Source organism: Lemur catta, chromosome 8 (assembly GCF_020740605.2).
Source record: "Lemur catta isolate mLemCat1 chromosome 8, mLemCat1.pri, whole genome shotgun sequence".
Lineage (NCBI taxonomy): Eukaryota > Metazoa > Chordata > Mammalia > Primates > Lemuridae > Lemur > Lemur catta.
In genome coordinates, this window is record NC_059135.1 from 101,738,411 (window position 1) to 101,810,499 (window position 72,089).

General features: G+C 45.7%; 1 long non-coding RNA gene across 1 annotated transcript in view; it reads left to right on the forward strand.

Moving 5' to 3' along the window:
- LOC123643723 overlaps positions 1 to 1,628 on the forward strand; it is a 3,668-nt gene extending 2,040 nt beyond the window's left edge. Inside the window, exons 2-3 of the long non-coding RNA XR_006736903.1 lie at positions 694 to 824; positions 1,488 to 1,628. This is a non-coding gene — a long non-coding RNA (uncharacterized LOC123643723). The remainder of the gene's footprint in view (positions 1 to 693; positions 825 to 1,487) is intronic.
- Positions 1,629 to 72,089: the final 70,461 nt, after the last annotated feature.

A 72,089-nucleotide genomic window follows, 5' to 3' on the forward strand; every position in this document is an offset into this window, starting at 1 on the left:
CATTTCCTGCAGAAGGGAGACCTTGCCCTGCTTGTGTCCTCTGACTTCTCACGCAGCCCCCGGAGCTCCCTGGGGTACTTGCCTTGCCTGTGTAACCATTTGCACTTGGGTGGAGGAAGATTTAAAGGATACTTGAGCAAGAGGTGACATGGTCAGTAAACCTGAAGACTGGAGTACTCTTAGTACTGGGGCAGTGCACCTTCTTCCCTTGGGGGAACTCAGGGTCTCTGGACTGTTGGCACCCACCTAATGAATGCGCTGGCACTGGGTGGGCGGCCGGGGTCCCGGGGCACACTGGTGTCAGGTGTCACCACAGGCACAGGGGCCCACGACGCCAGGAACCCCAAAGGGGAGGCTGAAGAAGAAGCTACCGGGGAACATCCAGTGTCAAAGCACCAGGCTTACCTGGGTCTTCCGATCACGCACCTGAGCATCACCTGAGGTGGGGAGCTTGGTGCCGGGAAGGCGCCTAACGCTCGAAGGAATCGGGAGGTCGGGGGAGGGGAGCAGAGTTTTCCCTCCTTATTTACGATCTACTCGGAATGCCCCTCTAGCACTCAGGTAGAATTATCTAACACTAGTTCCTGTTTTCCTTCCCAGCTAAATAAACATCCGGGAACTAACTGAAAACAAAACAAACACACAAAACCCTCCCAATACTCTCTGGGTGAGAGTGTTTTTGTTTTGTCTCAGCTTTCCCAGAAGACCGTGGTTCTGGAAAGGGATGCCGGCCCAGGTAACCAGGGCAGGTGCTCCAACTGCCCTGAGTCGGACTGAGCTCCAGGCATTCCCCAGGCACTTAATGAGCACCTGCTGGTTGCTGGGTGAGTTCCGTTTGAAACACCTGCCCACACTCCCAGGAAACGAAGCAAGGGACGGAAAGGCCTTTGCAAACCCAGAGCGCGTGCCCTTGGCTGGCAGCCAGGCACTCTCTGTGGGGCCTGGGGGCTCAGCGGAGGAGGAAGTCCAGGGGCTCAGAGGCCTGATGCAGACGCAGCCTCGCTCCTGAGTGTTTTACCTCAACGTCCCTTTACAGTTCTGTGCGATGTGGCCTTATCCAGGTCTGTGTTCATATGGCCACGGTACCGGGGAAAGAGCACATGTAGGGGAAGAGGCTTTCGAGGGTGGGACGGTGGTGAACATTCTGGGCCCGGGGAGATGAAAGCTCTCCTCCTTCCTGCACTGAGGTGGGGCGTCGAACCGGTGTCTGGTCCCCATGTGTAAAGGACAGCGCAGCAGAGGGGTGGCTATGGAGATGGTGCCTGCCTGCTGGGTGCTGCTCTTGCCCTGAAGGGCGGGCTCTAACAGCATGAAATACAGCACTCGGGTCTGGTTTCCTCTCCTTTGTGAGGGGAATGAGCTCCGGCCTCACGGGATTGCTCTGAAGATGGCGGGAAAGCGTACCTATGAAGTGATTAGGGTGGTGACTGGGACGCAGTCAGACCAAGGACACGGAAGTCCTTGTTTTCACATCCCCTGTTTCACAGATGATGAGTCTGGGGCTCAAAGCAAGAAGCCAGCGGCACCCAGCCAAGCTCCGATTCAGCCACACCTGCGCTGTTCTGCAGCCGAGTCTCTGTCCTGCACAGCGCGGACACCCGCATCCGCCACGTTTGAAATCAGAAGGCATTTCCACCGGCTCAATAAATATTTCAAGCTTATTTAGCATCATGACTCTTACTCTTTGTTTAGTGTAGATATGCTAGAATTAGCAACATTAAAGCAATTATCTGTGAAATTATCCCCAAATTATATTAGCATGCCCATAGAATAGTATTTTGCATGTAAATTAATAGTAAGTGAGTTCGGCAGAACTGCCCTTAAAATGAGTCCCAATAATGAGTCCCATAATGCGTAACTGTTTATTTAGCAATTCCAGGAACTATACAACGTGTGTGCAATTACTGAAAAGTATCAGAAGGAAGGGAAAAAAATCTACCTAAAAGCAGTCCAAAAATATGTAAATAATCCCTTGAAAGTCACGGGGTTCCAATTTTAGGAACCAGTGTTCCTCTTGATCCTGGCGGCCTGTACTCTCACGTGTTGCCTCGCTGGCTATCTAAACACAGCGAGCATTCGCTGAAGCGCCTCTCCTCAACCAAGCCTGGAAGTTCCTTAGAAAATCCACAGGGTCACTTTGGCATCTGAACCGGTGGGTCAGAGGAAACATGTGATCAGGACAAGTCGGCCAGATGTGACAGGCACAGACCAAGCAATCTTTGCTTCTGTCCCTGCTTCGCCAGTGCAACACCTTGGGCCGGGCTGGGGGCGTTGGAGAGCAAAATGACAATCAGTAAAAACATCCTCCATAGCATTAACATTGCCCTTTGCAATTCACAGTAACTCCTACTTTGATCCTTGCCACAATGTACGCAAGACCTTTGAGGCCCAGAGGTTAAAGGACTGAGTCCAAGTTCCCCTGTGTGAGGGGTGGAGCTGGAATTTGATCACGGATGTCCCAAATCCATCCTGTCTATGTACCCAGCACAAAGAGGCCTTGGAGTTTATTTAATCTAACTGACTATCTGATAGAAAAATCCTTTATAGGAAAATGAGTATAAAGACAAAAGATAACAAGCATTGGGCAGGATGTGGAGAAAAGGAAATCCTTGCATACTATACTGTGGATGGGAAGGTAGATTAGAACAGCATCAAACAGTACAGAGGTTCCTCAAAAATTAAACACCTACTCTATGATCCAACAATCCCACTTCTGGGTATATATCCAAAGAAAATAAAATCAGTACATCAGATGAATGGATAAAGAAAGTTGATAATAAAGTGTCATATATATATATACACACAATGGAATAATAGCCTTAAAAACGAAGGAGATCCTGCCACCTGGGCCAACACAGGTGGACCCGGAGGACGTTGTATGAAGTGAAACAAGCCAGGCACAGAGAGACAAACCCTGCACCATCTCACATGTACACAGAATCTAAAAAAGTTAAACTCACAGAAGCAGAAAATAGAACGGTGGTTAGCAGGGGCTGGGGGTCGAGGGGCAGAAATGTTGGTCAGAGTACAAAGTTTTTGTTAGACCAAAAGAATACACTCTGGAGATGCATCATAACACATGGTGACAGTAGTGGATAATATTGTATTATATACTTGAAAATTATTAGGGGAGTAGATTTTAAACGTTCTCATCACCAAAAAAAATGATAGGGATGTGTGGTAATAGATATGTCAATTAGCTTGATTTAATCATTCCACAACACATACATATATCAAAACATCAAATCATATGCCATAAATATACACAATTTTTATCTGTCAATTATACCTTAGTAAAGCTGGGGAGGAGCTATAAAAGGAAAAAGGTAAAATTAAATTATATTAAAAAGTGAACATAACAAGTATTCAGTAAATATTGCTTAGACAAAGGGTGAGAAACCGACCTTGAAGAACTTCAGTTCCAGCGGGGCGACCGCAGGGGGACAGAGACCGAGAGGTGGCTGGTCCGGCTGCGGAGGGGCCGCCTTCGTGGGGCGGCTTCACTGGGCTCCGAGGGAGGCCGGCAGCGCTTCAGGGAGAAGGTGGCGTCCGAGGAGTGTCCCGAGGAGGAAAAGGCAAACACCAGGCTGAGGGAAGAGCAAATGGAAAGCTCAGAAGCTGAGAAACACCGGCATGTTCCGGAAGGGTGACGAAGTGCCGGCGTGAGACTGGTGCAGAGGGCAGTGCACGGACCCTGCGAGGTCTGAGGGAGCACCCCAAGCTCAGACGTGGGGACTCCCCTCTGCAGCGAGCAGTGAGCGTCCAGGGAAATGGTGCCATGGAGCACGCAGTAGTCACGACCGAAAATGGGGGACATACGTCTGCAGAATCCTGTTATAAAGTGAGAAGGGCAGTCGAGGACGGCACAGCGACGCTGCGGTCAGCGAGGGACCACACGGGCAGCAGCCGTCCCACAGATGACAACGCTGGAGTTTTGCCCTTTCTCTTTAGGTGCTCGCTACTCCTCACTGCCTTGCAGTTGCCCGCAGCATTCAGCAGGGGGACCGCGCCGTGCACACTGCGGTGTAGGAGCACCAGGCTGTGCCACGTGGCACAGGTCTGCAGCAGGCCGCACCGCCTAGGTTTGTGTGAGGACTTTATGACATTCACACAGTGATAAAATCACCCGAGTACAGATTTCTCCGAATGCATCTCTGTCCTTAAGTGATGCGTGACTGTAGAAGGGAATCCCATGGAACAGATTCACACTCACATCCTGATACCTCAGTGGGAGGAAAACCAGTGAGTTGCACATGGCCATACCCATATTTTTTTGCTGCAGCCAGTAATGAGCAACTGTGGATACCTGTGGTCAGGAAAACTCGTTGTCATGTTTTCCTTCGTCACAACATTTTAAAGGACTCCTGCTAATAGCTGCATGGGTTGGTGGTGGTGCACTGCACGTGACCACATTGCTCCGGGCTACCCAGAAAACTGGTGTAGACCGTGGGGTTTGATCCTGGGGCACTGGGGGTACAGGGGTGATGTGAGCCAAGGGGGAAGAACCCCCAGTCCAGCTCAGGACACAGCTGCTCCCTTCACCCTGCCCCCATGAGGGCGCAAGCCTTCTCCATCCGCCTGGGCTCCAGGGCATTCCTGGAACATGGCACTTTCAACGCTCAAACCAGGGAAGTGCAGGTAGACCAGGAGCTGCTGGTCACTCCACTCCCTGAATATACACAAAAGTCACTGCAACTAGGAATCGAAGGTTTCTTAATTACTTGGAGGTTGTTTCCTGAAATCTCCATGCGCTATTCCCGGGTACACAGGTGTGGTGTTGGGGGGAACAGTGTCCAGTTTAGAATCGAGACCTAAGGAGGCCTCTTCCTGCCCAGTTCCCAGTGCCAGCTGTCCCTTGGGTAGCCTGTCAGAACCTGAGAGGTTGGTCTTCAGCCTCGCCGGTGCAGAGTGAGGACAGCGGCCGACCACTGCAGCAGACGCCACGCCTCGGGGAAGAGAAAGGCCCCTCAGTGCCCGTGGACACATGCGCAGCCCACGGCGCCCCTGCCCTCGTGTCCTACGTCCTGGAAATTAAAGCAGTCATCACAATGTTGCCTCCTCTTGGGGAGGAAGGATGAGGGGTGGGGTGGGGTTTTTTCATCCTACAAAAGCCACTGAAGCATTTTAAGCAAGGGCACAACGTGATGATGGAAAACAGCCCTTCAAAAATCCGTGCATTCATTCATTTCCTTCCCGAGCATGGTTAATGATCTAGCAGGTGCCAGGCACTGTTCTACATATTTGGTACATAGCCCTGAAAAGCAAACACAGAACAAGTCCGACAGTCATGGAGTTTACATTCTAGCAGGACAAGACGGAATATCCATGCACACATGTGTGGGTGAGCACGAGTGCCTAGAGGGGACTTAGGGAGGGTAACGTGTGGGGCCGGCATTTTAAACGCAGTGGCAAGGGGAGCTCTGTTGAGATGCCATCTGAGCAGGGGCACAGTAGAGGTGTGGCGCTGAGCCACCTGGCTGCCGGAGGAAGATTGTCAAGCAAACAGCGGGACCAGTGCAAGCACACAGGGGCAGGTGATGCTGTCTGGCCCAAAGCAGCGGGAGGCCAGTGAGGCCGAGTGGGCGCTGGAGCCGCGGTGGAAGGGGCTTTGGGACCACTGGAGGAGCTCAGCTTCCCTTCCCGTTCATGGGAAGGGAGCAGCTGTCTGTCTGCTGTTTAAAAAGCTTGGAAGAGACCTGACTGTAAGTGAAAAAGGTAGAAGAAGGAGACCAATTTCATCTAGATTAAAAATGCTGGTGGCTTGGTCAGGGTAGCAGAAATGAGTGGGAAGCGGCTGGAGTCTGGAAATGTTTTGAAGTTAGAGTGGGCACGGCCTGCCACTGAGACTGATGTGGGACGTGGAAGAAGAGCACCTCACACCTGCCGGAAGCCATCAGCCAGAAGGGAGCAATCACCTTTAACTGAGGTGGCGCCCACGGCAAAAGGAGCAGGAAGGCTTCCCTCCGGGTGGAAGGAGTCAGGAACGTCCGGGTTCAGGCTCGGGTCTGAGACGTCTAACAGGCACTCGGAGGGGGATGAAGAACAGGAGATCGGAGCTGGCATTGGAGGGAAAGGCCCGGTGGAGAAAGAAACCCAGAGTCCTGAGCACGTGCACAGCATGCACGGTTGTGGAAACCGATGGTGCCATCGAGACACGGGCCCCGGCCTGAGCTCCAGGCACCCGAGGTGAGAAAGATGGGAAGCGCAGGGGAGGGGCGGGAGGGCAGCGGCTGAGGAAAGCCTTCCGGGGAAGTGGCGCCGGCCACAGGCTGCTGAGGCAGGAGAGGGGAGGACGGGGACTGGCCACGTGGGGGTCAGGTGGAAGGCTGCAAGTGGACAGTGCTCTCGAGCAGCAGGTGAGAGTGACATGGGATAATGCGCTTGGCAGGAATGACGTGCTTCAAACCCAGCTGTCCTTCTGGGGCACCTTTTGGCATCCCCTCGCCCAACTCTGGTGCTGACAAACAAGGGCCACGATGACAACCCTGTCCAGTCGTGTCCCCGCTGGAGTTTTCTGGAGAGCACTTCCCAGTGCAGCTCCTGCCTGCGAGCCTCACCTCGGAGCCCGTTGCCCGTGCAGCCACCGCAGACAGCAGAGTGCGAGATAGAGGGAGGGATGGCCGGAGACGCCGGGGTGTGTGCAGGACAGCCACGCAGCACGGAATCACAACACACAAGCAGGCGAGAGGAGAGGTGAGAAGCTTAGGGCCACCGGAGAGTTAAAGGTGGTCCATTCGGTGGCTGGAACCCTCTGGATGCCACAGTGGCTGCAGTGCGGTGCTGGGAGGTGAGCAGGAGAGCTGCTGTGGAGGGTGAGCCCAAAATCAGGAAAGCGGAGTTGCTGGTAATGACAGAGTCCGAAGTCAGATGGTAGCAGAGGTGGCTGAGGTGGGATGGATAGGATCACTGGGAGCAGGAAGTTCTGGGAACTGAGAGACCAGGAAGTTTCCAGAATTATCTAAGCAGTGATTAAAATTATTCAGAAGAATTACATCGACACGAGTGGAGAGGAAGCAAGGCAGCGCGTCCTCAGGGAATGAGAGGTGGCCCGTAGGGGTGGCTGCGACAAGCCCGAGCTCTGCACTTCCACGGAGCAGGGCTTGATTTGGGGAACCTGCAGGCAGCAGCAGCCTTCGCTGCTTTCTGCTAAACTCCCTGGTGCTGCCAGCAGGCGTTGGCATTCGCAGCATCCAGGCCTTCTCGCCTCCGCTTGTTTGTCCTTCCCCAGCCCACTCTGCCCTGGATGCCGCAGGGGAGTGGGAGTGTCAGCCCCTCCGCCCCTCTTTGCTGTCACAGAGCTGCCACTGAGTGAGCTGGTCCTTGAAGCAACCTGCTGTGAATTCCCGGCCCTGCTGCTTGCTCTCTGTGAGATGAAGCTGCAATGTGAAGAGACTCTTTTTTTTTTTTTTTGACACAGAGTCTCACTTTGTTGCCCTGGCTAGAGTGAGTGCAGTGGCGTCAGCCTAGCTCACAGCAACCTCAAACTCCTGGGCTTAAGCGATCCTACTGCCTCAGCCTCCCGGGTAGCTGGGACCACAGGCATGCGCCACCATGCCCGGCTAATTTTTTCTATATATACTTTTAGTTGTCCAGATAATTTATTTCTATTTTTAGTAGAGACAGGGTCTTGCTGAGGCTGGTCTCGAACTCCTGACCTCGAGCGATCCACCCGCCTTGGCCTCCCAGAGGGCTAGGATTACAGGCGTGAACCACCGTGCCCGGGCTGAAGAGACTTTAATGGGCATTGAAACATACACAAATGAATCTTAGCACTTTCAAAAAAAAAACCAGTCACTTGAGGAAGTCCACACTCTGCTGTTGTGACTCTTTAGAACATTCTCAGTGCAACCTGATCTTCAGCTTGTCAAGATGTACTATACACAATTTCTATAAATGTTTAATTTAAAATAGTTTTAGATTTACAGAAAAAAATTTGCAGAGATAATACAGCGTTCCTATATGTGCACACCCAAGTTCCTCTATTGTTAACATCTTATGTTAGTATGGTTCCTTTGTCACAACTAAAGAACCAGTGTTGACACATTCCCATTAATTCACCTCCATACTTTCCCAGATTTCCCTAGTTTTTATCTAATGTTCCTTTTCCTATCCCAGGATGCCACCATACACGGAGTCACCATGTCTCTGTGGGCGCCTCATGGCTGAGCAGTTCCTCAGTCTTTCCTGGTCTTTGATGACCTGACACTTCAAAGGCGTGATGGTCAGGTATTTGTAGAATGTCCTCGAGTGGGAATTTTCAATGTTTTCTCATGGTTAGACCGGGGTTATGGTTTGGGAAGACCACAGAGGTGAAGTGCTATTCACATCACATGGCATCAAGGCACACATTGTCCACATGACCAGGCTGTTGATGTTCACCGTGATGCTCTGGCTGAGGTGGTGCTTGACAGCTTTGCCCAACTTACAAAAGTCACTCCCTGCAGTCCACAATTAAGGGAGGGCCCGGTGCTCCACACGGCAGAGTATCTACATAAATTACTTAAGATTCTTTTGCATAGTATTAGGTTATTAAGTATGAAATGTCTGATTTCCTTAAGTACAATACTAAATTTGACCATTGATATCTCTGACATTTCACTTTGACACTCTTGTTTTATTTTTATTGTGAAGGTACATCCTCATTCTTTCAAAAGTTTGGCTTGTGATTATCTTTCAAAAATTCTTTAGAGCAATTTTTGTGAAACCATGTGTAAATCAAAAACTCATGTTATTTTCAAATACAAGTTCCCTCATGGAACCAATGCAATTCAGATAGGTTGAAATATCAATGAAGTGTTAGGAAGGACGTGGCTAATGAAAGCACAGTACGTTGATCGCTTGAGAAGTTCTGTTCTGGTGATTTTAATCTTGAACATGAGCCATAGGAGCAACCTGAGACCAAGGTGGAGAATTATGAGCTGAAAGGTGTAGTGAAAGCGAATCCATCTCAACCTACATGTGAATTAGCAGCAAGGTTTGACATTACTATTCCAACAATATTGGACCATTTGAAACAAATGATCAAGGTAAAGAAGCAGGATACATGGGTTCCACATGAACTAAATGAGTGTCAGAAGAAAAATCATCTGGAAGCTTGCCTTTCTCTGCTGTCATGACATAAAGATGAACCATTTCTATGCCATATTGTTACATGTGATGAAAACTGTATTCTTTTTGACAATCACAAGCATTCGGCACAATAGCTGGATAAAGATGAAGTGCTGAAGCACAGTCCAAAACCAAACATTCATCCAAAAAAGCTAATGATGTGTGTTTGGTGGTCCAGTGCTGGTATTAGCCACTATAGCTTCATGAAACCTGGTCAGCCAATTACAGCAGATGTCTACTGCAACCAACTGGATGAAATGCTGAGGATGCTTGTGATTAAACAGCCAAGATTGGTCAATTGAGACAGGCCAATCCTCTTGCAAGACAACACTCGACCACGTGTCACACAAACAACGCTGCTCAAACTACAGAAGCTGGACTTGGAAACTCTCTGTCATCCACTGTATTCACCAGACCTTGCACCAGCTATCACGTCTTCCAGGCTTTGGACCGCTTCTTGCACAGAATAATATTCAATTCTCCACAAGCTGTGGAAAACGCCACTTGCGATTTCATCACCACACACTCTCGAAGCTTCTTTGCTGCTGACATAAACAAGCTACTGTTAAGATGGCAAAACTGTGTCACTAGTTTAGGAGCATAATTTGATTAATTGTACTGCTTCTTGTTTGAGATATAATAAACTACACTTTTGATTCAAAATCAGACATTTCCTATTTAATGACCTAATATATTCAGCTATTGTCTCTCATTTATTTACTAGTCAATGATTTGTTTATATTAGTGTAGACGCACAGGTATTTATTTCATACCTTGGATGAGGACACAGTACTACACTTTCGTTGCTGTTGCTGTTTTTCCAGCTTTGTCCGTGGGGAACTGCTGTAGCGGGCTCCGTGTCTCGCAGACGTACCCACATACTTACGGGACTTTTAACTTTCTTACTTTCTGGCACTACAAGATGTGCTAGTCTCCTCTTGTATATTTTCTCCCCAGCCCTAGAGCCATCCATTTCTTCAAGGAGTGCTGGTTTCTTTAATTAGAGAGCTACATGAGAAACCAAAGTCTGGGCCTGGATGTTCTCACCGCTGCAAGGTTGTGATTACTGCTAGGCCTCCTCAGCTGATGTAGAAAAGAGTATGTGTGTGTTAGCTCACAGTCGCACACATCTCTGTAAGTATTTCTCCACATACCCATGCGTGTCTGTATTAAGCTAAATATGAGCTCATTCTCCGCCTCTGACCGGCCGTCAGATGACCGTGGAGCCTCCCCTCGGTCTCCGCGCTGTCCCAGTGCGGGGGCTGGGAGCCTGCGCTGCTCCATCCCAGTGCACTGGTGCAGCGGGTTGTTCGTTTTCTTGTTCAGGTTTAAAAGTTTGTTCCATATTTTGGATACAAGTCCTTTATCAGATATGAATTTTTTTAGATCCTTTCTCCCGTTGGGTGACTTTTTTGATTTTCTTAACAATGTTTTTCACAGAGCAAAAATTTTAATTTTAATAAAGCCTAACCTACTTATTTTTTTTTCATGGACCATGATTTGGGAATTATATCTAAAAGCTCATTACTATGCCCAAAGTCACATGGATGTTTTCCTATGTTTTCTTCTAAAAGTTCTATAATTTTGTATTTTATATTTGGACTTACTTTGAGTTAGCTTTGTGAATAGTGCAAGGTCTGCATCTAGTTTCATTATTTTGCATATGAGCATCCAGTTGCTCCTGAACCGTGTATTGCAAAGACGCCCCCTTCTCCATGGAGTTGCCTCCATGTGGCTGCCTAGACCAGGTGACCTTATCTCAGCGTGTCTGTTTCTGGGCTCTCCGTTCTGCTCAGCTGACATATGTGGCTATTCTCTCTCAATACCGTGCTGCCTTGATTACTGTAGCCGTACAGTACATCCTAAATCAGATCGTGCGAGTCTCCCAACTTTGTCCTCTTCAGTTTCGTTTGGCTATTCTGTGTCCTGTCTTTCTACGTAAGTTTTAGAATACTTTATTGATATCTACAGAACAGCTTGATGGGACTTCGAGAATTTGTTAAATCTATAGATTAAATTGAGAAGAATTTAAATGTTGACAATATTGACTCTCCAATTTATGAACACAGTACATCTCCCCATTTATTTAAATATGTTTATTTTTTCATCAGTTTTTGCGGATTTCCACACATAGGACTTGTATATATGTTGTTAGAATAATAAGTATCTCATTTGGGGGGGTGCATATTGTAAATGTTTTTTAAATTTTACATTCTAATTGGTCATTGCTGGTATTATAGGGAAGCAATTGACTTTTCTTTTTCTCATATCTATTGAGATATAATTTACATAACATAAAATTCACCCATTAGCATATGCAAGTTAATGGTTTTCATATGCCAACAGAGTTGTGCAAACCCCACTACAATGTAAGTCTAGAAAAATTTTATCACCTCAGAAAGTAATCCCGTGTCCACCAGCAGTCACTCCCCATCTCCCAGTCACCACCCCCTGGCAACCACGGCCCTGTGTTCTGTCCCTAAGGGTTTGCCCACTCCGGATGTTTCATACGAATGGAGCCAGACGCCGCGTGGTCTCCTGTGTCTGGCTCCTCCCACTTCACACAGGGAAGCAGTCGTCCGTGCTGTGGCATGTACCAGCCCCTCATTTTCTCTCCGTTGTCACGTAGTATTCCATTGCTCAGATACACTACATTTTCTTCATCCATTCATCTGTGCACAGACATTTCAGTTGTTTCCCCTTTTAGGCTATTGAGAATAATGCTTCTATAAACATTCACGTACAGGTGGAATTTTTTTGTAATCCTAATAAAATTTTATTTTAATTAGAACCCTATATAACATAAAAGACTTTTTCAAACACTATCAGTTCCACTATGACAAAACCAACAGATTCACAGGGAGGGAAACCATAAATATGTCTGTTTATTTTATATTTAAATTGAGAAAACGGTACAGCCACAAGCAGTTGTAAGAAATAGTAGAGAGAGACGTGTTGTACACTTTCCCCAGTTTCTTCCAGTGGTAACGTTTGGAAAATCTGTCGTATAACGTTACATCCAGGACACTGCCACCGATTCACTACACGATTCTGTCACCATTAGTGACTCCCCCACCACAGTCAAACACCGAGAAGCCCCAGCACCACCTGGGCTCCCACCCCCCACTGTCCCGGCAGCCGCCCCCACCTGCCTTCTCTTCCCTCTGGCCCTGCCCGGTGTGGCTGCATCCTCACCATCACCAGCACGTCCGTGCAAGCTGTGGTGGAAACCGCTCTCATTTCGATATTATTAACAGCAGTTTGTGCTTCCCTCTCTTTTTTGGCAGAGGACTCCCAGGTTTTTTGATCATTTCAAAAAACAAACAGGTTTTGTTGATTTTTCTCTATTCTTTTCCTGCTTTCTATGTCTTTGATTTCTATTCTAATTATTGTTATTTCCTTCTGTTTGCTTTCAGTTTACTTTTTTCTTCTTTCTCTAGTTTTTCAAGGTGGAAGCTTGATTTTTGATTTTATATTTTTCTTCTTTACTAATATATGCATTTAATTCTATAAATTTCCTTCAAAATATTGATTCATCTACATTCCATACATTTTGATAAACTGTATTTTCATTTTGATTTAATTCAAAATATTTTAAAATTTTCTTGACACTTTTTCATCTAAGGATTATTTAGAAGTGTCCTGGTTCATTTCCAAATATTTGCAGATTTTCCAGCTATCTTTCTCTTATTTATTTCCAGTTTAATTCCACTGTGTTCTAAGAACGTATTTCGTGTGATTTCTATGCTCTTAAATTTGTTCAGGAGTGTTGATGGCCCCGAACACGGTCTGTCCTGGTGCATGTTCATGCGCGCTTGAGGGGCACGTGTTCTGCTGCCACTGGGCCAAGCACGCTGTGAATGTCACCTGGGCAGTGCTGGCTGACGGTGCCGCGCGGGTCGTCTGCACCTGCGGATTCTCTGCCAGTTAGGAGACAGGGTGCTGACGCCTACAGCTGCCACAGCGGCTAGTCCGTCTGTGCAGTCCTACAAGTTTTTAGCTCAGGTATTCTGAGGCTCTGTCATTAGGTACATGCCATTAAGAACTGCTACGTCTCCTTGGACAGTGGACCCCTTCATATTATATAATGCCCCTCTTTATCCCTGATAACTTTCCTCGCTCTGAATTCTGCCTTGTCTGAGATTAACATAGCTTTCTTTATATTATTGTTAACAAGTGTCTTCCTCATTCCTTTACTTTTAACCTATTTGAGTCTTTGTATTTGAAGTAGTATTTTTAAGCAGCATAGAATCTGGATCTCTTTTTTATACTCTGAAAATCTCTCTTTTAATTGTTGTGCTTAGACCATTCACATTTAAAGTAATTATTGATACATTGGATTAACATCTATTATCTTTTTAACTGTTTTCCTCTTATTCTCTTTGTTTACTAACCTCTTTTTTTCGTCTCCTTTCATTTTAATTGAGCCATTTACATGATTCCATTTTATCTCCCCAGTGCATTGTTTAACATTCTTTTAGAAAACTTTTGGTGGTTAGCCTCGAGCTTACACTCCACAGAAAGCCTCCTTGCTTGCTTGTGTGCCACCTCGGTCACAGGTGTGCCCTGGGCGAGCTGCAGGGTGGCTGCTCCTCCGTCCCCATCTTTGCTAGTCCAGGATCGGGGCTGAAGGAGCAGTGTCTGTAGGGTCCACCCTGGTCCCTGAACAGGAGAGACAGCAAGAGAGAGGGACACAGCACACGGCAGCTCTCAGGGCTTCGGCTCAGGCGTGGCATGTACACATGGCCAAGTCCCACGTTTGCAGGGAGCAGGGACCCTCCTCTCATGGGAGGGCACTCACCTACCTGGAAACTGGGACCCATGTGGAATCCTTGTCCAGGACAGGCGGAACAGACCTGTGTACATCGTGTGCAGCCGGGCAGCCGGTGGCAGAAATGGGGTTGGCCACCTGGCTCCAAGGAGGTGGAATCAGAGTCCTTGTGGGGCAAAACTCATGGTTTGGTCACTAGGCAGGCCGCTGGCTCTGCTCTGCACCGTCCAGCAGCAGCAGCCTGTCCCCAGCTGCCATCAGCATGGCGCAGGGAAAGGCTCTGCTCTTTCCTCACCCCTCTTATCCCGGGGGCTTAGGTGCATTGGGGCATATCTTGCTTCTCTGTTGCCGGATGTTCAGAATGAACCAACAAAAAAGATTTGCACTTGTAAAGCTTTCTGCAGGGCTAAAGAGTTGTAGGATTGTTCCGATCGTGGCTCTGATATCAAGTATAAGCCCCTCACTGAAATCCACAGAAGGTTCTAGGAGTCAGCGCTCCGTGATTTAGACTCCCTCGGCCTGCCTTTGCCTCGCCAGCTCTGAGCCTTGAGTCGACGTGCGGGTCAGCCAGGGCACTGGGCAGGAGCATCGGCGACTGCGGTGACCGCGTAGTTTATGAGAGGTTGAAGCACAAAGCAAGGGGAGAGAGGCAGAAATGGGGACCCTGAGTACAGCACAGGGCTCCTCTCTGGGGGGCAGCAGGGCACACGGACAGGAAGCTTTGTGCCTGTCCGCTGGTCACTGAGCCACTGCGGGGTCGGGTGGGCCAGCGGGCCTGGGGCTGTCGAGGCCGCTGCAGGGAAAGAGCGGAGAAAGCGTCAGACTGCAGGCGCAGAGAGAAAGTGGCAGCCCTGCTGGGAAGTGTGGCAGGAGGACATGGAGTTTCCCCCAACAGCCACCCTCTTGTGGACCGCGGCCCCCAGCAGCCCCCGCGGCGGCCAGGCCCGGCCTGCGTTCAGACCCCTTCTCCGTCAGTCACAGCGTCACCACGCCAGGCTGCAAACCCAGAGTATCTCACACATTCGGGCCACTTGTAAACACACCATGAACAGGGGGCTTAGGGACAACAGAAACGTATTGCTCACAGGTCTGTAGCCCAGAAAGTCGAAGATCAAGGCGCCGGCGATCTAGTTCTGGTGAAGGTCCACTTTCTGGTTCGTGTTACTAGATGCCACCTTCTATCTGCGTCCTCACGCGGCCCAAGGGAAGGCAGTGCTCGGGGCCTCGCCTGCAAGCTGCTATTCCCGGTCATGTGGGCTCCCCCTAAGCCTGACCACCCCAGCAGCCCCACCTCCCAGCACCATCACCTTGGGGATTCAGGCTTCAATACATGAACTTGGAGAGGACACACACATTCAGATCACAGCACAGAGCTTCCTTCCCTGTCCTGTGACTGAACTTGAACCCCCGGTCTGGCTGGGTGTAGAGTGACGGGTCACCTCTGCACAAGCGAGTCCCTTCAGAGTTTCTCGTGGCCTGTCGTTTCCAGCTCGGTTGCTGGGCTGCCCACCCTGCAGCTCATCAGCGCTGTGATGGCAGCCCTGGCTTCTGCTCCACGGCCCCTGTGAGCTGGCACAGTTGTCCTGTCTCCTGTTCTCTTCTCTGTGGCCCACCCTGGTCTTGGGACACTGCTCACACACTCTGTCCACGGCCTGTGGGACCTCTATGGAAGTAGCCTCCTTTGCCTTCCTGAACTCTCCCCAGAGCACAGGAAATTCAAAGCAGTCTCCCATGGCATGCAGGGGCCAAACGATGCTCCGGAGGTGGCACGGTCCCTTCCAGGCCCGCTGCCTGTGGCACCTCCCCTGCGGTGCTCCGGGCAGCATGTTCACTTCACAGGAGTGTCTCCTCTCAGTCCCCCTCACCCCCTGGTCCCCAGGACTCAGGCCGCAGGGGGCAGGCGCAGGGCCTGGCTCATTCAGTCTTCCAGCCCTGCCCTCTGGTCCCCCACAGGCCCTGCTCCTCGGCCCCTTCCTCTGCAGAGTGTCCCTCTCCAAGTGCCCTGTGGCGACCGTCCCTGTGAGGCAGCGCACCCCAGCCTGGCTCTCTGATGCGGAGCCCTCAGGGGAGAGGGAAGTTAGGGGGGCGAGAGAGAAACATGTCTGTTCCCAGCCGCTGCCCAGCAACACGATGGGTGATCTGCCGCTCGCGTGCTGGGAGTCCCTGTGTGGCCACCCGTTTCCTCGGTGCTATGGCCGAGGTGCTGCCGGGGCAGTCCTGCGTCCACGCCCCACACCTGCATTCCCTCTCCTGCCAATGCCCTGCAGCTCTCCTGCTGCCCCCTGTCCTCCCAGTTTGAGGGTGTGTGTGCGCGTGCGTGTGTGTGTGTGTGTGTGTGTGTGTGTGTGTGTGTGTTTTAACCCTCAACACGTCCAGACTCTCTGTAACCTCTAGGGTTCCCAAAATTGCAGCTGGAAAAAGCCCCAGCACGAAAGTTCCTGGTCTAGGACAGGCCTCTTGAGGCCAAGGCTGCGTGTGGATTCTGCTTGGGCCTCAGAATAAGGCCCTGGAGTCTCGTGCACTCGCTGTGGTAGGGTCAAAGGGCTCTGGGGGTAGAAGCAGGCGTCCCCTCTGAGCCCCCTGGGATGGGAGGTGGAAGAGCCCCGGCCCCATGCCAAGAAGGACCTGAGGGTGCGCAGGACCGGAGGGTGGGGGGGCGCCGGGGGAGGGACAAAGCCCACGCACAGCCCTTCACCACCTGGCCATGTCCTGCCAGGCTGCCCACGTCATTATTTTAAATGTTACAGGTCGTACTTCTTTTAGTTTTGGACAGGTGATGCAATCACATTTCAAAAATATAACTAAGAATGATAAATTATCAATATAGTTTAGTATTTGCTAATTTTACTACACTCTTTTGTTATGTATATGTAGGGAAGTCATAGGGATTATAAATTCAATTTGAATAAAGTTTAAAACCATACATTTTATGATAAAGGGCCTTTAACTTAAGATGGCCAAAGCACTGATATTATATATTTGCTGTAAAGAGAATTATAAGAGTTTTATTTTTCTGATATTAAAAGTTGCTTAATAAAGACTTGTTTCCATTAACTTGAAAAAAAAAAACAGACCCAATTAGAAGAGCCCCCTACGTCTCCAGCGCCGTGTTGCTCGGACGTGTGGAGCGCGCACACACACACACACACACACACACACACACACACACACACACACAGGCTCATCCCAGCGTCTTGATCCATCTCCTTGCATGAAAGGTAGCAAGACACATGACATTCTGTGGCCACTTTTCTCGTTGAAACATACTTCCTAGAGGTCATTCCAAAGGAACAGAGTGTCTTTTTTTATTTTATTTTCTGTTTTTTATTTGTCATCTGTTTTTCATTTCTGTTACAGCTTTTTGTAATAGTTGCTCCGGATGTTACACTATATAGGTGTGTGTGCATATATATACATACACATATACACACACATACACACACATATATACACTCACATATAGGCACACATACATGGATGCATACACATTTATACACACACTTATATATATACATACACACACATATACACAACACAAATATACATACACACATACATATATACACACATACACATATATACACATATACACACATGTATATACAACGTATATACACATATACATATTTAAACATGCATATACATACACCTATATACACACATATACATATACACATATATACACACACATACACCTATATACACACATATAAACACATATATACACACACATATATACACACATGTACACACATATATACACACACATACATATATATACACACACACGTGTACACACACATAGACACACACATCTATGTCAAAATCTACCAGTGTCTTCACTTGACTAGTTCATGCGTAGAGTAGAATCCTTGCCTTCTGCCTCTCTTTCCCCTTCCTCTTTGCAATACAGTTGTCCTAAATATTTCTCCTGAGACTGTCAGCCAGGGTGAGTCCTCCTCGTGTGAGACTTTTATGACTGAAGACATCCCCAGGTGTCCCTTTCCCTCTTCAGCTGCGGAGTTACAAAGGAACTGTTTAATTAAAACCCAGCCTTGCTTGGCCAGCGGCACCCTTGGCGGGGAGGGAGCAGCTCCCACGCTGTGGCGAGGAGCCTCCTTTGCTTGTCCCATGCCCCGGGGACATCGGTCTTCACCCTGCTTCAACCGCGTGGCCTGTGGACTCAGACCCCCTCGGCCTTCATTCCCGTCACTGCCCTGGGCACTGTGGGCTGCCAGCCTGGACTCAGGAAAGCGGGTGGCCTCAGCCCCGCAGCACCCCCCAGCAGGGAAGCCACGGGGTGCGTGCGCACAGCACAGACAGGCAGCTGTGACAGTCTTAGAAGCCAGTGTTCTCCAGCCGGCAGGAGAGAACAGAGGTGGCCCTCCTGCCCCCACTGTGTGTGTGACTCTGTGCAACAGGACAGAGTGGCTGACTGTGGACAAATGAGCAGGATTCTCATCAAGTGAGGTGAGGCAAAACTACACCCCTTTGGGGAGGTGAGCCTCGTTGCTAGGGACTTGAGGAGCTAGACCACGAATGGGACCTGCTCCCTTCCTCAGGGTTTTATTTGGGAATGGGGTGTGTCCCCAGTCCTCGCTCTTTGGGGTGTCCCTTTTGGCTTAGGCATGCCTTAAACCTGGGGACCCACTATGGAGGCTATAATCTGGAGTCTCCTGTCACATAATCCGTAAGCTCCTCAAGGACAGTAGGACAGTTCCCGTGTCTCCTCCACAAACCAGTGACGATGGTGCTGCTTTGCTGTTGAGCACGGTGTGCCTGCTCTGTTGGGCACAGGGCAGGACATTTACACATGGCATTCTCATGGCAACGGCAGAATATCAGGATTTTTCTTTGTTTCTTTTACTTTCCATTTTACACATAAGGAAATTGTGGTCCGAAGAGGCTGAGCAACTTGATCCTTGTCCCACAGCTGTGTCAACCTCAGGTTTGGCAGGTTCTGGGGCCAAATGCTCTTTCCACAACTGTGAAATTCTTCCCCTGCTTTTGGTTGTAACACCCAACACTGTGCCCAGCAAGGAGAGGCCCCATAGAAGGTCCGTTGGCCAGAACCGCGGAAACTCGTCCATAGCTGAGGATGGGGACTTTCTTTAGGATTGGTTACGCACTTTTGACAACGTGTTGTTTGTTGTTGCCCCTACAGACGAGCACTTTAACTTTTTCTTATTACACTGCAATGTATATTCATTATAAAATGACGTGAGTATGAAGATAAACAAATAAAATAAAGTAAACATTAACAATATATTTCAGAAAAAAATCACTACTTGTGGGTATACTGGTTATCTATTATGCTTAAAATTATACCTTAATTTTTTAAAAAAATCTAAGGACAAAAACAAAAATCATTTTATTATAGCTCATTATTTTGGGGGTCAGGAAATTTGGTATAATTCATCTGGGAAATTCTTCTGTTCCATGTGGGTCACCTAGGTTGACTTAACGGTATCCAGGAGGCATCTGGGCTGATCTGGAGTGTCCCACAGCAGGGACAGCCGGGAGGCTGGGCTCCTGTCCCTCTGCCCCTTCAGCTAGACACAGGGTTCCCCAGCAGCTGTGCCGCACTTCTTTCCTGGCGTCGGGCTCCAAGCAGAGGTGTCCTGGTAAATGGTACCAATGTCAGGCTACGACCATGATCTTCAAGACCGCAAACTTCCTGGAACCTTAACAATTGGCTCCTGTGTGCTGGCGTAAACCGGCCCCAGCACAGCCCTGCTCCCAAGCTCCAAGTCCTCTTGATGGCAAAGCCTGGAACTGGCATTGCGTCATTTGTGCTGCCTCTACGGGTTAAAGCAGTCATAGGCCACCGCAGACATAAAGGGAGGGACAATATACCCCCGTCTCAGCAGAGGGATTTTGCGTGATCTGTGGCTCTTGCTGTGTGTGCTTGTGTGTGAGGGTATAAGTGTATCAGTGGGTGTCAGTGTGGGGTAGGACAAATGCTATTTCATAGCCTGTCCAATATGTCATGAACACGAATATTTCTATGCCAATAAACACCCCTGTTTAGCCTTGTTAATATGTCAATGATATTTCACCATCTTTCTTGACCATTATTAGATATTCATTGATCGGTTACATTTTTTTCCAATTTGCTGCTCTAGCTACATTGCAGTGACCAGACAAAGCCTTGGTGTTTGTCATTATTTCCTGTGGAGACACTGCTGGTCGTCTCCCCACCAGCCTCCTCCCTGCCACCCTCTTTGCTGACGGCTGCAGCTCACAGCGGACCCTGCAGGCTGCCCGCTCCGCACAGCCCCCCTCGCAGCTAGAGCAGGGGCAGGGGAGCAGGTCTAGCCTGTCAGATGAAAAGGTAAGTCTGCCGAGAGATTCTGGAAAAGCTGTTCCTTCATGATAATAAAAGTTCAAATCCACAGGGAGAAACCACCCCCTTCCTCTTGCCTTGGGTTTGGGTCATGGATAAAAACGCCGCTGCAACCCGCAGCAGCCGTCCTGCGGTCGTGAGAGGCCACCGAGAGACCTGCACAGAGACTGACCCTGAGTTTGCCACTAAACCCTGGAATCGCCTACCCCTGGGCTTATTTCTAGGTAAAAAAAAAGTTAATGTTTATATAGAAGTCACTTTTCATGTCCTCTATTACCTGCATCTTAAAACAGTTTAGTGTTTTCGTGGGGCAAATTCCTTGGTGAAATACCAGGTCAACAAGAAAGCACGTGGGATTTTAATCCTTACTGTTAATTTACACTCTTGCCTCTGCTCATTTCCTGGCAAGCTTATCCACAAATTTTGATTATTCTTTGTTATTGAAAAAATTGGTGTCAATTTAATGGTCAAAATAATAGAATCTCATTTATATTTGTATTTTTATTACAGAACATTTGATGTGCTTATTAGTTGCCTGCATTCCTTATGCTGGGAACTACCCCACATATTCTTTACTTACATTTTGTACTGGGGTGTTTGTCTTTTTAATGATCACTCAGACAGCTTTAGGTTTGAAGAATGGTAACCCAGTTCCATTTGATAGAAATATGTTCCTGGGTTTAACTTCAGTTTTTAATTTAGTTTATGGTAATTTTTATGTGTGAACGCTTGAAATGTTTATGTAACCAGATCAGCCATTCCCCTCTGGTTTCTATTTTGGAAGCCCCTCTCCCGGGATTGTGGAAATATTGGAAATATCTGTGTTCTTTTCCTGAATCTATTATCATACTGCATTTACGATGCAGGCCTTTAACCCAGCTGAAATCGATGCTGGTGTGCACCTAGCTCACCTCCCTCTCCCCTGCTCAGCCGGCCGTCTCAGCCAGCCTGACTTCTGGGATATGTCCTCTCTCCTCTTAGAACCTGGCCCACCATGTGTGCTTTGCTCCTGCTCCCACTTCTGGTCATTTATTGACATTTTTAAAGTCTCAGACTGGTTATGAAATGAGCCACTAACCACTGCCAGTGTGGGTCAAAAATAGGCTACTCAAATGTTGTATGTCTAACCATTCCGCATTAAAAAATAAAAAGATTCTATTATATCAATACATATGTTTCCAATGTATTCAGCTGGGTGATGATGTTCCCTTGAAGTCTCAGATGACATCTTCCTTAATGACTCTGGTGATCCTGGAACTCAATTGTAGAAATGGATAGGGAATTAATAAAACGCACGGAGACGTCATCAGGAGATGAAAAGTCGGTGTTCTGCTCTGCTCCCCTGTCCCTGTCCCAAACACAGGCTTCTGCCTGTCCTTTTCCCTAGATGTCATGGTGTCCAGGATTGAGGGGAAGGACCAGTCACTAGAGAAATGGGCTACTGAAAAGAAGAAAATACAGAATAACTCCTTTTATAAGGTGGGTACTGTAAAGAAATTATGAAGCAAATCACTTATAACTGAAATACCCTTTAATGCATGGATCCTGTGTTCCAATAACATACCTTACTCTGTGTTGATAAAGAATATGAATTTGCAGCCACGTTAGCTAAACATTAGCTAACACGTGGACCGTTAGGTTGAGGCAAGGGTCTCACGTTGGGTTCCGTGGGACCGTGCTCCCCCTGGATGCACCCACAGCACATCACCAGAGGACACGCCAGGCTGCGACCTTGCTTGTTTCCCAGAGTTGGCTTTTAGCTGTCTGAAATGCAAGCTTCTCTGTTTTGTGGTGTTTGTAGTGACATCAAGGTTTCTATAATGTGTTTTAGATAATGGCAAAAAGTCACAATACATAAAAAGTGTAGGAAATATTGACCTTTCATAAAATTTACCTATTAACCACTTGAGACACACGCTTGTGGTAAAATCGGTACAGATTGTTTTCGTTTGTCTTTTCTTGCCCTTCGTGTGCTCCTCTCTGTGAGGTTAACATGAGTGCAGGGCCTGGGGGTGAACCGAGGCAGGGCCTCCGTCTCCCCTGCTGATGCTGCCAGGCTGGCTCCAGCAGAGGAACAGAGTGTCTCTGCCAGCGTCGCCTCTTCCCCGCGGGGGCTGCCGTGGTGGGGGCTGCCGTCAGCCTCTGAGCGTGTGCGGACAGCCCCGCAGGGGGGGTCCCCGTGCGTGAAGGGGCTGCAGGAGCCGGCATGCAAGGTCCCAGCAGCAGCCACTCGCCTGCCCTGGAGCCCATGGGGAAGCAAACTCGGCCTTCTGGGTGTGTCATTTGAAATCTGAGGTCCTAAAGAGTCCCGCATCTAGAGACAGAGCCCAAAATACAGCACAATCTAACTCTCACTTACCAACTACCATTTCATTTTACTCCATTTTTATCCCAAAATTCATGAGTGAATGGACTTTTTTTATTTTTCTCAGACTGAGGCTCTGTCCACATTCATCTCCTGAAATTGGCCACTGAAGAGCCACTAGGAACATCCTTCTTGCCAGACGCAAGAGCATTTCCTCAGTCTGCTGTCCTGAACATTCAGGGTCAGTTGATGTGGATACTGTGGGTTGTTCTCTCTGTCCTGGAGGAGCCGCACTTCCCAGCCCTGCTTCTGACACGAACGCTGCTCATGTGCCCAGCACCCGACAGCCACACCCGCGTCTCCAATAATCTCAGCGCCGTCGGAGTGCGCTTGCCCGGCACGTGCGCTGTGCAGCACTTTTGCAGGAGCGTGGCAGGTGGGCAGGAGGTGAGGCCATCCTTCCCCGCCGTGGCCTGGGTGGCAGCCGCCTTTACCCCCTGTCTGTCCAGCCTAAGCCTTCTCTGTGGGCCCTTGCTCGTCTCGAGGGCAGCAGTGTAAATGTCAGGCTGCCCCCGTCCTCAGCATCTAGCCAAGCTCCTAAGGCCATTCTCCAAGGCGGTGCATTCCAGCCCTCCTGGTCCTGAGGGTTCCCACCACATGGTGCAGCGGCCTCCCAGCAGTGGAGACGGGGTGCCACACCCCCGAGCCTTCTCCACTGATCACATTCTCCCAGCAGGCCATTCAGCCCCTGCCCATGTCTAAGACATCCTGGCTCTTCCGCCCAAGGCAGGCATCTTGGTCAATGCACAAATGCCCCCTGAAACCCTCTCCTGACCTTACCCTCTAGAACATACAGCGTGCGGTCACTGAAGACTATTTTCTTATGTTCACACCGGGAGGCACATGAACAAAGTCCCCATGGCTGGGACCCCCACGGTCGGGCTTGTTTGGGAACTTGGTCGAACTGGGCAGCTCTCCAAAGAGCTCCAGGTCTCAACGACTCCTTGGAGCAGCACAAGGTCAATCTAAAGTAGGCTCTTCCCTTTATCTTCTTTTCCTGCTGGACAGCATAGGCTTTTCATCCTTATTGCTGACCAGGACAATCCAGCATGGCTTTTAAATTATTCTTCATCACTAAATGTCCCCATAACTGCTGTCTTGTCCTCCCCAAGGGTCCTCGTGGATTGCCACACGTATACATCTCTCTACGTGGTGCCACAGCTCTTAGCCCAGTGTGTAAAGTCCCTGTTCATTTGTCAGATCCTATCAGGGTGAGGGGTGGCAGGCGAGGGCTCGTCTGCAAGACCACCTGGAAGAGCCTCTCCTTCCTCCTGGCTCCCTTTCCCTTCCCTGCTGTCCCCTCGTGTGACATGGGTGCCACGTCCCTCAGGGATGGCAGCACAGGCCAGGGAGAATAATCACGAGGTGCTGCATTTCCCAGACAGCTCTGAATGAGCAGGGACTTGGAGGGGCTTTTTTTCACATGGATTGACTGGCACAGAATTGAGAGTGGTGGGAAACACAGGGAGAGGACGCAAATGCCGCCATCTGGGTAGCAGGCGAGAAGGGAAGAAAGCATGCCACGCAGATGTGTCGTCTCAGGACCCGTCCCCTGTCAGAGGCGCTCTGTGGTCTGCCGCGTGGCGAGGTGGAGCGCTGCCTTGGCCTCCCTCACAGCGAGGGTGCGGGTGTGGCCTCGGCTTCAGCAGGGTCCGTCCCTGAGGGCAGGCTGTGCGCTCGTTCGGGGCATCGCCCCACTTTTGGCCTCCGTGCTCTCCCGCCCCCCTAGCGAACCCGGGGTCTGTCCAGTGTCTTCCTGCGCTGCCCAGGTTTTCCACAACAGCGGAACTCAGACTTTCACAGGTACAAATCCAAAGACATTCTCTCCCACGGATGGCTGCGCCCACAGAGAGGCCTGAGCAAGCACAGGCTCAGAGAGTGAGCGCGGTCACGAGGGCTGCTGGAGCCACCACGGCCCCAGGAAAGCTTCCCGGGGAGGCCTGCAGGGCTCGGCTGCACAGGGCGGGGGCTGCGCGTGCTCCCTGCAGAGAGGCCAGCGTGGAGCCGGCACAGGGGCACTCAGCAGCGAGGGGCTGGGTGGGGAGATGGGCGCCCCCGCTGGGCGAGAAAAGGCGGGAAATGAGCGAGAAGAGCGAACACGTTTACCCCAGCATTACTCTCCAGAACTCTGTGTCCACCCAAGGGCCTAGCGGTGATGTAAACCTATCCGAATTATTCTCTTCCTGCTAAATTAGACCATGCAGGTGTAAGAAAGGTGGACGTGAAGCCAGGGCGTGAAGGACTGAGTTTATTCCTATTTCTTTTCAATCATAAGCGATGCCGACCCCACGGATAGGAAGGGAGTTAGCGAAGCCCCACAGCCCGTCCTCGCAGCCGCTCAGCACGCACAGAAGACACGCTCTGTTCTCTCAAGCTCCTTTCCTGCGGTGGAGCCACGGGGCGGGGCCGCTGGGTCGGGGCGGGGCCCGCTGGGACGGGGCGGGGCCTCCGGGAGGGGCGGGGCCTCCGGGAGGGGCGGGGCCTCCGGGAGGGGCGGGGCCCGGTCTGCCTCTATCCCGTGACAGCACCGGTACCAGCCCTCCCTGACGGGCCGGAGGTTACAACAAGCTGCGATGAAGACAGAGTTTATATCGCTCCCATGCCTATAAATCCAAGATTTCTACCCCTAAACCTAGGAGAGAAGGAAGAAGAGACATTTATTGGACAACATTTGTTGAAGACAGTATTTTGGACCGTTTCTATATTATCTTCTTTAACCTCCCCACAGCTCTGTGGCATCCCTGTCATCATCATCACTGTTGTCATCGGTTTTTGTGTTTTACACCATGTAGGAAGACTACAGTTATCAATAATATATCACATAGTTTCAAATAGGTAGAAGGAAGATATTGAATGTTCCCAACACAAAGAAATGATAAATGTTTGAGATGATGGACATGCTAATTACCCTGATCCGATCACTGTGCATTACATGTATCAAAACATCAGTATGTACCCCATAAACATGTGAAGTTATTATATGTCAGTTGAAAAAATAAAATACAAAATAAATTTTAAAAAGAGGTGGGATTTGCACCAATGCCTCTAGTTCCTTTCTCTGAGCCCCCATGACTCCAGGCTGCTTCCAGAAGCGCTTTCCGGCCTGTCCACCATGGTTCATTAAAAGGGACCGTGTCCTATCAGAGTAGGCCTGGGATGTTCCTGCATTTTAGTCAAGGTAATTCCAAGTCGTAGCTGGAGAAGGAGCATCTCTAAACAGAGAAGATTCCTGCCTGCGTGTTGTGCATTGTGTCAGGCCTTCTGGAACACGATTGGACCAGAGGAAACAGAAGGTGAGGAGGGGACCCAGGGTACTTCTGCCCCTAGGTCACCACCCTGTCCCTCTGCCAACTTCCACAGCTCTCGCCAGCCAGCCCCTGCCCCATGACCACAGCGCTCCACATGCCCAGTGATGGCCCTTGCAGCTGCTAGGACCTGGGTCTGTTGCCCTCCTTGTCCCTCCCGTTACTCACTCACACTGTGATGAAGGGGAACAGCCCTTCACTAAACTCTGCTCGGTCACACCCTTTAGGGGCCTGCTCCCTGCCGGGGTCCAGACTCTCATTGAGTGGCTCCCGGAAGACACTCAGTAACAGGTGGCTCTTGCCGCATCTCATGAGACAGAGCTTTCACACCACGTCATTCGGTTCCCAGGACTTTCAGAGAAAAGTCCTGATATTAAAACTTCCTTTTTAATTGATATCTTAAGTTGACTATTATTGATATTTTGGAATGTAAGTTATCTTTACCTTTAAACATTTATAGTTTCTCTATTTGTTCAAAGGAGAAAATAATAGAATCTACCCTCCTAGGTTGTTGTGAAGGTTCAAATGAGCTCACACATACATAGGCAGCATCTGGCACAAAGTATGTGCTCAGTTAATACCACCTACTCCTGCTCCTATTATTTACTTTTTGCATCAATTCTTCTGTGAGTTCTGTTTCTCATATGGCACAGCTAAAGCTTCAAAGAATAATACCCAATGAATAAGATCTGCTGCAAGAACTCCAGGAACTAGGATGGTGCTGGAATAAGGAAATCTATTTAATTGTGTTTAGCACAACCTTTCCTAAACATTTTGTGGATGCTATTAACATTTCCTGGAATCATTAACATTTTCCTGGAGCTAGTGTTCTTCCTAAATAATTTTCAAAGCAATGGTTTGTTTGATTAATGATCTCTTGTCTTCTTTCCCAGTCTTGCTAGGAAATGAAATCCCAGGTGGGTGGCTGGAAGAAAGGAGGGGTGATTGGAGATGGCAACTGTCCTGAGATGGCAGCCTGGCTAGTGTTGGGGGGACGCGCAGGTGGCATGGGGCTTTGCACCTCCCCATGGGTGTATATTTGGGGCATGTGCTGCCTCATCCTCTTTAGGTAGGAGGCAGGTGGGAAAGGAGGAGTGGGAATGCTTTCCTTACAATGCACTCTTGTCAGTTGACAGGTGGGCCTGCAGGAGGCTCACTGTGTGATAAAACTTGCAACCTACTGAAGCGAAGAGGAGCTCAGATGAACACAAAGGGAATAAAAGAGACGAAGAGGTGGCCGGTTGGGGGAGCCCTTCATGGCATGGGCACTGCTGTTGGCTTCAATTTAAATAAAGAAATATTTTTCAGCTTTTCTTCTGAGCTTTATGTGACATTAATTCCTCCAGAATACTTTTCTCTTCAACTTGGAATCCTGCTTTCCAAACACATATTTCAAAACAAGATTATTGGGGGAGATGCATTTCATTGCATAGAGCTGCTGTTATGAGTGGAAGGTTTCTGTCCTGCACTCTACCTTTATCCAGTTTATTATAGAAGAAAATCAATACTGCACAGTGGTCTTTAATACAATATAGGAAAGGGCTCACATTTTTTAAAAATAAAATCTACTGAGGCTGAAAACTGTATACATAACAAATAGGACAGGTCATCACCCAGAATTGATCTCTCTTTCTGTAAGAGATTTTATTTGGTTCCTCAAGTTTTATTCATGAGGAGGACAAGCAGAGGTGTGAGAAATCAGGAAACGCTTTGGTGCAGAGTGACATCCTCTTTCACTAGGAAGGATGCAGACTGTCCCCCCAGCCCCCAGATGCCTCCGGCCTGTCCTGCCTGGGTGGGGCCTTGGCTGGCTCAGCATGTCCAGGCCAAGGGCTGCACAGTGCTGGACACTGGACACATGCTCATCCCTGCCACCAAGCGTCAGCCTCAAGATATTCTGAAGCACCTGCCTCTATGGGTGGGCTTGGAGGTTCTGGTGTTCACATTCTCAAGTGAAATTCATTTATTCCACAAACATTTATTGCCAATCCAATAAAAATGAGATGAAGAATTGGGATCTCACTGTTATGATTTGCATTTTCCTAATGGCTAGCAAGGGTGAGAGTTTTTCATACGATTATCGGCTATTTGTATTCCCCCAAGGTCCCCTGTCCTCGCTTTGAATGCATTCACTGACCTTTCTTAGCATGTAAAATCCTTGAGGGAGCTATATCCCAGTGTACAGGAATTCATCTTATGATGGGGGCTGTAGGAGGCAGAACGATGCCTTCCCAAAAATGGTCCAGGCCTTGCTCCCCAGAACCTGTGGATATTGAGGGTACATGGCAAGGAGGAATCACGGTTGCAGATAGAGCTAAGCTTCCTAATCAGCTGACCTCACATAGGGAGATTCTCCTGAATTTCGTGGCGGGTCCAATGTAATCACAAAGGTCTTTGTAAGTGGAACAGGGGGCAGAAGAGAGACCGAGAGGGACCACAGTGTGAGAAGGACTCGGCCCCACATTGCTGGCTTTGGAGATGAAGAAGGGGCCACAGCCAAGAAATGCAGGCCCCTCTAGAAGCTGGAAAAGGCAAGGAAACCAACCCACCCCTGGAGCCAACAGAAGGAAATGTAGCCCCATGAGACGCATGTTGGATTTCTGACCCCCAGAACTGCAAGATGACAAATTTCTGTTGTTTTTAAGTCACTGTGTTTGTGGTCATTTGTTATAGCTGCAATAGAAAACTAATAACAGATCTGGTGAGTGCATTCATTTTTTTAGACTTTACATATCTTCCAAACTCCGGGCTGCCTTGCTGACGGATCTACCCGAGCACAGCCTGTGTTCCGCCCAGCGGCCTCGCACCGCGTGCTCCTGTGCACCCGACTCCGGCAGTTCTCCTCTCCATGCTGCTCAAGACCGGCCGAGGCCCCGCCAAGACCCAGGCTTCCAAACGCAGTGTCAGTGCTTTGGCACCTTAGGGTACGGTGCTTCTTAGCAACTCTGTGAGAGACAGGAGAATGTAGTCACCAAATGAATGGACGCTGGCACCGGAAGGCCAGAGCTCAAGCCCCAGGCTTGTTGCTTTCTGAGCAGAGCAACCTAGTGGACAAGTATAAAATACTGAACCTGAAGCTGACAGAGCACACTTGCTTTTTAAGTACTAATGGAACACTATAAAATTTTACCATAGACTGATTAATAAAGCAGAATTCAAAACATTTTATTTTATATATTTCCTTTTTAATTCAGGATATTATGGGGGTACCAACATTTTGGTTACATGTAATGCATTTGCCTCCCCCAAACCAAGGCTGCAAGTGTGTTCTTCCCCCTTACAGTGTGCTCCGCTTCCATTAGCTGTGGGTTTACCCCCCCCACCTCCTCTACCGCACCCCTCCCCCACATGACTGGCACCCAGTGAGTGTTACTACCATGTGAACACCTTAGTGTTGATCAGTTAGCACCAATTTGATGGCGAGTACATGTGGTGCATGTTTTCCCATCCTTGTGAGACCTCACTTTAAAGGATGGGCTCAAAAATCAAATAATGCCATCAATAAATGGACAAAGGACATGAATAGAAACTTTTCAAAAGAAAACAGAATAATGGCCAGCAAACATATAGAAAAGTGCTCAACATCTCTAATCACCAGGGAAATGCAAATGAAAACCATCACCTAACTCCAGTGAGAATGGCTTTTATCAAAAAGTCCCCAAACAACAAATGCTGGTGTGGATGTGGAGAGATTGGAACAGTCTCACACTGATGGTGGGACTGCAAACTAGTGCAACCCCTGTGGAAAGTAATTTGAAGATACCTCAAAGAGCTAAAAATAGAAATACCATTTGATCCAGCAATCCCACTACTAGGCATCTACCCAAAGGAAAAAAAGACATTCTATAATAAAGACATCTGCACTCGAATATTTATAGCAGCACAATTCACAATTGCAAAGAGGTGGAAACAATCCAAGTGCCCATCAATACATGGGTAGATTAATCAAATGTGGTATATGTATAGTATGGAATACTGCTCAACCACAAAAAATAATGGTGAACTAGTATTCAAAACATTTTAAAAGGTTGAGTTCATTCAGAATACTTTCTATGACCACATTAAGTGAAAAATCAATAACAAAATAAAATGCAATTGTCAGTTATTTCATACAATAATTAAATAATTCACTTAAAAGTATATGTTAATAAAAAGAAGAAAAAAGGTAAGGTTCTACCTCAAGATTCTAGAAAAATAGCATGAAATTAAATCCAAAGAAAGTAGATTAAAGGAAATAATAGAAAAGAGTAGAAAGCCAAGAAATTAGGATACTTAGGATATGCTAAATTTTCTATAGGTCTGTCATATTTAAAAATGACTATACCCAAAAGTATGTTCTTGAGGAATGTGTTAAGTCTGCTGGTATACTACCATTGAAGGGTCTAGTGTTAACACAACCTATAATAAAATAATCTGATGAATTAGTGATATAAATTAAGCTCAATCCTTAATTCAAAAATCTGAAATGCTCCGAAATCCAAGATTTTTGAGCCCCAACATGACACTGAAAGGAAATGCTCATTGGAGCATTTCAGATTTCCTATGACTGGATTAGGAATGCCCAACCATAAGTATAATACAAATATTCCAAAATTTGAAAATATCTGAAATTCAAAACACTCTGGTTCCAAGTGTTTCAGATAAGAGATACTCAACCTTAGTAGCATCAAAATTTCATCTTTTAGGGGGTCTAATTAAATCCTCACTACTTATCATGCAAACTTGAAAATATGTAAATCAAATAGTGTTTCCTGAAACAAGATAATTATATGAAGAAAAATCCAGGTGAGTTGCACTTTGATTCTATTAATTGAAATAAGATGGGGATGTAGGGACAACAGGATAAAGAGACCAGTGAACATATTCCCTGTGCAGTAAAAGAATAAGCACAGTTCAGGTGTAATTTTTACTTGATCACTTGTCTGCTCACGATGTTATTTCTCTGACTGTTCAGACAGTCAGGAAGGACAACATGGCAAAGCCAGCACGGCACAGACACACAGTGGTTTTCCTGCCACCAACACGAACTTCCACAGGCCTGACCGCGTGACTGCTCCAGAAGAGAAAGGGTGTTTTGACCCTCTCTATGTCCTCTTCTGGGGCAGACACCACAGGCCTCTGCACCCTGTAGCACAGGCTGTGTTGGCTCCCTGACACACCCACCCCGAGACAGAGACTCGTGTGTAGGAAGTGAGCGCTCTGAGGATTAACACCCATTCGGGAGGGAAGGGCTCAGGGTTGGGCTGAGGGAGAAGCTAGTGCAGCAGCCACAAAGGCAGCTCTGGGTCTGAGATGAACGTGCAGAGCCAAGGCAGGGAGGACAAGCACCCACAACCCTGCACTGACCCGCCCCCGGGGGCAGGCTCCCCACGGGGCGGCTGTGTCCCAGGGCTGCTGCTCGCTGCAGCTGAGACCTTGGCTGTGAGATGTCAGCTTCCAACATTCCAAGTCTCAAAGACAAGGATTCTTCAGTCCCAGACCGGGAAGGGTCGGGCAGCACACCACAGTGTCCACTGCACCTTGATCACCAAAGATTTGGTGGTGACAACCAATTGCAATTTCTGTGTCACATTTCAAACACAGAAGACAAACATTTTTATGCTATTAATATATAAAGGGAATATTGAATAGGAAATGCTTACTGCCTGTGTCAACATGGACAACTTACTTTTCCTCTATAAAAAAAAAGTTTTAAAAGGAAGATATAGTTAATATCAATTTTCTAAATTTCTACCTTAACAAGCTAGCAGAAACAAGACTGACAACACAAAGCAAGTAGAAAAAGTAAATTGCAAAGATAGGAACAGAAATAAATGAAACAGAAAATAAAATATAGAGAAAGTTAAAAGTGCCATAAGTTGTCTGTTGGAAAGATTAATAAAACTGATAAATATTTACTTAAAAAATCAGAAACAAAAGAACAAAGCACCCATATCATGGATAACACGTCATTAGTTCAAAGGTAACAGATACAAACAACAACATATGCATTTCTATATATTTGCATCAAACAATTGTAAAATGAAATTTAAATACAATACCATTAACAAAATTATTGAAATATATAGAAATAAATATAACAAAAGGTGTACAACACCTGCATACTAAAAGCTACACAATATAACCAAGAGAAATTAAAAAAGATATAAATAAAAGGAGAGACAATCTTTGCCCATGGATTGCAATATTAATTTTTCTAAGTTGTTCACCCTCCCAAATTTATTTATAGATTCAATGAAATCTAATCAAAATGCTAGTGAGTCTTTTTAAGAAATTGACAATATGATTCCAGCTATTACATGGAAATTCAAAGGACTTAAAATAACCAAAACAATTTTGAAAAAGAACAAAATATTATATCAGGAATCACACTATCTGATTTCAAGATTTACTATGAAGCTGCTAAAGTTAACACCGTGTGGTTTGGCTCTAAGAAAAGATACTGAAATATATAAAACAAAATAGAGCATTTAAATATACATCCACTCGTGATCAAAGGTTTTTAACGAAGGTATCAAAATATCTCAATGGGGAAAATATACTAACATACTCTTTTCAACAAGTGGTGCTAGAAAAACTGTACACTCTAATGGAAAAAAATGGACCTGGACTCCAGCCTTAGACAATATACAATATTTTATATTACCTTGCAATGGACTATAGACCTCAACATAACAGCTAAAACTGTAAATCTTCTACAATAAAATGTAGGAGAAATATTTCTGTGACTTTGAATATGCAAAAACCTATTAGATATGGCATAAAAAGCATGAGCCATAAAATAATAAAATTGGTGAATTGGACTTCATCAAAATTGAAACCTGGCTTTCAAAAGACACGGACAAGAAAGCCAAAAGGAGACTTTAAGTCCTAAAAGAGGATTCAGAGGACATATCCACCATACATATTTCTGACTGAGAATTTACATCCAAGATATATAAAAAACTCTTATAAGTCAACAATCAGCACACACACACACACACAGAAAAGAAATTTAAAAATTGGCATATAACTTGAAGAGATACTTTGCAAAATGAGATGTTCAAATAGACAATAAGCAATGAAGAATTGCTCAACTTCATTTGTCATCAATAAAATGCAAATTTAAGACACTACACAATCCCTTCAGTGGCTAAAATTTAAAAGACTGAAAATGCCAAGTGTTGGCAAAGATGTGAAGCAATTGGAACACTCATACAATGCCTGTGGAGGTATAAACTGATGGGAAACAGTTTGGCAGTCCCTCAGTAAAGTCATACATATTTACACATACTCTATGATGGAGAAACCCACTCTTGAGTTTTTACTCAAGAGAAATGAAGGCATGTGTGTCCACACAAAGACTTACTTACACATATGTTCGTAACAGCTTTATTCATTATAGTCAAAAACTCAGAACAATCCAAGTGCCCATCAACAGATGAATGGATAAAGAAATTGAGGTGTTTATGGAGGAAGACTGCTCAGCAATAACAAAGAGCAAAGTATTGATACACCTAACAACATCAATTAATTTAACAGACATTATGCTGAGTGACTAAAGCCAGACTCCAACAAATACATACCATTTTATACTACACACCTGAAGTTCAAGAAAAGCCAAAACTAAACTATATTGACAGATCAGAGGTTGCTCAGAGATAGAGGTGGGGAGGTTGGCCAGAGACAGGCACAGGGAACTTTCTGGGGAGTTAGAAATGAGAGGAAATGTTCAATATGTTGATTGTGGTGAGAAGTGCATGGGCATATACATATTTCAAAAATCATAGACCTGAACATTTAAAATATGTTTATTATATGCATACATTGTGGATTGAATTATTAATATATGCCTGCCAAATTCATATTGAATTTGAAGTCCTAATCCTTAATACCTCAGAATGTGACCTTATTTGGAAATAGGGTCATTGCATATGTAATTATAATAGTTACAATGAGGTCAACTGGAATAGGGTGGGCCCTAATCCAATATGACTGATGTCCCCGTAAAAAGAATGCCACGTGAAGAAGGAGACACATACAGAGAGGAGACGACGTGAACATGGAGTGAAGAGAGCCATCTACAGCCCAAGGAGAGCAGCCTGAGCAGATCCTGCCCTCACAGCCTCAGACGAGCCCACCCTGCTGACACCTCATCTCAGACTTCCAGCCTCCAGACAGCAAGACCATTTCAGTTCTTTAAGCCACCAAGGCTCGGGGACTTTGTTATGGCAGCCCAAGACCAATACAAGATTACTCCTCGATGAAGCTGATTTGGAAAATTAAAAACATTTCTCTAGAAACTAAAATAATGCTTAGCAGCTCTTGATGGTCTAGTTTAACCTATTTATAAATCTGAAATATTGTGTTTGCTCTAGACTCAGTGCCTGTGGGATCTGGACAAAGCCATGCCTGAGGGGGAGGCCGGGTAGGAACTCTGGGGAAATTCCTGAATGGACCAATATCAAGAACTGAAATTGAAACAGCAATAAAAAACCTTCCCAAAAAGAAAAGCCCTGGACCAGATGGATTCACACCCGAATTTTACCACACATACAAAGATGAACTGGTGCCTATCCTGCAGAAATTACTCCACAACATCGAGAAGGAAAGAATCCCCCCCAACTCATTTTATGAAGCCAACTTCACCGTGATACCAAAACCAGGAAAGGATGCAACAAAAAAAGAAAACTACAGACCAATTTCTCTCATGAACATAGATGCAAAAATTCTCAATAAAATCCTAGCAAATCGTATCCAAGTGCTTATTAAAAAAATAATTCAAATGGAAATGAATTTTCCTCTCAGGACTGCTTTAGCTGCATCCCATAGATAAGTTGTGTCATTTGACAAAATTTAACACCCTTTTATGATAAGAATACTTAACAAAATAGGCATAAATGGGACCTACCTAAAAATGATACAAACCATATATGACAAACCCACAGCCAGCATCATACTGAATGGGGAAAAATTGAAAGCATTCCAACACAGAACTGAAACTAGACAAGGCTGCCCACTGTCCCCATTACTTTTCAACATAGTATTGGAAGTCCTTGCGAGAGCTATCAGACAAGAGAGCAGAATCAAGGGTGTCCAAATAGGGACAGAAGAGATCAAACTCCCACTCTTCGCTGATGACATGATGTTGTATCTGGAAAACCCCAAGGACTCAACCAAGAGACTCCTGGAATTAATTAATGAATTCAGTAAAGTCTCAGGTTACAAAATCAATACACACAAATCAGAGGCATTCATATATGCCAATAACATTCAATCAGAGAACCAAATTAAGGACTCAATACCTTTCAAAATAGCAACAAAGAAAATAAAATATCTAGGAATATATTTAACTAAAGAGGTAAAGGACCTCTATAAAGAGAACTATGAAACACTAAGGAAGGAAATTGCAGAACACGTAAATAGGTGGAAATCCATACCATGCTCATGGATTGGAAGAATTAACATTGTTAAAATGTCTATACTACCCAAAGTAATCTATAGATTCAATGCAATTCCTATTAAATTACCAACATCATTTTTCACAGATTTAGAAAAAATAATTATACACTTTGTATGGAATCAGAGAAGACCCCGTATAGCAAAAGCAATTTTAAGCAATAAAAACAAAATGGGAGGTATTGATTTGCCAGACTTCAAACTATACTACAAGGCTGTGGTTCTTAAAACTGCCTGATATTGGCACAAGGGCAGGGACACAGACCAGTGGAACAGAACAGAAAACCCAAATATAAAACCATCCTCATATAACCATCTAATCTTTGACAAAGCAGACAAAAACATACTCTGGGGACAAGAGTCCCTATTCAGTAAATGGTGCTGGGAAAACTGGATAGCCACATGTAGAAGACTGAAACAGGACCCACAGATTTCACCTCTCACAAAAATCAAATCACGGTGGATAACAGATTTAAACCTTAAATGGGAAACGATTAGAATTCTAGAAGAAAATGTAGGAAAGACTCTTACAGACATGGGTCTAGGCAAAGAATTTATGAAGAAAACCCCTAAGGCAATCACAGCAACAACGAAAATAAACGAATGGGACCTGATTAAATTAAAAAGCTTCTGCACAGCCAAAGAAACAGTCAGCACACACAAATAAACAGACAGCCTACAGAATGGGAAAAAATTTTCGCATGCTACACATCAGATAAAGGACTGGTAACAAGAATATTTTTAAAACAGGAAAATCAGCAAGAAAAAAATCGAACAACCCTATCAAAAAGTGAGCAATCGACATGAATAGAAATTTTTCAAAAGAAAATATAAGAATGGCTAACAAACATATGAAAAAATGTTCAACATCCCTAATCATCAGGGAAATGCAAATCAAAACCACAATGAGATACCACTTAACCCCAGTGAGAATGACCTTTATCAAAAAGTCCCAAAACAATACATGTTGGCGTGGATGCGGAGAGACAGGAACACTCATACACTGCTGGTGGGACTGTAAACTAGTGCAACCCCTGTGGAAAACAATATGGAGATACCTTAAACAGATTCAGGTAGACCTTTCATTCAATCCAGCAATCCCATTATTGGGGATCTACCCAGAAGAACAAAAGTCATTCTATAAAAAAGACACCTGTACCCGAATGTTTATAGCAGCACAATTCACAATTGCAAAGATGTGGAAACAACCCAAATGCCCATCAATTCACGAATGGATTAGTAAACTGTGGTATATGTACACCATGGAGTATTACTCAGCTATAAGAAATAACGGTGATACGACATCTCTTTGGTTCTCCTGGAGAGAGTTGGAGCCCATTATATTAAGTGAAGTATCCAAAGAATGAAAAAACAAGCATCACATGTACTCACCAGAAAACTGGTATCCCTGATCATCACCTAAATGCACATTGGGGAAGGTACCAATTGGATATCAGACTGAGATGGGGGGGTGGGGGGAGGGGATGGGTGTATGCCTACATGATGAGTGCGTTGCACACCGTCTGGGGAATGGTCATGCTTGAAGATGCTGACTCGGGGAGGTGGGGGGTGGGGGGAGGGGATGGAGGTATGACTACACGGTGAGTGCCAGGCGCACTGTCTGGAAAATGGACACGCTTGAGGCTCTGACTGAGGGGGATGGGCAGGACACAGACAACGTATATAACCTGAGCTTTTGTACCCCCATGAAGAGCTGAAATAAAAAAAATAAATAAAATAAAAAGTCAAAACAATTAAAAAGTCAAAAAACAGTAGATGTTGACAAGGATGCAGTGAAAAGGGACCACTTATACACTGTTGGTGGGAATGTAAATTAGTACAACCTCTATGATAATTAGTCTGGAGATTTTTTAAAGAACTAAAAGCAGATCTGCCATTTGATCCTGAAATCCCACTACTAGCTATCTACCCAAAGAAAAAGTAATCATTATATCGGAAAGATACCTGAACTCTTATGTTTACTGCAGCACAATTCACAATTGCAAAAATATGGAATCAACCTAAGTGCCCATCAATTGATGAGTGAACAAAGAAAATGTGGGATATATAAACCATGGAGTACTACTCAGCCATAAGAAAGAATGAAATAATGTCTTCTGTGGCCACTTGGATGGAACTGGAGGCCATTATCCTAAGTTAAGTACTTTAGCAACAGAAAAATAAATGCCACATGTTCTCACTGATAAGTGGGAGCTAAATTGGCTACACAAGGACACACGGAATGGTATAATGGGCACTGGAGACTTAAAAAGGCTTTGAAGGATGAAAAATTACCTATTTAGTACAATGTATACTATTCAGGTCATGGGTACACTAAAAGCCCTGACTTCACCACTATACAATATATACATGTAACAGAATTCAACTTGTACCTGCTAAATATATTGAAATTAAAATTTACATATATTTACAAAATAAAAAAAAATTCTGAGAAATTAAAAAATAAAAGAAATTGAAATATTAAAGAAAAATCAAACAGAACTTCTGGAAATAAAGAATTTATTCAAGAATTACAAAACGTAGTGGGAAGCCTCATGAATAGGATAGATCAAACAGAAGAAAGAATCTCAAGGATTGAAGTTGACACCTTTCAATTAAATAAGTGAGTTGCAGAGGTAGAGCAGAGAAATAAGAGAAAAGAGCAAAGCCTACAAGAAATGTGGGACTATGTGAAGAGGCCTAACATGAGAATCATAGTGATCCCTGAGGGTGAAGAAGAAAATACACAAATGTTGGATAAGCTATTTGACGATATAATAGAAGAAAATTTCCCAGACCTTGCTAAAAATATAGATATTCAGGCATAAGAAGATAAAAGGACCCCTGGGAGATTCATTGCAAACAGGAAGACACCCCAACACATAGCCATGAGACTGACCAAAATAATCATGAAAGAGGCCCTCCTACTAGCTGTAAGGTGAAAGAAGCAGATAACCTACAAAGGAAAACCCATCAGACTAACTGCAGACTTCTCAACTGAAACCTTACAACCCAGAGGTGACTGTGGCCCCATTCTCACAGTTCTCAAATGGAATAATGCCCAGCCTAGAATCTTGTACCCTGCAAAGCTAAGTTTTGTATACAAAGGAGAAATTAAGACATTCTCAGATAAACAAAGACTGAGGGAATTCACCAAGACCAGCCCTCCAAGAAGTACTCAAAACAGAGTTGCACATGGACCAGCACAAGAAACACTCACGAATGTAAAACTACTCAAAAGCTAAAGATCAAAGTCCAGATATCACAATGGCTCAAGAGAGAAAACATAGCAATGAAGTTCTATCCAACAGGATGAACACAAATCTGCCCCACATATCAGTTCTCTCAATAAATGTGAATGGCTTGAACTCCCCACTCAAGAGACATAGGCTGGCCGAACGGACAAACATACACAAGCCAAATATCTGCTGTCTTCAGGAAACACATCTAATCCAGAAGGAAGCATTCAGACTCAAGGTGAAGGGATAGAAAAAAATATTTCATGCAAACAGAAGCAAAGGAAAGCTGATGTAGCAGTTCTGATTTCAGATAACTTAATCTTCAAATCAATAAAAGTAATGAAAGACAAACATGGTAACTATACAATGGTGAAGAGTATAATTAAACAAGAAGATGTAACAATCCTAACTATTTATGCACCTAACTCAGGTGCACCAAGATTAATAAAGTAAATCCTACTTGATCTAAACAAAATGATAAATAGCAACACCATAATAGCCAGAGACTTTAATATCCCTCTAACAGAACTGGACAGATCCTCCAAACAGAAAATTAACAAAGAAACAATGTTCTTAAATAGAACTCTAGCGCAAATTGGCCTGACTGACATTGCCAGAACATTCTACTCAAAAACCACTGAATATATATTTTTCTAATCAGCTCATGGGATATTTTATAAGATTCACCATATCCTAAGCCACAAAGCATGTCTCAAAAAACTTAAAAAAATAGAAATTATACCATGCATCTTCTCAGACCACAGTGGAATAAAATTAGAAAGAAACTCATCTCTATGCAAAGTCATGGAAATTAAACAACCTTCTGCTGATCCATTACGGCATTAAGGAGGAAATCAAGATGGAAATTGAAAGATTTTTTTGAACTAAATGATAAAGGAGACAAAGTTATGAAAATCTTTGGGACACAGATGAAGCATTCCTCAGAGGAAAACTCAGAACCATATATGCCTACATCCCAAAACAGAAAGATCACAAATCAACAATCTAATGAATAATCTGAAAGAACCGGAAAAGGATGAATAAAGCAACCCCCAATCCAGCAGAAGAAAAGAAAAAACAAAGACCTGAGCAGAAGAAAATGAAAGAGACAAAAAAAAACTATACAGAAGATTAATAAAACAAAAAGTTTGTTCTTTGAAAAAATAAACAAAATTGGGCCAGGTGTGGTGGCTCATGCCTGTAATCCTAGCACTCTGGTAGGCTAAGGTGGGTGGATTGTTTGAGCTCAGGAGTTCAATATCAGCCTGAGCAAAAGCAAGACCCCATCTCTACTAAAAATAGAAAGAAATTATCTGGGCAAATAAAAATATATATAGAAAAAATGAGCTGGGCATGGTGGTGCATGCCTGTAGTCCCAGCTACTCAGGAGGCTGAAGCAGTAGGATTGCTTGAGTCCAGGAGTTTGAGGTTGCTGTGAGCTAGGCTGATGCCACAACACTCTAGCCCGGGCAACAGAGTGAGACTCTGTCTCAAAAAAAAAAAAGAAGAAGAAGAAGAAGAAGAAACAAAATTGACACACCTCTTGCTAGCTTAACAAGAAGCAAAAAAGAAAGGACTCTAATCAGCTCCATCAGGAATGAAAAAGGAGAAATTACAACTAATACCACAGAAATACAAAATATCATCTCTGAATATTATAAAAACTTCTATGCACATAAACTGGAAAATGTGGAGGAAATGGAAAAATTCTTAGAAACACACAGCCTTCCTAGGCTCAATCAGGAAGAAATAGAATTCCTGAACAGACCAATATCAAGTACTGAAATTGAAGCAGCAATAAAAAACTTTACTAAAAAGAAAAGTCCTGGACCAGATGGTTTTACACCCAAATTTTAGCAAACATACAAAGATGAACTGGTGCCTATCCTGCAGAAATTACTCCACAACATCGAGAAGGAAAGAATCCCCCCCCCCAACTCATTTTATGAAGCCAACTTCACCATGATACCAAAACCGGGAAAGGATGTAAAAACAACAAAAAAATCTACAGGCCAACATTGCTAATGAATATAGATGAAAAAATTCTCAAAAAAATCCTAGCAAACCGAATTCAGGTACTTATCAAAAAAATAATCCATCATGACCAAGTGGGCTTCATCCTAGAGATGCAGGGATGGTTCAACATATACAAACATATAAATGTAATTCACCACATAAATGGAAGCAAAAACAAAGACCATGTAATCCTTCCAATAGACGCAGAAAAAGCATTTGACAAAATTCAACACCATTTTATGATGAGAACGCTTACCAAAATAGGCATAGATGGGACATATGCAAAAGTGACACAAGCCATATATGACAAACCCACAGCTTACCTCCATACAGAATACAGAAAAACTGAAAACATTCCCACTTGGAACTTGAACCAGACTAGGTTGCCCTCTATCACTGCTTCTATTCAACATAGTGCTGGAAGTCCTAGCCAGAGCAATCAGACAAGAGAAGCAAATGAAGGACATCCAAATGGGGGCAGAAGAGGTCATACTATCACTCTTTGCTGACGATATGATCTTATATCTAGAAACACCAAAGATTCTGCCATGAGACTACTAGATTTGATAAGCAAATTCAGCACAGTCTCAGGTTACGAAACCAATGTACAGAAATCAGTAGCATTCCTATATACCAACAACAGTCAAACTGGGAACCAAATCAAAGACTCAATACCCTTCACAAGAGCAACAAAGAAAACAAAATACCAAGGAATATATTTAACTAAGGAGGTAAAAGAAAAGGGAGAACTACACAACACTGAGAAAGAAATGGCAAAGGACATAAATAGGTGGAAAACCATACCATGCTCATGGGTCAGCAGAATCAACATTGTTGAAATGTCTTTACTACCCAAAGTGATCTACAGATTCAATGCAATCCCTATTAAAATACCAACATCATTTTTCACAGATCTAGAAAAAATAATTCTATGCTTCTTATGGAACCAGAGAAGACCCCATACAGCAAAAGCAATCTTAAGCCAAAAGAACAAATTGGGAGGCATCATTTACCAGACTTGAAGCTACACTACAAGGCTATAGTAACTAAAACAGCATGGTACTAGCACAACAACAGAGACATAGACCAATGGAACAGAACTGAGAACCCAGTTATAAAACCATCCTCATATAGCCATCTGATCTTTGACAAAGCAGACAAAAACATACACTGGGGAAAAGGATCCCTATTCAATAAACAGTGCTGGGAAAATTGGATAGCCACATGTAGAAGACTGAACAGGATCCACACCTGTCACCTCTCAACAAAAATCAACTCATGGTGGATAACAGACTTAAACTTAAGACATGAAACTATAAGAATTAATTATAGAAGAAAATGGTGGAAAAACTCTTACAGACATTGGCTGAGACAAAGAATTTATGAAGAAGACCCCAAAGGCAATTACAGCAAAAACAAAAATAAACAAATGGAACCTGATCAAATTAAAAAGCTTATATACAGCCAAGGAAACTATCATGAGAGCAAACAACAGCCTACAGAATGGGAGAAAATATTCGCATGCTATACAACTGATAAAGGGCAGATAATTAGAATCTAATAGAACTCAGGAAAATCACCAAGAAGAAAATCAAACAATCCTATCAAAAAGTGGGCAAAGGACATGAACAGAAACTTTTCAAAAGAAGACAGAAGAGTGGCCAACAAATATATGAAAAAATGCTCAACATCTCTAATCATCAGGGAAATGAAAATCAAAACCACAATGCTATATCACTTATCTTTAGTGAAAATAGCCTTTATCAAAAAGTCCCAAAGCAATAAATATTGGCATGGATGTGGAGAGGTAGGAACACTCATACATTGCTGGTGGGACTACAAACTAGTACAACCTCTGTGGAAAGTAAAATGGAGATACCTCAAAGAGCTACAAGTAGAACTACCCTTTGATCCAGCAATTTCATTACTGGGCATCTACCCAGAGGAAAAAAAGACATTCTATAAAAAAAGACATCTGTACTCAAATGTTTATAGCAATACAATTCACAATTGCAAAGATATGGAAACAGCCCAAGTGCCCATCAATAATACATGAGTGGATTAATAAAATGTGGTATATGTATACCATGGAGGCCTACTCAGCCACAAAAAATGCAATAGTGATCTAGCACCTCTTGTATTATCCTAGATAGAGCTGGAGCCCATTCTACTAAGTGAAGTATCCCAAGAATGGAAAAACAAGCACCACATGTACTCACCACCGAATTGGTACTAACTGATCAACACTTACATGCACATATAGTAGTAACATTCATCAGGTGTTGGGCAGGTGGAGGGGGAATGGGATGGGTGTATTCACACCTAATGGGTGCAGTGTGCACCATCCGGGGGATGGACAAGCTTGAAGCTCTAACTCGAGTGGGGCAAAGGCAATACACATAACCTAAACATTTGTACCCATGTAATAAGCTGAAATAAAAAAAATTAAAAAACTTAAAACTATATGTTATAATGGCCTTGTATACATAAGTTTGTTTTGTTTTGTTTTTTACAGAGACTTTATTGTACATGAGTGATCAAGGCCATGATAATAATTCAAAAAATATTCATTTATTCATATTTCCTATATACTGTTTGTACAAAAAAAGAAGGAATCAATAACGTTTTAGAAATAATAAAAAAGAAGTCAAATTGACGCAAGGTAATTATTGCATGCTGGTAGCAAGTTAACAAATAAATTAAAGATGGGAAAAAACAACAGCATAAATGAAGGCATGTGTGGCAGCACCGAGAGCTGTGGGTGGGTGAATTCGGGAAAGACGAGGACAGGGTAGCCGGCAGGGGTGACGTAAGATGCACCCGGGCTGCTTTCAGACTGTTGAGAGCCCCTGGGCAACGCCCGAGGCAGGCAGCCGGCGAGGGGAAAGGACCACCACCCTGGGGACTGCCTCAAGTAACCAGCAGCGCGAATGCGAAGTTGTCTGGGTCAGGGGCCACTGCCGGTGTTTGGCGAACTCTGAACGTCGTTCTGACTTACATTTTTCGTCTGAATATTTTGGTGGAAGGTAGTACAGGTGTGCTTTGAGTTAAATAGGTGGAAGAATAGATCTTTTTTCACTTCTACATTACAGAGATAATATATATTGGTTTTATGTGAGATCCATTGGGAATAGTTTTTAAATGCTATCACATAAAATACAAGAAGTTTTCCTTTTGTGAGAACTGTGTAGGCCAATCAAAATGAAAGCGTGCCTGACAGTTTTTAGTGAACGCGGCAGACGGCGAGGCCTGCGGATGCGCGCTGCCACTGCCGGAGAAGGGACAGTCCTTCACTCCCCGCGACAGACGCAGGGAGAAGCGCGTCTTCCGGGAGGCGGCGCGTGATCTGGCCGGGGGTCCCTGCTCTCTCTCCTTTCCTTGACCTGCTTGCCAAGGGCCGCTTTCTGGTTTCCTTATCTGTCAAGGTATAAAACACGTATTTGGGGGAAATGCTTCAGAAACAACAGTACATGCAAGGCCTATGTTCTTTCCTCTTCTCCTGCCTCGAATACCATGGACTTGTGATGTCATCTACAAATTAACCTCAGCCATTGATTGGGTCTCCAGCGCAAATTGGAGCTGTCGCCCCCCACCTCCCTGCCCCGTGTCTTCAGCAGGCAGCCTGCTCTGTGGCTGTCACCAGCCTCCCTCTCCGTCACTAAGAGCAGGTGGGAGAGCACGCCACAGCCCACAGCGACTGACCCTTTCAGACACGTCTCCACCTGGGGATAGAGATGGGAGACATGCCCTCCATTTCTCATTCATGGAGACCAGTGTCAACATAGCGAGATGGCCTGTCACGCTAAGGAAGCTTCCTGGTCATTTTACCTTGTGGAGGGGGCACAGCCACTTACATTAGCACAAGACATCCTGGCAGATCAGCCATATGGACATGATTATATGCTGTTTGTCCCCGTTGGTTCATGAATCAATACCACATCGATTCACACTCAATTGTCCTCTAATAGTTCCAGGTGCACTAGGCCTGTCTTTGTCCACCACTTGGCAGCTTCTGCAGAGAAGGCGCCTCACGGCCCAGCTTCCCTGGCGTCGGGCATCCCAGCGCAGGCAGGGCACTTCCGTGGAAAGAGCACCGGATGGGGGCGAGACAGGCCTGGGTTTGCATCTCATTCTAGAGAGTTATTCATGCTGCCTGAGCCTCAGTTTCCTTGTCTGTAACGTAGAAACAATATTATCTAACTCCCAGGGTTAACGTGAAGATTAAGTCAGCTAATGAGTGAACATAGAGCTCCCGGCACAGTACCTGAGGAGGCTGTCCATTGTCAGGGGCCATCTCTGTTTCAGAACATGGCTTCTGCACGGGTCGTTTGGTGGACAGGGTCTACGTCCTTGGAGATCTCATGCCAGGTAACAGCCCAGAGAAATACTCCTGTCCTAGCACATGTTTTTTTATCAGATTTACAGTGAGCTCCAGGGTGGTTCTCCATCACTGTATGGCTCCCCAGTTTACTTTTGCATTAGGATAACCTGGTAGCTTTTAAAAAATAAAATAAAACACCCCATGTGTTTTGAGAGATTGTGGTTCAGGAGGTCCAGAGTGGGTAGTGGGTGTGAGCCATCATTGCAGAGCCTGGCGGGGGTGGGCGCAGCACATACATGGATCTCATGCACCTAGGACGGAACTCACTGTGGGACCTGGGGATGTCCCTCCCCCCAGTGCAGCCCCCAGAGCCGGGACCCAAGCAGGGTGGGCAGCGTGGGGCTGGGTGCAAAACAGGGAGAAGAGCAGAAGCCACTGTTCCCATTGTCTGGGAGCTGTTTAGGGCACAGCACACACAGCCACTTCTCACACTTAACATCTGTTCATGGGGTGACCCAGGAGCACACGAGAGTCTTCTTGTTGCATTTAATCCCTACCCCACATTACCTAAATGGATTCTATTCCAACTGGTTCCCTCCCATCCAGCCCTCCCATCTCTCCCTCCTTCCTGGGCAAGACCTTATGGCATGCCCCACCCTCTGTAACTCAGGACCTCATGGTGCGTGCTCCCTCTCCCCCTGGTATAGACAGGTGAGCCTGGCCCTTCCCCTTCCCCTCGGGGCCAAGGACTGAGTGCCCCATCCCCTCTGGCACAGTGCACGACCCTGTCCCTCTCTCTTGGCAGTGGGGTTCATACCCCATTCCCCGTTCCTTGGGGCTGGGAGGCATATGCACCATCCCCTCTCTGTTCCTACTTGTCAGTCTCTACGTAGTCTCCTAGAAGTCTGTCTCTCCAGGTCAGATGCATCTGCTCACTGCTGCCAGGTCTTTAGGCTGCACAAAAGTGATCACTTCATTCACCTACTGAAAGCTTCTGGGTTATTACTAATCTAACAGTAGTGACAACCACAGGTGGCATTTACAGTGGTCTTTCCCCATGTGCTCTTATCTGCTCCTTGTTCCCACCCTAGGAGGAAGCGATCATCGCTGTCCCCACTTTATGTAAGGGAAAACCAAAGCACAGAAAAGCCAAGACACAGACAGCCAAGAAGCAGTGCCACCAGAATTCAGACCCAGAAGTGTCCCTGCTGGGCTGTCACCATGTTGTCTTTCCTCAAGCTCCACAGCTGAGCCCTGCTTATGGCCCTGCCCCACTCGGTCCACTCCTGTCCCTCCTGGCACCGCTGCTGCATCTGCTTCTCCATCCCCGCTTGACACCTGCAGTCGTTTTCCCTCTAATCCTCTGCCTGCTTCTTCTGACTTGGGGCTCTCTGGTGATGGATGATGTTCAGCCCAGACTTAGCCCCAGCCCAGCACAGAGGAGGCACTGGGTTTGACAACTGCATGAACAAATGTCAGCCCGTGGACGGCAGCTGTAAGGACATCACAGCAACTCACTGCAAGGGGCAATGTGAAATCTACGGTAAATCACCCCTTAACTTTCTCCAGGGTACTGTCTTCTCCGTCAATGTTACCAATATCAGGCTTTTACCTATATTATTGCAAAGGAATTCCCCAGATGGCACTGTGCCAGAAATATCTGGGAGTGAGCTATTACCCTAACAAATGCATTTTGGTGGTTCTTATTTCCAAAGAAGCTTAATGTGTAAAAGAAAAAAATGTTCTGTGCAGTCAATTTTTCACATCTAATTTTATTTGGCTTTCATATAAACATAGGCTTGATTTAAAATCCCTAAGAAACTACCCACAAAACTATCAAAGCCATCTCTCCCGCCTCTTCCCCCAAACCAGCAGCATTTTACCAGGTGACATATAACAATAAAAGCAGCAAAATGTATTGACACCATCTATATGCTGCACGTTTACACAGACCTCAAATATCTCTTAATGTGTATATGTGTTGCCCTAATTCACAGATGGAGAAGCTTAGAAATATTAAGCAATCTCACAAAGTTATACTGCGAATATTAGAATAAAATTATATTCTGACGCCTGAGGTACTGAATGGTGAGCTCTCTGTCTCCACGGAGCAGTGAACACCCTGCAAGTCAGACCGTCTCCCCACATGCTCAGAAGCCCTCTGGCTCTGGGGCCCCATGGGTGCCCTCACACCCTCATACCCAAGCTGCATGCCACCTGTTGTCATACAGGAGGGTTGATTTCACTCTCTTCTAGATGAGGTGCCAAGCCAGGCACAGGGCAGCAGAACACGCCTTTCAGACAATGCCACAATCTGTTGGATGCACCCTGCACAACATTTTCTAAAGTGCTTTTCTGGCATTTGGTGCAACAGGGCTTGAGAATATCAAGGATGGAGACTATGCTGGGCACCCTTTTCCACAGGGCCCTGTTTCCCTGGGTCTGGGCCGACCAGCAGACTCGGAAGCTCAGATGAGGCTGACAGTGGAGTCTCAGGCCAGCTTTTCTCTTCGTGTGCTCTTCCAGCACATGACACATGTTTCCGAAAAGTCACTCACCTTGGAGATAAAGAGTAACAAATATGCAACTTATTCTTTTTTCGGGTTCAACAAATACCTTGTTTTTAAAGTAAGCTTTTCGTTTTGAAATAATTGTATTAATAGATTAATATGCAGTTGTGAGAGAGCCTATGTACCTATCACCTAGTTTCCACAAAAACTTTAGTAAAATATCTCAACTAGGAAAGTGACAGTGACACAGTCAATTCTGACACCACAAGGCTTACTTATGTTGTTCTTTTCAACCACACACCCCTCCCTTCTGCTCCCACCCTCATCCTGAATTGCTGCAACCGGTAATCTGTTCCCCGTTTCTACAATGTGTCATTTCAATAATGTTCTGTAAACGGGATCATATAGTATGTAACATTCTGCGATTAGCTTTTTAATTCACCTTAACTTTCGAGACACTCGTCCAGGTTTTTGCACGCCTCAAGAGTTGGCACCTTTTTATTGATGTGCAGTATTCCATGGTATGAATGTAACAGTTTGTTTAACCATTCACATCTAAGCAGTTTCCAGTTTTAAGCTCTTACAAATAAAGCTGCTACAAATAATCATGGACAGAAATGTGTGTGAACATGAGTTTTCATTTTGCTTACCAGATGCCCAGGAGTACAACTGCTGGGTCATAGGCTGCATGTTGAATTTTCCAAGGAACTGACAAGCTGATTTCCAGAGTGGCTGCACCATTTCACACTTCCACCAGCAATGTGCCCGAGACCCAGTTCCTCTGAATCCTCACCACATCTACTCCAGTCACCTATTTTAAATTTTATCCACTCATAGAGGTGTTTAGTGATTTCTCACTGGGGTCTTAATTTGCATTTCCCTTGTGGATAATAATGCTAAACATCATTTCCTGTGCTTATTTACCACCTGTACAGGTAGAGCCTCTTTTGTGAAATATCTGCTCATGTCGTTTGTCCATTTTCTAATTGATTGTTCCATTACTGTTGAGTTTTGAGAGTTCTTTATATTACTATATTCTAGAGACTAGTCTTTTGTTAGATGTGAGTTTACAAATATTTTCTCCCAATCTATAGCTTGTGTTTTCATTCTCTTATTATGGTCTCTCCATCTGAGGCCTAGGCTTCCTCACTTATAAATATTTGGGGTCAGGAGGGTGGCTGCCAGGGTCCTCTGCCTCTGGCCACTGCGGCCGGATGGCTTGACCCCCTGCATCCTCTCCTTTCTCGTGGGGATGCAATTGGCTGTGTGGCCACCAGCAGGATAGGCTTCTCGGTCTTTGAAGCTCACCACTACTGTGGCAACCATGCGAAACATTCTCCATTGATTAAACTCTTAAATTTCTGGAATGATGTCTCCCTATATTTTTCACCATTTAATTGTTGTTATTTTTTTTTTTACTCTTTCAGTAAATCTGTGACAAGCACCTTAGTGAATGTAGTTTTCCTGCATTCATAACACTGGTTGCTGTTCACAGAAAGGCTGTGTGGTCCAGCATGGTCCCCTGGGCTGTCCTTCCATTCCACAGACAAGGAAGTAGGGGGTGAGAGGAGGCAGCTGACTGTCCAGGTGATGCCACCAGTGAAGGGCAAGGCCAGAACCTGAATCCCAACAGCTCAGAAGTTTAAAACCATCCTCTCTCCACTCTGCTGTGGAAACATTCCCAGAAAGGTAGTGACTGGGTAAAATGACGTGAACATCTTTAAAGCTCTTGGGATATGTTTTCACCTCCTTTTGAGCCATCACAGACCCTCGGCGATCAGAACTCACAAGCTGCAAGCCCCGGCGGGGCTGCCTTCCTTTGGGGGCCCTGCCTCACCTCCTCCAGGTGAAGGACGGCCACTAGGCATGAACCAGCATCAGACCCCCTTTCTTGCTGCTCTTATTCCTTGCCGACAGGCTCCGCCATGCGTCATGTGGCACCAAGGGGACCAGGCCTATTGAGGCCACTTCCTGTGTGGCCTCGGGCCAGCCTGTGAAGTCAGTGTCCCACCCCTCCCCTGCCAGGGGTGGGGTCAGAGTCCTTGTCTTGCAAAGAGATCTGGGGGGAGCTGAACAAAAGAGCAGATGCTAACATGCTTTGAAATATCACAAAGAGTCGTACTGTCAGCAAGTGTCATTGTAATTGATGATAATAATGTCTCAGCTCGGGTGTTCCCTGCTGGGCCCTTTCTACAGTGTTTTAGAAGGTAAATGAGGCTATTCTTAGATTTTGCCACCTGTCAAACTCCCCAGGCACCCTCTAGACTAAAAGAAATGTGTCACAGGAGGCCTTTCACACCACGGGTGGGGGCGTGGGCGATGAAAGATGTGTGTGACAGGCGTTGCAGGCTTGTCACGGAGGAGATGGTCTTTGGGCTTCATATTTATTCCTGCTCCTCTGAGGACCACTCTGGGGCACATGCTGTCAGCCTGCTGGGTGGCTATGGGCCAGACCCTCCTGTAGCCCCCGCCTCCCCCAGGCTCCAGTGTTGAGTGGGGGCCATGGGGAGAGGCTGGCGTTAAAGCCACTCGCACCAGTGCTGACTCGTGGTCCCGAGGCAAGGCTCGGGCTCAGCTCTCCCAGGAGGCGTGATTATTTCTACTCCTGCCTTGGGGGTTGGCTGCACTATTGGCAAAACAAGCACCCAGTGTGCAAATATAGAAGTTTCTAGGACAATGATACTCCTTCCTGCATTCAAGGCACCAGGTTAGCAAAGGCCCACAAACCGACCGTCATTTCACTTAGTTCGCGGCATATTTATGCTGCACCAGCAGCAGCAGCTATGACAGCAGCCGTGGTGGCGGAGGTTGGAGGCGTGGCTGGCACGAGAGCCTGATGCTGCCTCTGCCTTGACAGCGGGGCCTGTCACCACACAGCTCTGCAGGCTGTGCGGGAGGGCAGGGAGGGAAAAGACTCTGCCCCTCCTGGGCTCACTGTCCCCCAGAGGAACTAACTGACACAGTTTTTACATATGACAATTTGGACAGAAATCTTATTTTTTTAAATCAAAACTCATCCCCATGAGAGAGACTGCATGGGTTGACAAATGCTGCACTTCTCTCACTTGTTGAACAAACTTGGGAACTAAGGACAATTTGGGGGGTGCAGTCTCCACCCAACCCCACCTGAGCTCCCATGACATACACTCAAGGATGAAACGGATTAGAACAGCAAAGCGGCCGCAGTTTGGCGCTGGGAGTGCCCGCGTGCGCGGCGGCGGCTGCGGGAGCCGCGGCGGAGCGGCTGAGAAAGGGCGAGCGTGGCTTAAGAGCTGTCTCTTTAACCGCGCCCCACCCTCTTTGGGGGAATTGAAACCTGCATTCCTGCCCGAGGCCAGTAGTGGGAGGGGCAGGCAGTGTCCTTTGTTCTTTCTACTGCAGGAGAGGGCTCAAAGGAATTGTCTGTGGCCGGGCGAGGTGGCTCAGGCCTGTAATCCTAGCACTCTGGGAGGCCGAGGCGGGAGGATCGCTCGAGGTCAGGAGTTCGAGACCAACCTGAGCAAGAGCGAGACTTCGGACAACTAAAAATATATAGAAAAACTTAGCCGGGCATGGTGGCGCACACCTATAGTCCCAGCTACTCGGGAGGCTGAGGCAGGAGGATCCCTTGAGCCCAGGAGTCTGAGGTTGCTGTGAGCTAGGCTGACGCCACGGCACTCTAGCCCGGGCAACAGAGTTGGGACTCTGTTTAAAAAAAAAAAAAAAAAAAACGGAATTGTCCGTGAGTAGGTCGTGAGATCGTCTTCTCTGGAGCTGGAGCTGGGGTCCGTCAGGCCCATGGGCTGCAGTGAAACAGCAACAGCCCGAAGCTGGAAGCCCCCCTTGAAAGCTGTGTTTCTGCCTGTAGACAGGCCGATGGCACTGTAAGATGAGAGTCTCCATGCTGTCCTTTGTGGCGAATTAATCAACTGCCTTTATTTCTCCTCAAACCACTTGTCCTCGTTGTTCTGATGAGGCCTCGGGGACACGTGGTGAACCTTAGGTAACACCAGGACCCACTTGATGGCCGTGGGTGGTGTTTGCCCGCCGGGCCGCAGCCGAGGCTGTGGGGCGCCGGAGTGGGCGAGAGGAGCAGGCACAGCGGGAGGCAGCTCCGCACGCGTCGGGGGAGGGGATGGCAAAGCAGCGAAAGGCGGGGGGTTGCTCTGTCTCTGCTGCGGTTCGGCCCGGGATGTTCGTTCACTGCTCAGTAAAATCATCATTTCCCAGTGGGAGCTGGGTGGTGCATTGGGTTTATTTTCATGACGTTTGGAAGTTTTGAGGGTGGCCTGCCACACTGCGACCCACTCATGTGGAACAAGAACAGAGGGCTGTTGCTATTGAAAGCAATTTCAGTTTTATTTTTCATAAAATGCAATTTTGGAAAAAATGCATGCAACTTTGTGGGAAAAAATATGTCCATGTTCAAAAAAGCACATTCTTCAGAAAAGTACCAAGAACATAGAAAAAATGGCTAAAAATTAGGTGAACAATGAACAAAATCTTAAATCAAAATTTGGGGCAGATTAAGTCAAACAATAATTAATAACAGGTGATGTTTCATCAAAAAGGTGTTTTTAAAAAATGTATTTGCTGTTTTATTTATTTTAAATCATTTTTACATTAGATTTGCATGTTTACACAACTATTATAACTACTTGCATCAATTCCCAATGTTATTTTAAGATGTCCTTTGTAGAATAAGCATAATTTTTTTTTTTGAGACAAGGTCTCACTCTGTTGACCAGGCTAGAGTGCAGTTGAGCTCACTGCAACCTCAAACTCCTAGCTCAAGTGATCCTCCTGCCTCAGCCTCCCAAGTAGCTAGGGGACTACAGGTATGCACCACCATGTCCCACTGATTTTTTTATTTTTTTGTTGAGATGGGGTCTTGTTCTTGCATAGGCTGGTCTCAAACTCCTGTGCTCAAGAAATCTTCCCGCCTCAGCCTCCCAAAGGGCTAGGATTACAGGTGTGAGCCACCACGCCTGGCCTAAATATGCATAATTGTACTGCGTGTTAGGTGACCTGAAGTATCTACTACCTACACCCTGTGTAAACCTATCGCTAGTTTTTAAATGGTATCATTGCTCTCCCCATCATAATGGCTTAGTTGGTGACTCAATGCCTAGAAGGAACAACACAACACTACTTATTAGCTTCCTATTTACCGAGTATGTACTATGTGCCAGGAAGACACAAATAACCTAACAAATGTTACATCCCAGTTATTGCCACCTTCAACTGATAAACAAGGGAATTGAGGTTCAGGAGTCTTAAGTTCTCATGCCAGGACCACATGAACAGAGATGGGGTCCATCTAACATGACGATTAGGTGTCTGCTATGTTGTACCACCCCCCCAAAAATGACAGGCATCACAAACCACTTCCAGCCTGGACTGCTTAAGTTGTACAATGTGTCATACCATTCTCTTATTTATTTTTTATATTTGTTAATCCTAACTCCTTGATTGTAGACTATTTTCTCCAAAACAGAAATATCATTTTTGCTTCGCATCATATATATTCCTCCGTGAAAGTGGGGCTATGCTGTGTCCAGCACAGCTGTGACTGGGAGAGAACCCACTGTACGTTGGGAACATTGGTTGACTCATGCTAAGTGAAATTTTGTTGCACTGACCACCACCAACCATCAAAGTACAGGTGACGATGGTCAAAGGGGAGTGAAACAACCATAAGCTGAGTTTTTCAAGCCTTCATGGATGAACGGACCTTGATATTAGCCCATGGGAAAGCCTGCGTTCTGGCAACTGGGAATCACCACCTGGTACTTGGCAGCCACTAGAAATATTCTGGGCTTCCCTGAGCATGCACGAGTCCTCCGGGAAAGAGCAAGGAGTGTGGGGTAAAACCTAAATTCACTAAGATGACTCCTTTAATTAATATGTGAGTTTTATTGTCTGCCATTTTCACCTGTAATCCTTACCCTCCATGAGAATTCCAATTGCAGATAATTTTAATTAAGAAATGAACAGACACCAAATGTGAACATTTACAGTAAGGCATTGATTACATTCTTAGTAAATACATCAACGAGGTCCACAATGTCATATTAAATATTAATTTCCCTGTGAGGATCACACAAACGGTTTGCAAAAGACTGCACAAAGTGGAGGGAACCCATACAAGTCCCCCCTGCAGTCTCCCAGGCCACTCCATCGTTTTCTCCATCCCTTAATTGGCATCTAACTCCCCAGCAGGCACTGGACTCAGAGTTTTACGTATATATTGGGAAAATCTCCTCCTCTTCCTATAGATAAGGAAATTTAACTGAGAGAGGTGAACAACTTCTGCAAGATCACACAGCTTGGAAAGGGTATGGTAGAATCTGAACTCAGAGCCACTTGGCTCCAAAAGCATCCCAGCCTTCCCCTTTAAACTACCCAGAAGCACACAGCCACTCTCTCATTGAGGACTTAGCACATAGAGGGAGTCAGAAAAATTGCCGCTCTAGCCACATAGATCATTTTGTTTGGTTTAATTTTTAATTGTAAAATACATACAATATCAAATTTGCCATCTTAACCATTTTAAGTATGTAGTTCAGTGTTGTTAATTACATTACAGTACTCTGAAATCAATCCCAAGAAATTTTTCATCTTGCAAAACTGAAACCCTGTACCTATCAAACAAAAACTCTTTATTTCCCCATCACCCCGGCCCCTGGTAACCACGATTCTACTTTCTATCTCTAAATTTTGACTACCCGAAGCATCCAAGTGGAATTACACAGTATTCCTCTTGTTGTGATTGGCTTCTTTCACTTATCATAAGGTCCTCAGGATTCATCCATGTTGTAGTGCATGTCCAAATTCCTTCCCTTCACAGCTGAGCCATATTCCACTGTATGTGTATTTGGTTTACACACTCATCTATTGATGGACACTTGGGCTGCTTCCACCTTTTGGCTACTGTGAATGGTACTGCCGTGAATCTGGGTGTGCAAATAGCCTTTGAGTGTACAACCAGAGTGGAACTGCCTGATCATATGGTCATCCTGTGTTTTATTTTTTGAGGCACTACCATGCTGTTTTCCGTGCAGCTGCACCAGTTCACATGCTCACCAACATTGTTCTAGGGTTCCAGTTTCCCCATATCCTCACCAACGCTTATTTTCTGCTTTTCTGACAGAAGCCATCCTGAGGGGTGTGAGGTGGTATCTCCTTTGGTTTGGGTTTGTATCCCCAGTGATTGGTGATGCTGAGCATCTTGTCATATGCTTCCTGACCACTCATGTATTTTCTCCAGAGAAATATCTACTAAGTCCTTTACCTATTTTTAATCAGGTTATTTGTTAAGCTGTAGGAGTTCTTTATATATTCTACATATTAACCTCATATCAGATATATGATTTGTAAATATTTTCTCCCATTCTGTTGGTTGCTTTTTCACTCTGTTGATTTTAGCCTTTGTCACATGGAAGTTTTTAGCTGTGATATAGTCCAATTTATCTATTTTTTACTTTTATTGCCTATGCTTTGTGTCATATCCAGGAAATCACTGCCAAATCCAGAGTTATGAATTTTCCCTGTTTTCTTCACAGAGTTTTATAGTTTTAGCTCTTACATTTAGGTCTTTAATCCACTCGATCGATCCATTTCTGTATATGGTATAAGGTAAGGGTCCAACTTCATTTTCTTGCATGTGTATATTCAAGTTTCCCAGCACCATTTGTTGAAAAGAGTGCCCTTTCCCCATTGTATCGTCTTGACACCATTGTTGAAAATCATTAGACCATGTATGTGGGGATTTGTTTCTAGGCTCTCTACTCTTAATTTCATTGGCCCAGGAGTCTGTCTTGTTGCCAATACCACAATGTTCTGGTTACTGCAACTTCGTAGCAAGGTTTGAAATCATGAAGTACACGTCCTCCAACTCTGTCCTTCCTTATCAAGCCGATTTTGGCTATTCAGGGTTCCTCAAGATTCCATATGAATTTAAGAATGACTGCTTCTTGGACTTTTAGCTAAGATCAAGTGAATTTAAGAATGAGTTTTTCTATTTCCTCAAAACATTTTAAAGATCATTGTTATTTTGATAGAGATTGCATTGAATATGTTGATTACTTGGGGTAGCCTTTACATCTTAACAATATTAGTCTTCCAATCCACAAACACAAGTATCTTTCCATTTTTGTGTGTGTGTCTTCTTTCTTTCAGTGATGTTTTGTAGGTTTCAGTGTACAAGTCTTTTGCCTCCTGGGTTGAGTTTATTCATTAAGGGTTTGTTCTTTTTGATACTATTGAAAATGGAATTTTTCTGAATTTCCTATCTGGATTGTTGATTATCAGAGTATAGAAATGCAACTGATTTTTTGTTGATTTTATTTTCTGCCACTTTTTTTGAATTCATGTATTAGTTTCAACAGTTTTTTGTGGAGCCTTTAGGGTTTTCTACATGTAAATCATGTCATCTGCAAAAAGAGAAAATTTTACTCCTTCCCTTCCAATTTGGGTGCCCTTTATTTCTTTCTCTGGCTAGGACTTCTAGCACTATGTTGAATAGAAGTGGTAAAATACTTTTTCTTGATCTTAGAAAAAAAAGCTTTTAGTGTTTTACCACTGAGTATGTTAGCTGTGAGCTTTTCATGTATGGCTTTTGTTATGCTGAAGTAGTTTCCTCCTATCCACACAGATCTTTTACACTGCAGCCTGCAACAATGATTTGAGGGTGGCCTCAGCACTCCATTCAAACAACAAATATTGGTGTAGCTCTCTCGAGGATCCTGGTTCATGCACACGGACTGTGCTCTGCCATGCGAGGTGGTGCACAGAAGCCCAAGCACAGTCTTGTACTTAGCATCACTTTTGCTGGGGAAATAAAACAACAAAAAGGGAAGTTGTAACACAGGGTAAATGTACAAACTAAAGGAGAGTAAAGAAGGTAGCTGTTCTGAAGAGATATGGATGTGGGCTGCAGTGAACAAGATGCTTTCCTGGAAGAGGAAAAATATGAGCTGAATTTTAAAATGACAGACAGATAAAAGTTGAGAGGACCCTCCACAAAACTGTTGGGAATCACTCCCTTACTTCATTCAGGACCCTGCTCACTTGCCACACATCCGACTGCCTCTTGGATGACCACATGGTAAAAAGCCAGTCTCTGTCCTGTCTCTTTCCAATCCTTCCCTTGTTTTACAGTATAAATCACCACCTAAAATCTTGTTCTGTATTTATCTGTTTGCCTGCTTTTTGCCACATGGTGGAATATAAGCTCTGTGAGAGCAGTGATTTTTGTCTGCCTTGTTCCCTGCTAAATGCCCAGCTTCTTGAACAGATTCTGGCACATGGTAGGTACTTGTAAACATGTGTTGAATGAATGAATAAATGAATGAATGAATGAGAGCATGAGGCCCTGGAGCTGGAGCACATACATATGCTGGAGACAAGGCCAGAGAGTTATGCTGGGTTGGGGTCAGATTCCCAATGGCTAGCACAGGCAGAGGAACAAGTAAGGTCTTGAGACACCAATTTAGGGATTTTGGAAAGGAAGTGACATGAAAGAAAGTATCTCATACTTTCCGAACAAACCAGCAAACTAAACATGTGACCATTGCCTATGGAAATTGACTAGCAGGGTTTTTTACAGATATGATCTCTGAATATGAAGGCTATGGGTGATTTTTAAAACTCTATTGTTACAAACAAATGCTGGTGAGGATGTGGAGAAAGGATAACCCTTGTACACTGTTGGTGGGAAAGCAAACTAGTGCTGCCACTATGAAGAACACGATGAGGTTTCCTCAAAAAACTGAAAATAGAACTACCATGTGACCCAGCAACCCCTCTGCTGGGTATGTATCCAAAGGTGGGGAATACAGTATATTGAAAACATGTCTGCACCCCCATGTTTACTGCAGCACTATTCACAATGGCCAAGATTTGGAATCAACCTAAGTGTCCATCAATGGATGAATGAATAAAGGAACTGTGGAACATATACACAATGGAATATTACATAGCCACAAAAAGGAATGAAATCCTTCCATTTGCAACAACATGGATGGAACCGGAGAACATGTAAGTGAAATAAGCCAAGCACAGAAAGACAAATCTCAAATGTTCTCACTCATATGTGGGAGCTAAAGATTAAAAACAATTGATCTCATGGAGACAGAGAGTAGAATGCTGGTTACCAAAGGATGGGAAGGGTACCAGGGAGGGGGGAATAAAATGGGGATGGTTAATGGATGCAAAAATATAGTTAGATAGTTAGGTAGAATGAACTATATTTGATAACACAACAAAGTGACTATAATCAACAATAAGTTAGGGTATACTTTAAAATATTAATAACTAGAAGAGTGGAATTGGAATGTTCCTAACACAAAGAAATCATACATACCTGAGGGAATGGATAACACAAGTACCTTGATTTGATTAATTCACATTATATGCCTGTATCAAAATATCACAGATACCCTATAAAATATATACAACTATTATGTACTCATAACAATTTTTTTAAAATTCTATTGTTCCTACTTTTATTTGGGGGGGTTCTATAATGGATAGCTATCATTTTTAAAATAAAATCATATTTTTTAACTTAAAAAGTCCAGGAAAGTGAATAGGGTAGCAGCGTGCAGGATAAATAGAAGAAATTAAAGATAGAAAATCCAGTTTGTCAGAATATTAAATAGTTAAAAGAGTAATTTCAACCTATCTAGAAAGGGTGAAATCCCCTGTCTTCAAAAAAGTAAACAAGCAATATTAAATAGGATTTTCCTAAATTATCTTTTCAGACATAATTTTTTAAATTAGTTGGTATTGGAAAACCAATCATCAGAGATTGATGCATCCAGTTATTAGAAAGAGCAGTTCAATCGCCCTGGAACTTCGCTGGGTCGCGCGCATCCTGACCCAAGGCCCGCAGGGTGACTGGCCCGGCAAACCCTACGGCCCCAGCAGGGATGTAGCGCTGCAGGCAGCGTCTCTGCCTTAAAAGTCTATTAAAATCAAAACAAGCATCTTTAAGATCACACGAGGTGCTCAGGGGGAAATGAGTTTGAGTGACACAGTTGGCTCACACGTGGTTTCTGCAGGAACCCTCCCTGCAAAAATAAACATCTGTAACTAACGAAGGCAGCCAGCAGCTCCGGGAACCGCCTGGCGCAGCTGACATCTCGAGGACAAAGGGCGTCGGGACAAGGGAGGAACAGAGCCACAGGTGTGGGTGGAGAGCAGGTGAGACCGCCTGGGGGAACAGCAGGGAATAAGCACGACAAGAGCTGGCAGCGTTGGTGGAAGAGTCTGTTGGGAGAGTTGCGGGGGCGGAGCCCTGCCGGGGAGACAGGGCTGGGGCGCGTTCGAGGGGGCCTCCCCACAGGCCGGGGTGCAGGTGTGCACACGCGTGCGTGTGACTGTGCGCATGTGTGAATGTGTGTGCGCACATGTGCGTGTGACCGTGCGCGTGTGTGGGCGTGTGTGTGACCACGTGCGTGTGAGCGTGCGCGTGTGGGCATGTGTGTGACCATGTGTGTGTGACCATGCGCGTGTGTGGGCGTGTGTGTGACCATGTGTGTGTGACCATGTGTGTGTGACCGTGCGCGTGTGTGGGCGTGCACACACACCCTAGTTTCTGTCCCGTACAGTTCCTGGCTGACCCTCTGCGAGCCTCCCAGCCAGGGTCCAGAAAGGCCCAGATCTGGCGGCTGAGTGCGCTCAATTCCGAGGCCCCGTCGCGCACCCGGGGGTAACGGGGCGCACCCAGCTCACCCGCAGTGGTGGCCCAGGGCGAGCGATGCCAGGGGCTCGGGTCTGGCTGGGCGCAGGGTCCTCACCTGGAAACCCTGCTGCCCTTCAGCCGCACCCTGCCCAGGGCCAGACCCAACCGCCGCCGAGGAGGCTGTGCCGGCCTCTGCATTCCCCCAGCGCAGCAGGCAAGAGGGCGACTCCGGCGCTGGGGCCGTGGGGTGGAGGGAGGGCAGCGCTGACGGGGTGGCAGCACGCCCCTCCCAGCGCGGGCGCGAGGACGCCCCCTCCACGCCAGCCCCTCCTCGCCCCTTGCAGCCTGAGGATGGTGACCGCCCCCTCAGTGTCCAGCCCCGGGACACTGCCTCATTCTCTGACAGAGTCCCCAGTTACGCTTTTGCGAATAACCTCGTTACCAACTGGCTTCAAACTCCTGGTGTGGAGGGGCCATCTGCCTGCTGCCGGGCCTCTGCTGCCTCAGGGAGCTGTCGGTCCTCGGGAAGAATCTTGCTGTCCTGCCTTTGGCAGCTCAGCGGGCAGCGTGGAAAACCTGCTGCTCCGAGGGGCCTACACGGGGCACTGCGCCGCACCTCCCCCCACCTGGTGGCAGACTGCACCCCATGGTCAGACCCTAGGGTGCTCTAACTCACACCCGCACCTGTCACCTTTTCCTGCCCCCAGACCAACCAGCCTTTGCAGCATGCCTGAGCTTTGAGGAAAGCAATGAGCCTCCCATGAGACCTTCACTCCACACAATGGGACTGCGCTTTGCTGCTACGACCTCTGTGTCTTGTTCCTGATTTTTTAAAGCTCTGAGTTCAACTTTTTAAGATTCCACATATTATTAGGATCGTGTGATATTGGTTTTTCTGTGCCTTGCTTACTTCACTTAACATAAGGTCCCCCCAGTTCACTCACGTCACAAATGACAGAATTTCCTTTTCTAAGGCTGGATGGTTCCACTGTGTACGTACACCACATTTTTAATCCGTTCACCAGTCGATGGACACTTAGGTGGGTTCCACGTCTTGGCTACTGTGGATACTGCTGCAGTGAGCACGGAAGGGCAGGCATGTCTTCAACATACTGAGTTCAAATCCTTTGCACATATTCCCACTGGTGGGATTGCTCTATTTTGAGTTTTTTGAGGAACCTCCATACTGTTCTCCAAAATGCTTATACTAATTTACATTCACACCAACAGTGTACAAGGGTTCTTTGTTTCTCCACATTGTCACCAATACTTGTCATCTTTTGTCTTTTTGAAAATAGCCATTCTAACAGGTGTGAGGTGATATCTCATTGTGGTTGCTGGCATTTCCCTGATGATCAGTGATGTTGAGCATTTTTTCATGTCTATTAGCCATTTGTAAGTCTTCTTTTGAGAAATGCCTATTCTGGTCCTTTTCCCATTTTTAATAGGGTTATTTGTTTTCTTGTTACTGAGTAGTTCAGGTACCTGATATATTTTAGATATGAGCCCCTTATCTGCTGTGTGACTTCCAGGTGTTTTCTCCTAGGTATTTTCTCTGGGGAGGGATGTTGGTCAAAGGGTCCAAAGTTTCAGTCAGGAAGAACAACTTTTGGTGCTCTATTGCACATAAAGATGACTATGATTAATAATAAGGTATTGTATTTTATATTTAAAAATTACTAAATGAGTAGATTTTAAATGTTCTCACAACAGTGAAATAAGTATGTAAAGTGATAGATATGTTAATTACCCTGATTTGTTCATTCCACAAGGTATGCATGCATTGAGAAATCATGTTTCACTCCGTAAATACATTCAATTATTATTTGTCACTTAAAAATAAAAATTAAATTTAAAAGAAGGAAAGAAGGGCCAGAAAAGGTATCTTGTGAACTGAAACTGAACCGTGGCTAACTGCAAGGTAGAGGAGATGCATTCGCAGCGTTACTGGGGCCCAGAGCTGGAGGGAGGTGGTCCTCGGGCTGAGGTTGGAGACAGAGACAAGTGGCAATTGTCCCACGAGGTGTGAAGGGGAACATGCACCACATCTCATTTTCCTGTAAGTCAGGCATGTAGAATGTAGTCTATGGACTCCATTTCATCCACAAATGGGTTTTGTTTAAGCTGGGGCAATTCTTAAGAAGTTGCGTTTCAGTGACTTTGGGCAGGGCCTATACTTACCAGCCGGCCACAATCACCATGGTTACTGCCTCACACCAGGGGCAGCAGCAAGTGGCACGACTGGCTGCCCTGTGGCTGTCTGAGTGGAACTCCTGTGTGAAAAGTCATCAGCAGGAATGAGGGCCATGTGCCTTCCCTGCTCAGGCAGCTAGACAAAACCGGGATGCGGTCTGTCTGGGCTCACATTAAAAGACGTGGTATTCCAAGGCCTTGCCTAGTGAAGAAAGAGCTGGTCTGTGAGCACAGTTTGAAGGGCTGAGAGTGAAGACAGGAGTCCAGCAAATGGAAATGGGGGCCTGTAGGTTTTGTGGGGGTCAGAGATGTGGGGGATGTCTGGAGCCTGGGACCTGCCTGTCCACAGGGCGGGGCTCAGTGCTCAGCCTGCTCGCAGCAGAGCTACTGGCTGCTACTGGACGTTAAGCATCGGCTTGGGCAGTACCCTTGTTAGTACCAGATGGAGGCCCTTCCACAGCTTCCTGGTCTGCAAAACCTCCCCAGGACTTGTAAAAAATCCTAGGGGTGATAACTTGAGCCCCACTTCAAATATGACCAACACTGAATTTTCTAGCAATTCCCACGGAGGCAGATCTAATTGATTCCAACAAGTGAGGAAACATGAGGCTGCACGTAGTCTGGTACAGTAGAGCAAATGTGTGCCTGTTAAATGGTGCTTAATTAATGCCTGGGGGTGAGGGGGTGAGGGGGTGGGCTGACGGATGGGTTTCCAGAAGGGTGAATGGACAAGTGTCCCATGGAGAGGTCTAGTCAGCTCAGCCAGGACCCACTGGTTCACTCCTCTGACAGGCGTGTCATCCTTTCGGTGGGTTGGGTCCAGCCATCCTGGCTGCCAAGCATTTAGAACACCACCCCTGGGTGTGATTCAGGATGGGAGGTGAGCTAACAAGGCCCTGGCCTGCCACTCTGGCTGTCGGAGAGGTGTGCCCAGCAGTGATGGCCCTGTCACACACACAGTGGAGGGATTTCTATGCTACAGCTCACGCTGGGCTTGTTTCCCTCCTGCCAAAAACAAGTTACCATGTATGTCCTATCTACCTCGACTGAGGACGTGATCAGCACAGAGAGGACAGGTAACAGGCGGCTGTGTACAATCTTTGCAGAGTCGCTTGAGCCTTAGAATTACAGCTGGTCGTGACTCCACCTAGTGCATGAGCCAGAAGCTCCTGCAAAGAGGTGGGGACTCTGCAGTGGGAGGAAGACTGTGCCACCTCACAGATGCCATGGGGGGCCACGGCTGCTCCTCGGGGTGCCGTGGGAGACCTGAGGAGCAGCAATGCACAGCCAGGCACGGCACTGCCCCAGGGAGAAAAACGATGCTGAGGGTGTGTGTTATGATACATGTGCAGATACATGTGCATAATGTGCTGTATACAATACCTATGTGTGTGCATATGTGTATGAATGTGTTGTGTACGATATAGACATATATTACTCGTGTGCAAATATTTCTATCACAGTGATATGGCAAAATAAAAAAAATTAAATAAAAAAAGATTTAAAAAAGACTTATATCTCTTGTCAAATTCCCTCATCTTTTTTTAAATGTTATTATTGGTCAGGGTGCCAAAACAAAAGGGAATACAAAACCCCATTATCTTAGTATATACCTTATATACCAAAAGGAAAATAAAACTATTGACCTTATATATATATTACTCGTGTGTGTACATATACACCCATACATATATATCATACACAAGACATTCATACACATATATATCTGCATCTGCACACACGTGTATAGCACACATAACACACAGACATATGTATGTGTAAGTTGATTCTGTAGTAAACTGCATACAGTTTTCATGGAGCAGCTTCAATTATTCTCAAATAACGCCTCTGGGTCTCCCTTAAGTCCCGAGTTGAAATGCCCTCTCGCTGGGCCAAGTATGGCTGCCTGGGCTTGCCCGTGCCGGGGGTGGGCGACGGCGTGTCAGCACAGGAGGGGCTGGCATGCAGCAGGTGCCCAGTCACTTGTCTTCCACACCCACGGAGACCCCCCACACCCCCCCCCAGGCACACCCCAGCCCACCCACAGCAGCCGATGTGCTCAGAGGCGCGTCTCAGTCGGCGCCTGCCACAGTGGGGCCGGAGCCTGTTGCCTGTGCTTGGGCACCCTGGTTCCCTCACTTGCAAGACATGCCCAGCAACACCTACTATGGCATGTGGCCCTTAAGGATCTCACTGCGGGGCCTGGAAGAAACTCAGCCAAGATTTCAGTCCTTCCCTGGGACATCCCTGCTGCCCTTGCGCAGCCCAGCCGTTGAGAGGCCGCAGGGAGGCCCTTGCTGGCAGCGGGCACAGTTAAAGGCATCTGCTCTGTCTAGGGCCTCCCCCTAGCCTTGCTCCCCGACTCCCGCCCTGGCTGCGGGGAGCTGGGGTGTGGAGCAGAGGCACACTGAGCTCTGTCCCCTCCTCTGCCCCGGCCCTGAGGCCACATGCTCCTTGCTCATGGAGGCAATGGCCTGCCGTCTCCACAAGGCAGGCAGTTCACGCTGCTCGGGCTCCATATGGAGCCAGGGCCCAGCACTGGCAGGGCGAGGGAGGGGAGGGGCAAGGCAGCTGTGGAAATGAAGGAGGGATAAATCCATGAATGAGTAAATGAGCTCAGGAATGAGTCCTGGAGGTTCCTTCCACTTACATAGATAAATCTGTGCAGCCGGACATTAGGTCTCCATGCACTTAATTTTAAAAATCCCAGTAAATTAGTTATTTTGGAACAATAAAATAAAAGACTGAGAATAAACCTTCTCAGAGGAAAACAAAGGTTTGGGGAAAGTGTGTTCGGAGGAACTGAAGCCCAGTGGAAGTCAGAACAAATCCAGTGTTTCTCAGAGAAATTGTCCCTTTCAGTTGCCACCCCCTCCCTGATGGCATCACATTTCCCTGGACCCCTGGGGCCTCTGAGGGTTTGTGCCTCAGCGCCTCTGCCACAGCGAGGAGCAGCCTGGTGCTTTGTTGTTATTACAGCTAAATCAGGGGACAATCCAACATGGGACCTGCGTGCTCCCACAGGGAGATCGGCCACTCCCAAGTCCTGTACCAGTGGTTTGTTTTGTCACCACTTTTATTGTGTTTATTTAGTGCTGTTTGATGTGCTCCACAGGCATCCGCTGCCCGAGGCCAGTGGCACTGGCAGGAAGAGCGACTGGAGGACTTAGACAAACCAGCGGCCCAGTCTCTCCATGAAGACCCTGAAACAACTGCAGAGAGGAGGAAGGAACGCCAGGAGGGCTCAGGGCCGGGAGGAGGGGCCAGAGGGAGGCTGTGCTGGCTCCACCACCGCTTCCTTCAGAGCAGCTTCCACCTACCCGCTCTCTCAGGATGCTGCCTGCGGGGCCCCCGACCCCAGTGTCCTTGGACCTATCTGGCCCTGTGCTCTGTGGCCCTCAGGTGGCCCGGCCTCAGGCCCGGCTCCCCAAGCTCTGACCATCAGAAGCAGATAGGGACAGGATTTGACACCCATAGAACAGTAGCCCAGGGTGGCCCAGGGGTGGAGAGCCTTCACCCAGAGGGTTCTGCCCCAGGCAAGCTGGGCATTCCCAGACCAGGCTGGGCACTCACCTGCTGGGCCAGGCCTGCCCAGAGAGTTGAGGACATTGGGCTTGCAGGGAGTGGGGGTAGAGAATGCCATCAGCCACAGGATCCTGGCAGAGGGTGCTGTGTGGAGGCAAGGGGTGGCATGCCTGGGGCTGCAGGTGCCTTTCTCTTGCAGTCATGCGGAAGCAAGGCTGTCTGAGATGTGGAGTGTCTGGGCTGGTGTCCCACCCTAGCTTCTACCCCTCCAGTCTCCTCCCGCAGGCTGTGGCTCCCTAGAACAGGGCCCAAGAAACCATATCCAGCCCACTATGTGTATTATCAATACAGTTTTACTGGAACATAGCCAGGCCCGTTCATTTGTGTATGGTCCGGTGCTGCTTTGGGGCTATAGCAGCAAAACTGAGTGCGATACTACCTAAGACAGAGACTACATGGCCCACAAAGCCTGAAGCGTTTACGCTCCAGCACTTTACAGAAACGGTTTGCCAACCCCTGTGACAGAATGTCTCTCCCCAGAGATCACCTTCTCCCCAGCATCTTCCTGCGAACGCAGGACCTCCGGCCAAAGAGGCCAGGCCTTCTGAATTCCGAGTCATTCTGCCCCGCTCTGCCCAAACCTTGCCTCCTGCTCTTCCCCGCGGGACCTGCCGGGCCGGCTCTTGGCAGGAACAGCTCCTTTAACCGCAAGTCTTTGCTGCGCGACCTGTGTACAAGCGTGTGACCCGGATGGTGAATGCTTGTGATTCTTTCTAAGCTGTGGTTGAAGGTGTCCCTGAGTACATGAACGTTTTTGTTTCCCTAGAACTCCTCTAATCCACACATTAACACGAAAATGAAAGAGTCCCTTTGGAAATCATAGCCTGAGGGAGACATCAGTTACTCACAACTCACACTCAGTTAAGCGATCACACTTAATGCCTGGAGAGATTTCTTCCCAGGACTGACACTAACGCACTGAGGCCGCAGCTCCTCACCCCGCCAGCGCCCCCTGCCCTCTGCCCTCTGCCCCCTGCCCTCTGCGCAGGCTAACGCCCCGCCCACCTGCCTCTGGCTCGCGGGGGCGGACTCCCTTGGTAAACACCCCCTAGGGTAAGCACACTGCCCGTGTACGGATTCCTTCCAGCTCTCTTGCTTCAGGGGCTTCTCGTGAGCAGCCGGGCTGCGAGGCGCCGCGTGGACCACTGTCCCGCCGCGGGAGGGCGCGTCCCCGCCCCGCTGGTGCCGGCCCCTTTGGAAAAGGCCAGACTGCAAGGAACACGCGGCCACGGCCAAGCCGAAGCTCGAGAAGCAATCGCACCTCACCTTCCCGCTCTTCCTGTCACAAGATTGGGCACATCCCTGCGGTGGCTGCTCCTTCAGTCAGGTCTGGGCCGAGGAGGCGCCGGAGCAGAGAGGAGCAGAGCTGTGCAGCGCGGCCAGCCTCAGCACTGGGACACTGGCGCGCCCCTCTTGTGCGTCCCCGTTGTTGAGCTGAGGCAATTAGGGAGCAGCAGATGCAGGAGAGCTCTCTGCCCTCCCTCCTGCCTACAAGCAGGACATAGAGTCACAAAGAAAAAAGGTATCCCACCACCTCCCCCCATGGGGAGAGCAGAGGTGAACCACCGAAGGTGCCTTTAGACCTTTGTTTACCTAGATGGGGTCCCAGGGCGGTCTGCCAGCTTTTCTAACCAGCCCTGTCTGCCAGGTGTTGGCCTGCCCATGAGGTGTCACCATTAGAGACTCACAGTCCTGCCCTTGCCTTGCCATTTCTCTACAAATTTGCTATTCTTTGCCTAAGATTCTATATAAGCTAGAATTTAAAGCCATCTTTTTATTTATTATCATTTTTAAGTTGTTCTCCTATATTATCTTCTTTTTTTTTATTTCAGCACATTATAGGGGTACAAAAGTTTAGGTTACATATATTGCCCTTGCGCCCCCCCCCACCCCGAGTCAGAGCTTCAAGCATGTCCATCCCCTAGATGGTGTGCATCACACTCATTATGTATGTATAAACCCATCCCCACCCCCCACATCTGCCCGACACCCAATTAATGTTATTCCTAAATGTGCTCTTAGGTGATGATCAGTGAAACCAATTTGATGGTGAGTACATTTGGTACTTATTTTTCCATTCTTGGGATACTTCACTTAGTAGAATGGGTTCCAGCTCTATCCAGGAAAATACAAGAGGTGCTAGATCACCATTGTTTCTTATAGCTGAGTAATACTCCATGGTATACATATACCACAGTTTATTAATCCACTCATGTATTGATGCGCACTTGGGTTGTTTCCACATCTTTGCAATTGTGAATTGTGCTGCTATAAACATTCAAGTACAAATGTCTTTTTTATAGAATGTCTTTTGTTCTTTTGGGTAGATGCCCAGTAATGGGATTGCTGGATCAAATGGTAGGTCTACTTGTATCTGTTTAAGGTATCTCCATATTGCTTTCCACAGGGGTTGCATTAGTTTGCAGTTCCACCAGCAGTGTATGAGTGTTCCTATCTCTCTGCATCCATGCCAACATTTATTGTTTTTGGACTTTTTGATAAAGGCCATTCTCACTGGAGATAAATGGTATCTCATTGTGGCTTTGATTTGCATTTCTCTTATGATTAGAGATGTTGAGCATTTTTTTCATGTTTGTTGGCCATACCTCTGTCTTCTTTTGAAAAATTTCTATTAATGTCCTTTACTCACTTTTTGATAGGGTTGTTTGATTTTTTTTCTTGCTGATTTTCCTGAGTTCTAAATAGATTCTAGTTATCAGCCCTTTATCGGATGTGTAGCATGCGAAAATTTTTTCCCATTCTGTAGGTTGTCTGTTTGCGCTCATGACAGTTTCTTTGGCTGTGCAGAAGCTTTTTAATTTAATCAGGTCTTATTTATTTATTTATTTATTTATTTATTTATTTATTTATTTATTTATTTTTGTTGTTGCTGTGATTGCCTTTGGGGTCTTCTTCATAAATTCTTTGCCTAGGCCAATATCTATAAGAGTTTTTCCAACATTTTCTTCTAGAATTCTAATAGTTTCACACCTTAGGTTTAAGTCTGTTATCCACCATGATTTGATTTTTGTGAGAGGTGAAAGCTGTGGGTGTTGCTTCAGTCTTCTACATGTGGCTACCCGGTTTTCCCAGCACCATTTATTGAATAAGGACTCTTTTCCCCAGAGTATGTTTTTGTCTGCTTTGTCAAAGATTAGATGGCTATATGAGGATGGTTTTATATCTGGATTCTCAGTTCTGTTCCACTGGTCTGTGTCTCTGTTCTTGTGCCAATACCAAGCTGATTTAATAACCACAGCCTTGTAGTATAGTTTGAAGTCTGGTAAATTAATAGCTCCCATTTTGTTCTTATTGCCTAAAATTGCTTTTGCTAAATGGGGTCTTGTCTGGTTTCATACAAAGCATAAAATTATTTTTTCTATATCTGTGAAAAATGATGTTAGTAATTTAATAGGGATTGCATTGAATCTGCAGATCACTTTGGGTAGTATAGATATTTTAATAATGTTGATTCTTCCAATCCACAAACATGGTATGGTTTTCCACCTGTTTATGTGCTCTGCTATCTCTTTCCTCAGTATTTCATAGTTTTACCTGTAGAGGCCTTTTACCTCCTTAGTTAAATATATTCCTAGGTACTTTATTTTCTTTGTTGCTATTATGAAGGGTATTGAGTCTTTGATTTGATTCTCAGTTTGACTGTTATTGGCATATATGAATGCCTATGATTTGTGTGTATTAATTTTGTATCCTGAGACTTTACTGAATTCATTTATCAGTTCCAGGAGTCTCTTGGTTGAATCCTTGGGGTTTTCTAAATATAATATCATATCATCAGCAAAGAGTGAGAGTTTGATCTCTTCTGTCCCCATTTGGACACACTTGATTCTGCTCTCTTGCCTGATTGCTCTTGCAAGGACTTCCAGCACTATGTTGAATAGCAGTGGGGACAGTGGGAAACCTTGTCTGGTTCCAGTTCTAAGTGGGAATGCTTTCAGTTTTTCCCTATTCAGTATGATGTTGGCTGCGGGTTTGTCATATATGGTTTGTATAATTTTTAGGTAGGTCCCATCTATGCCTATTTTGTTAAGAGTTCTTATCATAAAAGCATGTTGAATTTTGTCAAATGCTTTTTCTGCGTTATTGAGAGGATCATATGGTCTTTGTTTTTGCTTCTATTTATGTGGTGACTTACATTTATAGATTTGTGTATGTTGAACCATCTCTGCATCTATGGGATGAAGCCTACTTGGTCATGATGGATTATTTTCTTGATAAGCACCAAGATTTGATTTGCTAGAATTTTATTGAGAATTTTTGCATCTATATTCGTAAGAGATATCGGTCTGTAGTTTTTCTTTTTGGTTGCATCCTTTCTTGGTTTTGGTATCAGGGTTATGTTGGCTTCATAAAATGTGTTGGGGAGGATTCCATACTTCTCGATCTCATGGAATAACTTTTGTAGCATAGGCACCAGTTCTTGTTTGTAGGTGCGGTAAAATTTGGGTGTCAAACCATCTGGTCCTCGGCATTTCTTTTTGGGAAGGTTTTTTATTGTTGTTTTGATTTCAGTTCTTGATATTGCTCTGCTCAGGAATTCTGTTTCTTCCCGGTTGAGCCTAGGGAGGCTGTGTGTTTGTAAAACTTTGTCCATTTCCTCCACATTTTCCAGTTTGTGTGCATAAAGTTTTTTGTAGAATACATAGATGATATCTTGTATCTCCATGGCGTCAGTTGTAATTTCTTCGTTCATGTTCCTGATGGAGCTTATTAGAGACTTTTCTTTTCTGCTCTTAGTATAGCTAAAAGCATGTCAATTTTGTTTATCTTTTTGAAGAACCAACTTTTTGTTTTATTAATCAACCACATAGTTTTCCTGTTGTCCATTTCATTGAGTTCTGATTTGATCTTATTAATTTCACTCTTTCTGCTGGGTTTGAGGTCAGTCTGTTCTTCTTTCTCCAGCTCTTTGAGCCTATCATTAGGTTGTCTATTTGTAAATTTTCTGTCTTTTGGATATAGGCGTTTATGGAAATAAACTTTCCTCTCAGGACTGCTTTAGCTGTGTCCCACAGATTTTGATAACTTCTGTCTCTTTTGTCATTTAGTTCAAAGAATCTTTTAACTTCCATCTTGATTTCCTCATTTATAAAATAATCATTCAGGATAAGGTTGTTTGGCTTCCACGACTTTAAGTAGAAATGAGAATTTCTGTTAGGGTTGATTTCTACTTTTATACCACTGTGATCTGAGAAGATGCATGGTATAATTTCAATTTTTTTAAATTTTTTAAGACATGCTTTGTGTCCTAGGATATGGTCAATCTTAGAGAATGTCCCATTAGCTGATGAGAAGAATGTATATTCAGTGGATTTTGGATAGAATGTCCTGTACATGTCAGTCAGGCCCATTTGTTCTAGCATTCTGTTTAAGTCCATTATTTCTTTGTTTATTTTCTGTTTGGAGGATCGGTCCTATGCTGTCAGCGGGGTGTTGAAGTCTCCAGATACTATGGTGTTGCTGTTTATCATTTGGTTTAGATCAAGTAGGGTTTGCTTTATGAATCTGGGTGCACCTAAGTTGAGTCCATACATATTAAGTATAGTTATGTCTTCTTGTTGAACTGTACCCTTCACCATTATATAGTGACCATCTTTGTCTTTCATTACTTTTGTTCATTTAAAAACTAAGTTATCTGAAATTAAAACCAGCATGCCCACCTTTTTTGGCTTCTGTTTGCCTGAAATATCAATTTCCACCCCTTTATTTTTAGTCTAAATGCATCTTTACAGGTTAGATGAGTTTCCTGGAGACAGCAGATATTTGGCTTGTATTTTTTTATCAATTGGACCAGCCTATGTCTCTTGAGTGGGGAGTTTAAGCCATTCACATTTATTGAGAGTGGGGCAGATTTGTGTTCACCCTGTTGGGTGAACACAACAGGGCAGATTTGTGGGGCAGATTTGTGTTCATCCTGTTGGGTAGAACTTCATTGCTATGTTTTCTTTCCTGAGCTGTGGTGGTATCTAGCCTTTGATCTTTAGCTTTTGAGTAGTTTTACATTCATGAGTGTTTCTTGTGCTGGTCCGTGTGCAACTCTGTTTTGAGTATTTCTTGGAAAGCTGGTCTTGTCTTGATGAATTCCCTCAGCCTTTGTTTATCTGAGAATGTCTTAATTTCTCCTTCATATACAAAACTTAGTTTTTCAGGGTACAGGATTCTAGGCTGGGCATTATTTTGTTTCAGAAGAGTGAGAATGGGGCTCCTGCAAGGTTTCAGTTGAGAAATCTGGCATTATTCAGATGGACTTTCCCTTGTATGTTACTTGTTTCTTTTCCATTACAGCTCAAAGAAAGGCCTCTTTAGTGGATATTTTGGTCAGTCTGATGACTGCATGATGTGGTGTCTTCCTATTTTCAATGAATCCCTCAGGGATCCTTTGGGCTTCTTGCAACAGTATATGTAGATTTTTAGCAAGGCCTGGGAAATTTTCCTCAATATATCCTCAAATAGCTTATCCAACCCCTGCGTATTTTCTTCTTCACCCTCAGGAATGCCCATAACTCTCATGTTAGGCTTCTTCACATAATCCCACATTTCTTGTAGGCTTTGCTCTTTTCTCTTATTTCTTTGCTCTATCGCTATAACTGACTTATTTAATTGGAAGGTGTTATCTTCAATCTCTGAGATTCCTTCTTCTGTTTGATCTACCCTGCTCTTGAGACTTTCCACTGGGTTTTGTAGTTCCCTGAATAAATTCTTCATTTCCAGGAGTTCAGTTTGATTTTTCTTTAATATTTCAATTTCTTTAGTGAATTTTTTCTTCCAAGTCCTGGATTTTTTTGTGGTTTCTTTGTGTTGGTTATCCATTTTTCTTTCATATCATTGAGTTTTCTTATGATCCATGTTTGAAATTCTTCTGTCATTTTAGTGTTCTGAACTTGGTTAATGTCCATTGCTAGAGAGCTGGTGTTTCTCTTTGGGGGTATACTTTCTCTTTGATTCTTCATACTTCCAGAGTTCTTTTGCTGATTCCTTCCCATCGGGATCAGCTGCTGCTTCTTGCCTTTGATTTCTGTTTGGATGATGACACACCCTGTTTAATCTCTGAGCCAATCGGTGTTTGTGGGTGAGATTTGACCACACTGTATTTGATGAGTCAGTAAATGCAGTAAAAGGGTGTGCAGAATGACCTGCCTGTCAGTAGGTGGCGCTTGCTGGGAAGGGCAGGCTTCATTATTGTTTGGGGGTCTGTAACCAGCC